General features: G+C 39.9%; 3 protein-coding genes across 3 annotated transcripts; 1 reads left to right on the plus strand and 2 right to left on the minus strand.

Moving 5' to 3' along the window:
- Positions 1–13,764: 13,764 nt before the first annotated feature.
- On the plus strand, positions 13,765–44,261 carry slc1a7b (solute carrier family 1 member 7b). Its single transcript, XM_071538172.1, has 11 exons — positions 13,765–13,905; positions 31,561–31,640; positions 34,804–35,019; positions 38,531–38,573; positions 38,691–38,922; positions 39,065–39,164; positions 39,325–39,558; positions 40,547–40,741; positions 42,871–43,005; positions 43,246–43,345; positions 43,995–44,261. Exons 1-11 carry the CDS (start codon positions 13,765–13,767, stop codon positions 44,259–44,261), a joined length of 1,743 nt encoding a protein of 580 aa, XP_071394273.1.
- A 2,084-nt stretch (positions 44,262–46,345) lies between these two features.
- On the minus strand, positions 46,346–55,776 carry podn (podocan). Its single transcript, XM_071538173.1, has 12 exons — positions 55,755–55,776; positions 54,625–54,707; positions 53,430–53,726; positions 52,919–53,012; positions 52,511–52,575; positions 51,390–51,499; positions 51,107–51,263; positions 50,568–50,683; positions 50,078–50,291; positions 49,360–49,803; positions 49,101–49,249; positions 46,346–47,499 (listed from the first exon to the last, which is right to left on the minus strand). The coding sequence occupies exons 3-12, from the start codon at positions 53,706–53,708 to the stop codon at positions 47,367–47,369; spliced, it is 1,761 nt and encodes a 586-aa protein (XP_071394274.1). The 5' UTR covers positions 53,709–53,726; positions 54,625–54,707; positions 55,755–55,776; the 3' UTR covers positions 46,346–47,366.
- Positions 55,777–60,477: 4,701 nt separating this feature from the next.
- scp2b (sterol carrier protein 2b) lies at positions 60,478–69,491 on the minus strand. The gene is made up of 5 exons (XM_071538174.1): positions 69,359–69,491; positions 68,047–68,143; positions 66,614–66,743; positions 66,115–66,194; positions 60,478–61,268 (listed from the first exon to the last, which is right to left on the minus strand). The coding sequence occupies exons 1-5, from the start codon at positions 69,379–69,381 to the stop codon at positions 61,173–61,175; spliced, it is 426 nt and encodes a 141-aa protein (XP_071394275.1). The 5' UTR covers positions 69,382–69,491; the 3' UTR covers positions 60,478–61,172.
- Between the last annotated feature and the right edge of the window lie 2,598 nt (positions 69,492–72,089).

The raw sequence follows: 72,089 nt of genomic DNA on the forward strand, positions 1-72,089 counted from the left end.
CTAGCAGTATATATATAAGTTTACTTGCAGTATACTTTAAAGTATACTTTCATAAACTAGAAAGTGGGCTAGAAGTATATAACTAGTACATATAAGTTCACTTATAGTATAGTTCACAGTATAGTTGCAGTACAAAATAAAACTTAGATGTAAACTAGTTGTATACTCAAAGTTTACTACTCTTACACTTAAAGTGTACTTAAAAGTATACTTTTATAAACTAAAAAGTGGGCCAATTTAGTCCCAAGGAGTATAGAAGTAGTACACTTACAAGTATACTACTAGTACATTGATATTAGTATACTTACTACATAAAGTATACTTGGGAAATATACTTGAACTTATACTTAAGTTTACTTAATAAAATGAACTTGAAGTATACTTCTTTTTTGTAAGGGCATCCAGGCAACTCTTCTTTAACAGAGGCTTAATAACAGCAGTTTTCAAAGCATTTGGGAGAAAACGAGACAAAAGAGCGCAGTTAACAAATTTGCAATAGCTTGTTCGCCAAACAGCTAAAAACATTTTTTAAAAGTTTGTGGGCAGAAGGTCAAGGCAGCAGGTGGATGACTTAAGCTTGTTGTATAGTGTCCTCAAGTGTTGAGTAGTCAATAGCAGTAAAATGTGCCATATTACTTACATTATTTATGCGTGAAGGAAATGGAGGCATAACCTTCCTGTTCGACATGGAAGCACTGATAGTTTGTCTGATACTCACAATCCTATCACTGAAAAAGGCGGCAAATTCATTACATTTAGCAGTAGAAAGAAGCTCCTGGGCAATTGATGCTGGGGGATTTATCAGTCTATCAACAGTAGTAAAAAGTGTACGTGCATTGTTTGTATTTTCACTAATGATCTTGGCAAAAAAGGATTGTCTGGCATTTCTCAATTCTATGTTGTAGTTTTGAAGCTCCTCTTTGTAGATATCATAGTGAACCTGGAGTTTTGTTTTTCGCCATTTACGTTCAGCCATTAGGCATTCAATTTTCTGTTGTTTTACAGACATAGCATTTCTCCAGGGTGCTTTTTGCTTACCAGAGATTTTCACCTTAACTAGTGCAATGTCATCAGTGGCATTCCTGATTTGACCATTAACATTTTCAACAAGGTCATTAATACAATGTGCAGTGGGCATTTGTGACATAGATATATATTATATAGATATAGATATTATAAAATCTGCAGCAGTATTATCATTGATGTAGTGGGTATTTTTTAAAATAATTTTTGGTCTAGCTTGTAGTTCCAAATTTATAGACACATCAAAGAAAACACAGAAAAACACAGAAATTATCAGATATGGCAACATCAATAGCAGCAGTTTTAGTGATATTGAGACCCCTAGTGATAATCAAGTCCAAGGTATGCCCCCGATTGTGGGTGGGCCCCGACACATGCTGAGACAGACCAAAAGCCTCTAGCATGCTAGTCAGCTCTCTAGCAGGGTTATCATTTGGATTATCAATATGAATAGTGAAGTCACCCAATATAGCCAGACAATCAAAATCTGTGGAGATTTTGGACAGTAGTTCACCAAATTCGTCAAAGAAATTGTTGGACTGTTTAGGTGGTCTATATAAAATCAGAAATAAAACTTGAATAGTACATTTCAAAGTAACAGCAAGGTATTCAAAAGATGTAAAATCCCCAAATGACACCTGTTTGCACTGAAACACATCAGAGAAATTAACTGGGGGGAATTGGAGGGTACAGATTCAAGAACAGCCATTCTGCCATTTTTGTCTAACCAGGTTTCAGTTAAAAACATCAAATCAACTTTATAAGTATTAATTAGGTCATTGATCAAAAGAGACTTGTTTGGCGCGTACATGCGCCGCTAGATGAGATCAATGAGAACTCGCGATCTCTCCATACCTCCGTGTTTACACTGCTACCCAGAAGCTAGCCACACACAACAGAGAGAGCTCTGCTGAAGTTGTAGCAACAAGTTAACCTGACTTACCAGATGGTTTGTTACACAGAACCATCTGGGAAGTCGCCCTTGGAAACTGTTTGGAAAAGGGCAGGCTCTTTCAAAAAATACTTGGCAGGTGATTGGATGAACCATCTGTCTATCACCGTCTATCACGGGCTAACTTCAACCGATCAGATCAACGAACCATATAAACAAACTCTTGCCAAAGCCAGTCGGGAGAAGAGCGAAAACATCTTTTCCATCCAGAAAAGCCTTCAGTGCCGTTCTTTGCTCTTCTTTCAATGAAGAAATACTCTCCAGTTCAGAAATAACTGATGTTATAGCAGCATCTACGCTAGCCTCTTTAGGAGCCGCCATTGTTGTGAACGAACAGTCGCTTCTCACTGTCGCCACACCTAAACCATACCCGTAGCTGCCCTCACAGAACGCTGATTGGTCCGCACCACTGTGGTTCGGCCACAAACGCATAACTTGAAGCCTGGCAAGATGGATTCTCGCGTGATCGTGATCTCGTGAATCCAGCTGCCTCGCAAGGTAAGCAACAAGTGCCTCTGTCGGATCTAACATTACATTTTCGTTCTTTGATCTGTTACCTAACCGTTGTATCTTCTTTGAATAGCAGCAATATGTAAAACAACATATCTTTCTGTTTCTGTTGTCAGACGACTGGGCAACTGTGATCAAGGGTCACAAAATGCTAACTGGCTAACCAAGGCTAATGCTAATTTCTGTACTGTTACCAGTTTAGACCAAAGATTTGCGACTAGACGAGTTGAAACTTTCAACTACTTGCAATGCACCGAGTCTGCAACGTTCTGAAACCTGCCAGTTTACACCAATGCATCGCATGTACGCGCCTTTGAGCTCGTGCACCCACTTCAGACGAGGTGCGCGCTAACGTGAACGCGGCTTTGAGCTCAGCGGCTACAGTGAAGATTTCGGCTATGATGTCTTTTCAAGTCAACTCGGGATCTTGGGGCTTCCGGAGACTTGGATTACGCCGGACGAGCTGTATGGAGCCATTTTATGTTTTTTTTTCTGTTGAGTTTAAGACAAGTCCCCAGCAATTTCGGTTGTTTATGTTGCAGCACTGTTTTGCTGTGAAGCTCCAGGACTGTTTTGTGGACTAAGAAACTTCACCCGACTTTCTATCGACATGGGGGTGAGTAGATAATTACTGAATTTTCATTTTTGGGTGAACTATTCCTTTAATGTTGGGTGTATTGGCAATAAATGCCTGTCTGTCATGATTATCTCATGTTCATTCTTATGCATGCATGTAGCACCTTTAGCCTCCACTCATCCCCCCACGGAACAACATGGAGAGTCTAAGGTGCTGTTTTGTGTTGACAGCCATCAGACTGTACAATGCTTCCTGCAGTGATAGTCAGCTCAAGGCTGTCCCAAAATGTCAACCAAATAAACAATTCAGGAAGTTCTGAAGAAGACAGGAAATTTTCTCTCCTTTGATACGAGTAAACGAGGCCCTCCGAGAGTTTATAGATAATCTCTAGAATGGTAGAAAAACACAAGATATTGTTGATCAATGGTATGAGACACTATAAAGTATAAAGAAATGGACAAGTATGGAACAGTGAAAAGTTACACAGAGGGTTATGCTCCAAAGAAGCCTTACAGACAAAATAAGTCATATTTAAATTCAGAGTAAACTAAGCAAACTCTGATCTCACATGCATTTGGCTGAGAAAAGATTCCTAAGGTGTAAGAACCCAAAGGAGAAAGTGGATCTTAGAAATGAATTTAAACAGTGGCAGCTTAATTTTGCAAAAGGGCAACAATTTTTTAAAAGAAATTTCAGTAGAGGACAGGCACTCCATATTACAGTTTTTCTTGATTGCTAAGACACATTTCTTGAAATTATGCTCCATTTCCCAAAACTCTAAACACAAATGCATAACTGCACACTCATCTTCACAAACTTCAAACTTCCATGTCAAAACCATGTAATCTTACATCTAAACCAAACTTTGCCTTCAGACATCACACAAAAGCCATCAAATACACATACACTACAAAGTAGCCATAACACACTGGTGAGATCAATTCAAAACACTACTGTAAAAACCTGTTACTGCAATGAATACTGGCACTTATGGTTTTCCCCCAGAACAACCTCTTTACATGATGAACACAATATAAAGACACAACACATGTATACATTTTCAACATTCTTAATTCCTCAATGTACTGTAGTAAAATAAACTGAAATTGAGTGAAAAAGTAAATGTACTGTAAAAATATGCAACTGATAAAGAACGTAGAATACAGTAAAATAATTTCCATGTATTTACCAATATAAACCAATTTTTAAAAAAAACAGTTTGTAGATAAAGAAAGAAATCACATTTATTCTGCCTCAGCATCCCCATTTGAGAATCTCATCAGAAACTATTTGTCTCCTTGCCCTTGCCCTTCCTCTTCCACCTCCTCTCCTGTGTCCTCTTCCTCTACCTTCAGGTCTTTGTGGATCCATTGTTCCAAAACAAGTGAACTGACCCATGGCCCTTTTATCTATCTATCTATCTATCTAACTATCTATGTATTTATCCTGAGGTTCTGATTGGTGTGTGAACAATTTTGACTCTTAGTGTTTGCACCTGGGGAATTGTGTGTTAATTGGGTTTGAGCTGTGATGACTTGAGTTAATGATATTGAATGCCAGTGCTTTCTAAATGAGCACATGGTGCAGCCAGTGATATATGAAGGGATTTGTGTGTAGAGTTTTTCACAAAAAGTTCAACAAATGTGAATCATGTGTGAAAACAGGGGAATAGTGTTTATAGTTTTGGGAAATGGGTCTGTCTTTTGGTAGATGGCGTCATGGTTTGGGATGTTTAGTTAGTAGGCCCAGTTATAGTGTGTAAGCGATCGAGAAAAACTGTAAGCAATTGCAAACTAATAATCCACAGCAATTATGGAAAGGCCCTAAGAGAAGTAAGAGCATTCCTAGGGAAATTATTATGGAGAATGGTAAACCTACATTAAAGAAGTGGGAGGTAGATTTTAGTAATCTGTATACATGCAATAACTCTGAATAATACAACCTACCTCACAAACCATGTTCTGAATGCTCAAAATAGAAGAACTGCAGCTGGTCACTAAAAGAGCTAAATTAAATAAGGCAATGGTATGTGTATATATGGTATTCCAAATGAAGTTAAACTCCCTGAACTGTTAAATATCCTGTTGTGCGTCTTTCAACAATGTTTCTAGAATGGCATTATTCCTTCTATATAAATGTATTGTTAAACCCATCCCAAAATCTGTGAAGGCTGATCCAAAGGTACCAATAAATTACAGACATATTAGCCTTTTCAGTGTGGTCTATAAATTATATTCAGGAATTCTTAATAATAGACTTAGCTGCTATCTGGAAACATTTGGTATACTGGTTGATGAGTGGTTTTTAGGAGAAAACAACTGACGTTGAGAATGAATTTCATTTTGTTTTTCATTGTACCAGGTACACTGACCTGAGAAAATGTTTCTTTGATAGAGTGCAAGCAAAAAAAATCCTGATTTATTTTGGACCAGTGATGAAGCACTGTTGAAATGGCTCTTCAGTGAAGAAGTTTTGGTTTTGGACAAATTTATATCTTAGGCCTGCAAGACAAAATGCATTGTAAGCATAATATGCCAATTTAGTTCTGTGTATTCTTTGCATGACAGTGAGCACATTTTTTGTATGTTACCTCCTTCCATAGAAATGTTCTGATGACAGTGATGTTGAAAACAGATGCTTTGCACATGGTTTTCTGTAGCTATGGTACCTCTATCTGGAGTCTTCATCTGTAAAGTGTTGCAATGAACGTAAACTATGACTCAGGCTGTGTCCATCCATGTGTCCTTCAGTCCATCAAACCTGATCTCTCAGGTGATAACTCAAATACACTGGTCCGATTTTGACTGAACCTTTGTTGTGTTCACATCTTTCTCTGTTGTTTTAGCATAGCATCATCCTCAACTCTATCTCTGCCCCCAGAACAATTTACCAGCAGGCTTGCTCTGACAGAAGTCACAGAACTCAAACAAACACGGAGAGAAGCTTGGTAATCACCGTGTTGATTTTACAAAGTTTGGCTTACATGTAACATGTTGAATGCATGAACTGACGCTTCTCAGTCCTGGGAAGTTATGTCAGATTTAGTGGGAAAACACTGAAAGAGCTCAAAATTGTTGAGCTCAAATCAGGGTTGCAGTTGGGCGCTTCTCAGAGATGTTGCATTGTAGCACTGTCTGCACTGTTTACTGGCATTTGAAAAATTACACTAATTGGCCTGATGGGGGCACTATAATTATCTCAGACACCACTGGTCTGAGATAATTGGAAACTTGGAAGGATGATGCTTCTCGTTACAGATGCCCTGAGTGCTGAGTCCCTCCATCATTCATGGGAGAAGACATATTCCATTTGTTTATATTTTTCTTGCAGTATCTTATTATTATTTGCTACAGCAATGACCCACTTTCCCCACAGGGATCGTTTAAGTAAAGCTTATCTTAAAGACATTCTATACATTATCCAAGGTTATGCTATTGCAAAAAATATGTAGCAATAGGGGTCAACAGAGCACACTGTACATGTATTGGTGTGATTGTTCTTTGGAAAAAAAATACCTGTGAACAGCTTGGCCTGCAACAAAGGAGAAAGGATGGAATTTAATTTCCACTGTGAATACAAAGACCAGGCAACTAGGCTACATTACAATCTTCTAAGTTTCAAATGAGTCAAGTTTCTGACGTTATTTTAACCTATTTTATGCTGAATTTTTTTTTTTTTAAAAGTCTCATACTCAAAATTTGAGTGGGTGAGCATGGTAACTGCCCGGAAAGGCTGAAATCATCACACACTGAATTGTGTCAGAACCTCACTGCACCATTCCAGTCATTTACACTGAACAGAGCCTTATCACACCATTATAGTTATTTCTGAATCTTTTGTGTAGTTACAGTGTGTGTGTGTGTGTGTGTGTGTGTGTGTGTGTGTGTGTGTGTGTGTGTGTGTGTGTGTGCGCCTTGTGAGTTTTACAAAGCATACCATGGATCACCCTTTAAAGTTTGGGCTCCATATGATGCAGTTGAGTATATTTACAGAAGGTGCCATACTGTAATTAACCATTAGTATTTGAAAACAAATCATTTTTATCTGCTGTACACATTCATGTGAAGCCCTTCTACCTGTTTGCTATTTCTGTAAATATAACTTGGCATGGATTTTTGGTCATTCGTCTAACATTAACTTCACAATATCAGAGGAATTGGGCCTCTGAATGAATACTCACCTTGGAATATGGCACAAGTTATTGCAACATTAAGTCCTGTGTTATTGATAAATGGCCATCTTCACAGTAATAATATGTCAGTGGGAAAAGTTCTATAGTTTATTCCTATTCCTATTCCTGTTTATTAAGATTTAATTGAATATAACTGTATATCACATATATAACAAGTGAACAGTATACAATATAACAACATCAATTCTCTTCATGACCATATATCATCCAAGAGTCCATTATTGTATCATGTTGTAACAGTTATCCTGATATCGTTCTACACACTTTTTGTGATCACTTTATTCCTTCATGAGCAGTTGAATAGCATTAAAATGTTGACGTCTAGTTGTTTAGCCTAATCCAATGGTTCTCAAAGTCCAATGGTTCTCAAACCACTGTATCAGTGCAGATATGAAGATGGCAGAATATCTACAATTGTTAACCTGTATTTCCTTTTCCCCTCCCTTTCCTGTTCAACTGGAACACAATGGGATTGAGTCATGTTTTTCACTTATACAGTTCAGTGCATGAGGTAAATTACACAGCAGTAATGCTGACAAGGACAATCTCAACTACCACTACTAGATGAAAAAGTAATTTTAAATTATACTTGATCTCAACCTTGAGTTGTGTATGTGAGGTATTCCAAACACTGATTATGCAGATTTTTTTTTTTTTTTGTTATCTGGTATCCTCTTTCAAACGACAATGACTGCAAAAAGTTTAAATTAATTGTTTTAATTCATGTACATTCATTCCAAATATTTTAAACATAACTTTATAAGACTGTAGTTTCTGTTGTTAAAGTGAAATCAAATGCTTTGCTGCTGTAATCTTTCTGACAATACTTGCATGATAGACTCAACACCTTTCAATTGCACAAAGATGTAGACAGCCGAGGGATCACGCACTATAGACTGATTGCCTGCTGCTCAAAGGTAAAGGGCAGGGTAAGGTCGCTAAACTACAACCACCAAACCATTCCCATCCTGATGACATCAGGGCTCCATTCTGTCACCGCACCATATTACATAATCACACCACACACAAGACAACAGTCTTGGCAACCAGCCTTCATTAAAATGAATTTAAGAGGAAGCTTACAAAGCTATTGTAACATAAGATGGTGTATATTCTTGGTTTAGGCCTAATTGATACGTTTTGAGTGGCTGAATGGGAGGTGTGTGTGCCACTGAATTTAGATTTTTAATGAATGAATGCATGTCAGCTTCTGGAAGGTTGTCTAATCCAGTGTAATCCCTGCCTGATGAAACCAGATAGAGTGGAAATATTGGCAAAAGAGAGGGATTAGCGACCATGGAGTCTGGCGAAACATGTGATCTCAGCACGAGCACATACACACTTACTCACACATATGCAGCTCTCCCCCAGCACACGAGAACACGCCAGAGCACTTGAGTTCATTCATGATTTTTCCATTTGGAATACAAAAGATCAGAAGGGGATGTATTTGTTGTCGAGGGTTGTGAGTGGTCGGACATTAGATCGGTGCAGTAAAGCCACTTTCTATATTATAGTTGCATGCTAGGATTATTCTCCCTACACTGTGGTACATGCGTCATGAGGTATATAAAATATTGCTTTTTTTTACCTCAGGTGAATAAGAATAATATATATATATACAGATAGACAGACAGACAGACAGACAGACAGACAGATAGACACTCAAAACACATCTGAGGCTACATCAGTCATTGGTTCTGTCATGCTGCTCTTCATCTTTCAGTTACTGGATGACATTTCATCATTTATTCAATAACTGTCACATCTTTTCCCTCAGAATCTTTTCTATCCAAGTCCACCCCGAGCTCAAAGGGAGAAATGTGCTGTGAAAGACAGGAATGAAACTGTATACAATGGGAATCTGTGCGACCTGAATGTCACACACACATAGTCTCATCATGAGGACAGACTGAAGGACAAAGCGACCTGAATCACTCAAGCTTTGGGTAAATGAAAGATTAAAACTCCTCTCCGGGTAGAAAAAAAAAAATCTGTGCAGCAGACACAACAGTTCAGAGCTTGACTTGTCCAAATACACAGCGTGTTGTGTATCTTTGAACTATTTGCACTGGCAGACAGCAACGTAGACGGCTAGCTGATAGACTTAGCTGTAAGCTCTCTGTCAGACAGTCAGGCACATGTATCAACCCAGAAACTAGGCTGTATATAGAGTCCAGCCTGAAGTGTTTCTTTAGCTCTTATTCCATAAGGAAATCATCCTGTCCATAAATATTACATGATTATGTAAAACCAAGGACACTGTATCCTGCCGCAGACCAACACCCAAAAGCAGAAGACAGCTACATCGATGTGTGAGAGAAATTTTGCAAATCTCATGTGTCAACCTATGACTCCAGTATACTGACAACTATCTCTGAGTCCATTCAAATGCATTTCTGCTAATCCTTGGCCTATTGTCATAGGTTTTCAAAGGCATTTAAGCATACATTACCGAATGGAATGGTTATGAACTGTAAAGCCCTGATGCACGCCACTTCCCTGTCATCAAAGCAGGGGAACGTGACCTTTTAAATGTGGATTTTCAATGGACGCAATCAGTCATTCTCATGTTTTCTGGATATTTCGCTGTATGCTATACAGATTCACCATCTGGTAAAATTGCTATACACAGGGCATCAGAATTCAAGGAACATACTGTACAGATTGTATTTTCACATAAATTGATTTTTACTCCCACTTGGACTGTGCGATGCTCATCACAGGACTCCTGCAGACGTTCTAGAGCTCAGTTTAGTTTGATTCAATTCAACTCAATTCAGTGGGTCCTGTATTGGCATGATGCAAGGATTCAATTCTTTGCCAAAGCAAAAAATTAACTACATTCACTATTCACAATAACAAAAACAGAACAGATATACAGTGTTATTCTTCATGCAGGACTGTTGCCCATTTCCCGTTGTGAGTCAACAATAATAAATTTGCAGCTAAAATTGTACACTTCTCCTCACATAAACAGACTTTAGGAACTTTTTGAAGACTGGAGAGATTGTTAAATGTGGTAATTTTCCTTAGTTTTAGAGTAAGTCTCTGTTATTCTTTCATATCTCTCAAAATGTATGTAGTGAGAAGTGAGATTCCGTCTCAAAACGAACACAACTTACGTTGCCAGGTCTGCCCGTGACGGCCTGTTTCTATGGCCAGGTTGTGTGAGTCTATACATTGTCAATGATTTGATTGTCTGATTGTTTCTTTCTTTCGCTCAGTTTTTTTTTTGGTTTTGATTGAATTTGTTTAGGACCGATGGATTGAAGGTTTGAAGCTTTCATATTTGTGGCCGGAGCTTCAGACCCAGCTGGAATACGATGTTTGTAGCGGCAGAAGTGGAGGTCAGTGGATTAGAAGTGTTTATTAAATCTGATGGCTGGCTTTTGAAATTGAAATAAGTGGGTATTGGCCTGCTCTGCATGCATGGCTTGCAGTGGATGTCTATTTCCAAATTTGAAAAGTTGGATGTCTCATTACATTTTCTTGGTAAGGCAGTAAAACCCCTTGCCTTTTCACAGTCTTGCGAAATGTCCAATGGAATTGATAATCAATCCTAAATATGTATACTTTTATACTATATGTTGCTGAGAACTGGATCACTTTTGAAAGGTCAAGATTTCTGTGTTTTTCACCATCAGTGTCCATGTATTGCTTGAAACTGAAACTTGAAACTTGAAATGCTTGAAAATGAATGTGCCAGTTGTAAAGTGGAGTGAGAAAGAAGAACTAGTTCATCAGCAAAGGTCAGACATTTGGCCTCTGTGTCCTGGGGCTCTGGATTTTTGCAGTTGTTCTGCAAATTAATTTAGATATAATTAATATTAATTCATATACTCCTCATCTTGCCTATAATCATTTTATAAACATTTATAGATTAAAGCGAGAGTTGGGCTCATGTTGCAGCCCTGCTTCACTCCACCACACTGTGTGAATTGTCAGTTCTTTGTCAGATTGAATATAGGTGTTATCAGTCCATATTATTCCAACTCTCTGGAAAATATCCAGTGCTCGGGATTACATTGAATAATTTGACAATAGCCAATGGGAATTTGTACCTGCTGTATTTAAAATTTCTTTCAGGATGCATTCAGGAGGGGTACATGTATTACATGCCTTTTTGGTTTGGAAGGACAGCATTTTTGTCTTTAATTCAAGCATAGCCATCTGGAGATCTAGAGGGTTTTGGTTGTGTTTGTTCAATTTGTTTGTATTTGCTAGATGTCAGTATCTAGTGTTGTTCTTGATAGGGTCTGAAAATGTTTGCTCCATGTTTTGCAATCCCAGACTATCACGCTCTTCACCCTCTGACTCACAGAGATCCCACAATTAATTAGCTCTCATACTCTTTTCAATGTATTTTTGTTGATCCACTTGTCCTTTTCTATTGTTTTTCTATTGTGGCATAATTTCATCTTTGCTTTTGCGACTGTTCTTTTGAAAATGTTTTGAAAATGTGACATCATATACTGTGGAGAGCCTGATGTACTGTGCACCCCCCTCTCTCTGTGGCTCTCCAGGAGGGCTGTTGATCTTGGCTTTAGTGAGCCGACAGTGCTATTATTCTACAGATTATATATGCATAAGCTGTTTTCAAACAGTGGGGTGGAGACGTCCAAGAACAGAAAGGGAAAGAGCAGCTTCATCTTTAAGAGGCACAGATGTTGGGAGGACATCAATAACGCTGAGAAAGATGTAAAGGTGCATTACACCCTGGCTAGGCCTCCCTGACAGATATCCTCACTAGTTTCATATCCATTGTCTTCGTTGGCTTTGACAATGTGTTTTACTGTGGAATTTAAATCATGAGGAATACAGCGCAGCGGGAGAGCCAAGGACAAACACATGGCTGTTTGGGTTTCCATCCACTCTGAACTTGTTTTCAGGGAAAGCAAAAAAGGCTAATGTCAGTGCAGATACTGTACTGTCATAGCTAGAATAAAAGTGATCATCATCACTTTCGTACCATTTGCTTTTTATATTTTTAATATTTTATTCTCTTTATCCCTTTGCTGTAAAATGTCTTTGAGTACCATGTAAAGCGCTCTAGAAATAAAATGTATTATTATATTATTATCATTATTATTATTTAGAATCTGACTAACTCAAAATGGTCTTCATGGGTCTCACTGCTATTCCAGTATTTGCTTACGGAGTTAAGAGAAATGAAGTGATTCGGTGATGAGCAGTGTTGGGGAAGTTATTCCAAAAAGCAAATTAAATAATAAATATTACATATAACATATTACCTTTCAAATAATGGAAAATATTACATTACGCAATAGATAGAGTAATACATTGTTAGTAGTTAGTCTTTCACTCTTGAGTTTGAACTATGTCCACAAAGCACTCAAAAGTGGTACAAACAACATATTGCAAATCAATTTAGCAACTTAGGGGACACATTTTAGTTAAATGTTTTTCTCATTGCCAATCAACTCAAAGTAATTTTCATTAGGAAAAGATTAACCAGAGTGAAATCACAGCTGCCATCTTTCTGCAGCCATGTGGCATGGAGGGCCAAGGGTCTGCAGGCTTTCATTTCAGCCAGAGGCTACATCAGGTTTCACTGATTAGTACAACTTCAGCCAGAGGGGAGGAACTAATCAGTGAAATCACCTGCTGTAGTCTTTGGTTGGAATGAAAACAACAAACAATCCAGATATCTGACAAAGATGTTAAAAAAACATGATATGGAATGCACACATTGCAGAGGAAGAGAAAAACCAACACAGTATGGGAACTGGGAAATAATTAAACCATATTTAATTAGACAAAACAAACAACCAAATAAAATTACAAGTCATGGAAGCATCAGTCATATTTGATTGGGCAGTTAAAGTGCTGGAATACAGTTGCAGGTATGTGTGAAAATCTCTGCGATAGAGTCCTTAAAAGCAGTGAGGGAGATGAAATTGTTGAGGTTCAAAGTCATCAGCTTTCAAAAAAGTGTATAGGCCACTCCAACAACACAGGTGCTTCTGTTTTCTATCAGTTTGCCAGGGTCAGAGGAGGCCCGCAAGGTTACTCCCCTCTCTTCTGAATTAGTGGCTAACCTTTGTCGAATTGTTCATGGATCTTTAATCCAGCCTCAGACCTCTTTAATACAGTAGCACTCTAACAGGATTGGTGATGTTAACCCCCGGGACGTAGCTGCCAGCTGTTATATCCCCCTGGCGGCGGGTCAGCGAACGCAGGGCCGCTTTGGCCCTGATGGGCGGAGCAGGGTGGGAGGGGATGCCTGGAAAGTATGACGATCTTCTTAGATCAGTGCAGATTGCCGCGGTGAGAGGACAAGAGGGATGCTCGGTCCAAAAGTGCTTTAAACGTGGAGGACAAAGGGATATTTCACATAGTCCCATCCATTCCTGGTGTTTTTTTTCATTTACCGTTTTGCTTTCTTCTTGCCTCTCTTCTCATCCTCACACCTGGATTTTCGATTTTTTTTGGATTGTGTATATACTGTATATGGGTTGCTGGTAGGGCGCAGACAGGTGACTCACAATGGCCGTGGCTTTGGATGCGGTGTGGCTGAGGGTGAAGAATGTGTGTAAACAGAATGGACTCCTCATCTTGTCGGTGCTGGCTGTGGTCATAGGGTGTCTTTTGGGATTCTTCCTAAGGACACGGCGCCTCACGGAGCAGGTGAGTCTCTCTCCTCCCCTTAGCCGCTCTGAAGCACAGTGACGTCGTCCATGCAGGAGATGCTGTTTGGGAGAGGTTGAAGTTAGGATAGGGGAGCTTATCCCAGTGATAGAGGGCAACTTCGCTCGAGAATCATTTCCCCATCCCTAACAGCTGTGGAGCGCAGGACCTGGCAGCAGCTGTTGCAGTCCCTCCCCACACTCCTCCTCATCCCATCCCCTGCTTTCACTCTGACCCACTGAGGTCACAAGGGCGATCTAGGACTGCTGTTGAGCAGTAAGCTGTTACTGTAACTACTAAATATACTATTATTAGTCACATTGATTTTATGTTGTGGAAATCGCCATATATAGATATCACAATTTTGAAAGCAGAACAATGGAAGGCCTTTTCTACTTGTATATTATCAGGATTTAACATCGAGAGTAGGCCTCATATCACCGATGAGTTATGTGCAAGAGACAGTTTTTGCTGGTCGCTTATATCAACCAAGTGTATCAAGTGGAAAAAACATTGCCAAACAGAAATTTCAAACAGTATAGATAGATTTTATTCAATAGGCAACCAGGAATAATCTGAAAGGTAATCAGTAAATGTTCAGACTATAATCAACAATGCCTTTGATCTAAATAAACGCTACACACTGCATTTCTCACTTCCATTGAGTAGCTAGTGCTGGCTCCCACTGCCAATAGGACTTCAGCTTTAATTGGTGCGCGGTCATTTCTTATCAACCAATCCCACACTTGAATGTCATGACATGTTTTCAAGGCGCCTTGTCATCCTAAGAAGTGACTCATTCACTAAGACAATCTACCCATTCTTTGTTAACGTGGTCTGACCTTTCAAACTGATTCCTTTTAGCTGCATTCATGAAAATGCTTTGTTATTTTCTTCATGCAGCTGAAGGTTTATGGATATAGGTCCTGATTACGGTAACAACATATTGTACATATGAACAGCCAGGCTTGATAATGCATGTATTTCTAGAAGAAGAATTTAACCTTTTGGCCATGTTCAGAAGTTATTTCCTTTTTCCATTTTCCATTTTCAAGTCAAGGTTTCATAAATTTTGCAATTTAGAGATTTGATTTGTAGAGGTCAGAGATGTGCTTTCCTGCAAACACTGAAACATAAAACTGATTGGATCTCTCAAAGTGTCCATTCCTCCACTTAAGATCGTAAAAATGTGCCCTGCAGCTGGTTTGTTATTTGCTTTGGCGTTTTTGGGAGGTTCACCAGTTTCAAATGAAAAAGATTCAAAAGTCAGAGAATGCTTTCAGTTGTTCACTTAGTGGCTACATAGGCACAGCAGTGCTGGCAGAGTGTTGAAGTGGATCGAGCAAGACTTCTCAAGTTGCTGCATTTGGCTAGCATTGTCACCAATTAAATATGCCCTCCTACCTTTCAACTCCCTTAACTGTTTCTGTTTTATTAGAGCTACACATAACAAACTTGGCTCTGATTTCTGTTTTATGGGGCGAGGATTCTGATTTTTGTGTCATGGCTGGCTTTATGTTTGGTAAGATATGTTGGTGGATGCATGAAAAAACATAAATGCACAAATACACACTAAAACGCTGACACAAAACATGTAATACACTGAAGTCAATGCAGATCGCAGCTTTGGCACAATGCTCCAAATACAGTACTGAGCAGCTTTATGGAGGGGCACAATAAACAAAATGCAGCCTTTTCTTTCACATCACTCCTCTTTGACTAAAGCTCTGTCATATTCTCAAATAGGCCTAAAAATAGCCAGTGGGCCCTTTACTCTCACAATAGAGGATTACAATCCAATCAAACAAATGCTTTCTCTAATTGTACGTCAAACAAGAGTGCCTCTCAGTGTGACACATTAAAAACACACTGGAGGTAGAGACCCATGTGTTTTCAGAAAATGATAGAGGGCTGAAGAGCCCTCTGTACAGTTGATGGCCAACAGGGGAAGTACAAGCAGTCTGTTCTGCCTGTACTGTCTCAGTAATTCTACTGCTGTAGCAGTAGAAAAAATGTGAAATATGTGCAGTATGAAATAAGTGAAAAATTACAAAAATGTCAATATAGATGCAATATTTAACAAATGAGAGGAGTATAATAATATGAAGAAAAACAATGTATGAAAATGACAGCACGTATACCTAATGTACAAAAATGAGCTGATATTCACATTAATGTGTCTACAGAGCACCATACATATAGGGAAAGTGTCTAGGCATGTAGACATACATTGCTAATATAATAATAAATTGCTGTGCACCTTCCAACAATATTTACTTTACAGATGTAGATAACATGTACTGAACATGCAGATTTGGATATGTGCATTACTAGCTGTCCACCTTCTCACAAAAACTCCAGATGCAGGTGTCATAAAAGAGACAATGTGTGCATCGATGTCATTGATTGATGTCAGTAATGTTTTCATTATCAGTCTCCTAATCAGAGCATATTTGTGGCTGGAGGTATCTTACATACATTTTGTACAGTGTAGCACATATTCGGTTAATAATAATATCTACTTTCCTTTTTCCCCTAGTTCCATTTTTGGCTTGAATATACTGTAATCCAGTGTGTTTCTCTATTAGATGATGCTGAACATGCGTGTTGATTGATGATCCAGCCATTCAGTCCACCTCACAGAGAAATTACAGCAAACTCACTATCCTATCAGAGTGGAGAGAACCTTGATATTGAGACTGAATTGCATGGGACTGCTGCATGTCTAGTGTTGGGGAAGCTCCTCTGAAGCCGTAAATGACCAAACTACTGACTACTACTTGATGAAAGAAGTTAAATTACATTTTAAAACCCCTAAAAAATAATGTCAACTTAACACTAGTTAAACCAGAATACCTTGTGAAAAAACTGAGTGTGGAATTTGATATACAAAGATTGTATACAAGGAATTGTGACTCTAAGCACAGTACACTGTCAAATATCAATGTACACTGTGGATGGGTTGACCAAAGATTTCAGCACACACATATGGTCACATGCATAATATCTAAATCACCACCTTTATAACATAAACATAGTTATTTGTATGTAGTTGTTTCTGTAACAAATGCAAGTGTGTCTGTACTTCGCTTCATTGTGTCTGTGTTGTACGAGTGATGTCCAGTGAGCTTGTTGTACAGCTCAATTGCAATAAGCCTACACCCACAGCAAACCTCTTACCCTGGGCTATTAAGCACTCAGGAGGCCCCGACTTCATTTGAGAGTGATTCATACTGGCTGAAAACAAACAGCTCAAATTAATTGTCTCTGTTTAAAAAGTGTTGCCTCCATAAAAGAAAGAATGACTTAGAAATAAGACCTTAAAGCTGTGGAATATCAATGAATCGATGTATAGATTTAATGCCAGTTATGTGATATAGCTACACGTAAATAAACATGTTACAACTTCAATTAGTAATGTTCACCATTCACTAACACTGTGCATGACATACAGGAAAGGGAGCGTAGAACAGAAAAGTAGAGGTAAAACTTGTGGAAGGTCATGCAGACCTTGCATGATGTTGCCTGTTCATAGCAACAACATCATTTTGTTGATGATTATGTCCTTGAGCAACCAGGATAGATCTATATTTGGGCTGTTTGTGTTTTTTGTCTCCAGAGTGGATGTGAATTCCCCCAGAAACCAGTGGCTTGAACACACATGAGAGAGGCAGGCATTAGCAAACCCATACTAATATCCACTAGGCTGTAAGCATTTTACCTTGCGAGACAGCTGGATTCGCGAGATCACAATCACGCGAGAATCCATCTTGCCAGGCTTCAAGTTCTGCGTTTGTGGCCAAACCACAGTGGTGTGGACCAATCAGTGTCCTATGAGGGCAGGTAGGGGCGTGGTTTAGGTGTGACGACAGCGAGAAGCAACTGTTCGTTCACAACAATGGCGGCTCCTAAAGAGGCTAGCGTAGATGCTGCTATAACATCAGTTATTTCTGAACTGGAGAGTATTTCTTCATTGAAAGAAGAGCAAAGAATGGCACTGAAGGCTTTTCTGGATGGAAAAGATGTTTTCGCTCTTCTCCCGACTGGCTTCGGCAAGAGTTTGTTTATATGGTTCGTTGATCTGATTGGTTGAAGTTAGCCCGTGATAGACGGTGATAGACAGATGGTTCATCCAATCACCTGCCAAGTATTTTTTGAAAGTGCCCGCCCTTTTCCAAACAGTTTCCAAGGATGACTTCCCAAATGGTTCTGTGTAACAAACCATCTGGCGCATCAGGTTAGTAAGCGCTGATGGGTTTGGAGATTCTACTCAACAGAGTAGTAAATAAAATAACAAGAATATTTTTTGAAGATTACAATATGCATCCGTTTTTTTATGAAATTCCAGCAAGATATTCATTGATATTTTTTTTTTGCTTTGCTCATGCTTTTGAACTAGCTCCAACCCCAGGAAGTTGAAGAAGTTGCTTAACCCCTTGAACTCTGATTTTGCCTTGCTTAAATTTCCCCTTAAGTAGCTTCAAAGGTAGAATTTTTGTTATGTTTTTCAATGTCACATACATATTCTGTACCTGTTCCTTCCAATGCTTCACTGAAACTATAGCACACTTATATTGAGTGAAATATTCAAACCCAAGATGTCATTTTTTATGGTTGCTCCATTACATCAAATGGAAGAACTCTAGGTGCACCATTGCACATTTCCATGTGATTCAGCATGTAGGAAGATCACCGCACACTTGACTAGTATCTATTTTTAAGGTGCTAGAGGTCAAAAAACTTTTCTTCAGGTATGCCCTGAAGAAGGTCTACTTGACCGAAAGCTTGGTTTAATAAAGAAACTCGCATGGACCTAAGTGTGCAGAAGTTTTGCTCTTCCACTTTCATGTAATTCAGCATGACATATTTGGTATTTTTGAAAAACTTGCTATCTTGACTAAAATCTTAAAGAAATTTCTGTGGGTTTGAACAAAGCTTGGCCGTGCAACATGTGCTTTTAATGAAGGACTCACCGGTGGTTGAAGAGGTTAAACCTTGTTTTCTTCTAAAATACCACTTTTTGTCCGGTTCAAGGCTATTTTTTTTTAATTAGCTAAATCTGTCCTTCTGCCCTTCTGCGGGCAGGGTACGCATGGGTTTTAAACATACTCACCATGATCGAAAGCAATAGTCCTTGCTAGCATGAATCACACCTGTAGCAATTGTACCTGATGACCTGAAATACAAATTTACTGAAACCCTGAAGGAGAAATTCTATTATGCTTGCTTCCCCTCCACAGGGAGGTCAGAGCACAGGCTCAGCTGTAGAACAGCGCCTGTGCTGCTGCAGGGACTCAGTATCTTGCTCAAGGACACCAGCCAGAGAGAACCTTGATACTGAGACTGAATTGCATGGGACTGCTGCATGTCTAGTGTTGGGGAAGCTCCTCTGAAGCCGTAAATGACCAAACTACTGACTACTAATTGATGAAAGAAGTTAAATTACATTTTAAAACCCCTAAAAAATAATGTAGTCTGTCAACTTAACACTAAACCAGAATACCTTGTGGAAAAACTGAGTGTGGAATTTCATATACAAAGATTGTATACAAGGAATTGTGACTAAGCACAGTACAATATCAAATTTCAATGTACACTGTGGATGGGTTGACCAAAGATTTCAGCACACACATATGGCCATATGCATAATATTTAAACCACCACCTTCTAAACATAAACATAGTTATTTGTATGTAGTTGTTTCTGTAACAAATGCAAGTGTGTCTGTACTTCGCTTCATTGTGTCTGTGTTGTACGAGTGATGTCCAGTGAGCTTGTTGTACAGCTCAGTTGCAATAAGCCTACACCCACAGCAAACCTCTTACCCTGGGCTATTAAGCACTCAGGAGGCCCCGACTTCATTTGAGAGTGATTCATACTGGCTGAAAACAAACAGCTCAAATTAATTGTCTCTGTTTAAAAAGTGTTGCCGCCATAAAAGAAAGAATGACTTAGAAATAAGACCTTAAAGCTGTGGAATATCAATGAATCAATGCATAGATTTAATGCCAGTTATGTGATATAGCTACACGTAAATAAACATGTTACAACTTCAATTAGTAGTGTGTTTTTTTGCACGAGCTTAAGTGGAAATGTACTTTTTAATTTAAAGTACCACCTAACTACTGCAAAATGTATTTGCAGCTGCTAGTAGCTGAAAACTAAATGTACATAGTAAACCATTCCCTAACACTGTGCATGACATACAGGAAAGGGAGTGTAGAACAGAAAAGTAGAGGTAAAACTTGTGGAAGGTCATGCAGACCTTGCATGATGTTGCCTGTTCATAGCAACAACATTTGATGTTTATGTCCTTGAGCAAACGAAAGAACTAGCGTGCACAACTCAAGTCTTAGAGTGTAATGGGTACCAACCCTAAAATCAGAAAAATAACAAATGAAGTTGTCAGCACTCACACATAAGTGTATATTACGTACCCAGTAACGCTAAGGAAAGCCTGGAGCTGAAACGCGTCAGTTTTTTTGCTGCGGTGCATCATTAAATACACTTATCTGTGAGTGCTGACGACTTCATTTGTTATTTTGTGATTTTTGGGTATATTTCGGCTGTTTGTGTTTTTTGTCTCCAGAGTGGATGTGAATTCCCCCAGAAACCAGTGGCTTGAACACACATGAGAGAGGCAGGCATTAGCAAACCCATACTAATATCCACTAGGCTGTAAGCACTGATGGGTTTGGAGATTCTACTCAACAGAGTAGTAAATAAAATACCAAGAATTGTCAGGATTGTAGTTAGGACCCAAAAGCGGAAACACACCAGACTGAGGCAGGGGTAAAAGTTCAAGGGTCTTTACTGAGCGGAAAACCAAAGTCCAAGTCCAAACAATCCAGGCAACAGTACAAAACAGTGAGCTGAGAGAGAATCCAGTAGGCAGGCAAAAGGTCATAACAAGTCATGGGCTACAAAAAAAACAGGAAACAGGCTGAAATGACACACAGGAAAAAATCACTGGGACCAACTGGCAAAGACTAACTAATACCACAGGGTATATATACATCATCTAGCTAATGATAAGTGAGACAGGTGTGCATTAATGGGCTGGCAGAAGATTGGCCGGTAGATGATGCAGAGGAGGTGGAGACAAGGTGGAACAGGTAAGAGCAGGAAACAGGTAAACCAATCATTGGAGCTGAAGCAGGAGGGGCTGGATGTATGGGAACTGGACAGACACACAGAGCAGAAAACAAGACAGGCAAAAGGCAACAAAAAATAAACTAAATATGCATAATGAGAAAAATCAATGGACCTCGGCTGGATTCCTGACAAAGAATATTATTTGGAGTTTACAATATGCATTTGTTTTTTTTTTATGAAACTCCAGACAGATATTCACTGATATTTTTTTTTTTGTGTCAAAGGTAGAAACATTTTTTTGTTTTTCAATGTCACATACATATTCTGTATCTGTTCCTTCCAATGCTTCATTGAAGCTATAGCACACTTATATTGAGTGGAATATTCAAACCCAAGATGTCATTTTTTATGGTTGCACCATTACATCAAATGGAAAAACTCTAGGTGCACCACTGCACATTTCCATGTGATACAGCATGTAGGAAGATCACTGCACACTTGACTAGTATCTATTTTTAAGGTGCTAGAGGTCAAAAAACTTGGAAGGTCTACTTGACCGAAAGCTTGGTTTAATAAAGAAACTCGCATGGACCTAAGTGTGCAGAAGTTTTGCTCTTCCACTTTCATGTAATTCAGCATGACATATTTGGTATTTTTGAAAAACTTGCTATCTTGACTAAAATCTTAAAGAAATTTCTGTGGGTTTGTATATTGATATTTCAATATTTGCAGCCAGGATTATACTAAGGAACTGGAAAAATACAAACATACCTTGTTATAAGGACTGGATCGAACTCATGAGCCTCATACGAGTTAATGCTAGCCAAGCTGAAAGATAATGTGTCTAAATTCACTGAAATGTGGGGTAGCTTCCTCAGTTTTATTAAGGGTGGGGATCACTAGACAGCAATATGTAATAGAAAGCCTTAATATATGTCATGTAGAGTGTTGTGTGTTGTGGTGGGGGGGAGATGCTGTGACCTATCATGCTGTGCTGTTGTGTTTGCTTTTGTTTTTTTGTTTTTGTTTTCTATCTGCGTTTGTGTACTTTGTTACCTGTAGACTACCACGTGAAAAGTATGTTTTGTATTGTAATGTTGCAGGTTGTTTGAAAAATAAAAAATTGAAATGAAAAACGTGCTATGTTGACTAGAATTTTAAAGAAATTTCTGTGGGTTTGAACAAAGCTTGGCCATGCAACATGTGCTTTTAATGAAGGACTCACCGGTGGTTGAAGAGGTTAAACCTTGTTTTCTTCTAAAATACCACTTTTTGTCCGGTTCAAGGCTATTTTTTTTAATTAGCTAAATCTGTCCTTCTGCCCTTCTGCGGGCAGGGTACGCATGGGTTTTAAACATACTCACCATGATCGAAAGCAATAGTCCTTGCTAGCATGAATCACACCTGTAGCAATTGTACCTGATGACCTGAAATACAAATTTACTGAAACCCTGAAGGAGAAATTCTATTATGCTTACTTCCCGTCCACAGGGAGGTCAGAGCACAGGCTCAGCTGCAGGGACTCAGTATCTTGCTCAAGGACACCAGCCAGGCATGTGCTTTGCTGTCATGGAGGCTTGAACCCTCACCTGGTCTTTCGGGTGAAGTCCAATTCTTCAGTGAGGGGCCCTGCTGTGCCCAATAGAGTATGTTTAAGGGGTGAGTGTAGGGACTTGAAGATGTCAATTACTGTAAACTCTGATGCTGAAGTCGTAGGTTTGAGACTGGGGAGAGACTCAGTCAGAGAGGGAGCTGTAGAGACCTGCTACACTAACAGAGATTAGGTCAGTGATCAATCTATTCCATATCAAGTAATTCACCGCTTGCAAACATGGGTGTTTGGCTGGTACTTTACAAATGAATGTGGATAAAGATGGCCACCAGCTACCACCTGCAAGCCGCCTATATGCTTGCACTGGAACTTTGCTGTTTAAGCCATCTTCCACTTGCTCATAAAGTTGGCACTGGGGCTTTATTTCACTGTGTCAACAGCGATCAACCTTCCTTCCACTACTTTGTCAAATGTATTTTTTCTAGTTAAATATGCCTAAATTATCATGTTGTCAATAACACTGTAAGTTATTGGCAACATGATAACATAAGGTTGATAGAATTATATTAGAAAAGTATCATATTTTAGTAAAATTGTAAGGTGCAGGATCACAACATCATTGTTCAAAGGTTTAGCTGCTACAAATGTTTCCTTGCTGACAAATGAGGAAGTCATTGAGGCTAAACATTCTTTGTTCATTGTCAGGCTTCCAGCCTGACAATGAACTGAGAGTTGCTTGTGGTGTGGATAGAGCATAACCTCCATACAATGGTAACACAAAGGTAATCGTCATTGAAAGTTGTTTTGAAGAACACCTCAAAAGAAAGACTACCGACACAGTTACTGACTGTGGGCTGCTTCATAAGTGTCAAGGAGCTGGTTAGAGATTTATAGTGCAGATTACATAACCTGCAGCATCCCAAAGGTTTGACTTAAGCCAACTTGCCATTGTCTTGCCAACGAAAACAACAAAACAGGGGTTTTGTCTGCAGGTGTCAGGTTTAGTTAATATGATAAAATAAAAAAATAAAAAGATTGTTTTTCTTTCTTAAAGGCAAATCTGAGAGCATACATGCAGATAATCAAAATAAACAGAATATTGTACCTTCAACAATAATGTCAATATCACTAACATGTTTCAGTGAAAATCTGAAAATCTGTTTACCTCTTTCAGATTTAATTGTAGGGGCAATTTTCAGTTTGGTGTAAAATAGTAGAGTGCAGGGACCAGAGCCGGTCCTGACCTCCATGGGGCCCTAAGCAAAATTCTGCTAAGGGGCTACCTGACCCGTGAGCCATGTGAACCATTTGCCATTGCCACACAGTCACACCTGACACCCCAGTGCTCCCACTACAATCCTCCCTCCTTTAAAACAGTTTGCTCCATCTGTCGGTCTAAGAATAAGTAGACCTATACAGAACAGGATGAGGTATAAACAATTTATTGAATAGAATATTTTCTATAGAATCTTAAGATAAGTGAATATTAACATTAACATAAATAAGAAATTGTAGAGCATCCATATTGCCCAGTATGCCCAGCTAATTAACATTTTAAATTCAATATTTAATCAATAGTCAATGTCAATCCATTGCTTTCCATCTTGCATTAGTCCAGAGTTGTAACTAAACCTTGACTGAGAGACTAGATAATCATTGTCTTGTTTTAAAATTATGTGCGCCTATGAGGAGTGCCATCACGCCCATATATTGTCTGGACTGGTCCCCACAGAGGTTGCTGCTGGAAAGCGCGAGTTTCATTTTGTGCACGCGCATATGAACGCATGTTCATGTGCGATGCGGTTATCTTTTCCGAGCTGCAGTCTATAAACACTGTTGCCCGTTGGCGTTTATCAAATGTAACAAGTAGTTGACACAGACAGACCAAGAGATGCACTGCCCAGCTGGGTTAACAAGACAGACAGACTAGAGAGAGATGCACTGCAAGCTAGCACATCAACTTAACGTTACTGTTATTTGCCGACATCAAACTTGGAGAGGAGAGAACACAAGTTTACGTGATTGCTGTTCCCGCAATTCACTCTCCTGGTGTTTTTTTTTTTCTCTTTTCGTGACCAGAAGGATAGTTCTGCTTCATCCTCTCATCGAAGTTGTAAACATTGACACACGCTTTGACACGAGGGGGGGGGGGGCCCTACGCAACTTGCGTAGTGAGCGTATAGGGCCGCCCGGCTCTGGCAGGGACGCCATGCTTGGTGTAACATCCTGGTGTTTGCTGAGGACTTCATGATGTTGTTTTGTCAGGTTCTGGCGCTCCGTGTCGTGTCACACTTGGCTGGTAAAAACTATCAAACTCTGCCTGCCCTGCTGACTGGTTCTTTGGAAACAGCTGCACTTGCCCCTCGTACCACAAAATCACACACATACTCATGCACACACACACACACACACACACACACATCAGTGCAAGATGAGCACACCACGCACAAACATTCTCTGCTGGCCGTATGCAAGTGCTGATCCTGCTCTTATACAGCAAACTAAGCTCTCTCTGCTTAATGCCGTACAGAAAAGCTCTTTAGCTGTCATTATGCACCAGCCTCGCTCTGTCCCTCAATCCACCGCTCTCTTCCATCTCCCCTGATATTCCTAACCTTACATTCACTTCCATCATCAATATGCACCTTTTACACTTTTATTAATCTTCATTTCTTTGCTCTTCTCTGTCTCTTATATACATAGAGGGAGATATATACAGATAGCTAGATAGATAGATAGATAGATAGATAGATAGATAGATAGATAGATAGATATTAATCATTTTAAGTGCTGCTTTTGATCCTCAATCATCTACTTGACTTTAAATTTTGTAATCTTTCTCTGTCACGGTTCAGTCGCGCTTATCAACAAAGAAATTTGACACCAACTGCAACTGACTTTCTTATGCTTTATGCATATAAAACAGTAATGTTTGTTCAAGGTTCAAAAGCAATTTTTTTCAAAAGCGGTTTTAGTCTGACCCTGAAAATTGATGAATGATGAGTTCAGTAAAAAACACGGGAGTAACTGTTAACTCAGATCTCTCCCTGGACACACACACACACACACACACAGGGCCGATTCAGACCTTGACTTAAGCTCTGGCCCTGAAGTTCAGTCAAGGGCTATGGGACCTCCTGCAAGATGCACAGATGAAGTGATGAATATGTAAAGGCCTGTCAATCACTTTATGATACACATATTCGGACTCTAACTTCAGTCCATTTGTATGCTCCTTTCTTTACACACCTGACACCATCCAATATTTCTAGCACTCCCATCAGGTTCATGATGTAAAACTAAATTCAGACTAGTAATGAATGCCAAAGACATCAAATAGGATATGTATTGCTAAGTCACAATAACTGTTATTAATCACTAATAACAATAACGTCCTGCCATTTATGTGCTTCAGCTTTTAGGGGATCATCAAAGGAGATGGCACTTCCGGGACACACAGAGAATGCCAAGACATCATTTAAATGCTGAAGTGCTGAGTAACTGCTGAGTTTAACGAACCCAATGTTTCCACATGGATAGGGCCTAGATTATTCATCTTATTCACACACTGGCCATATTTGATTTACATCATACTCAGGGTGGGAAACCCTACCAGGAAGACTGTAAAGCAGCGGCAGACTCAACTGGTCTTTGGGGGAAAGTAATCACTGAAATTATCCTTCAAAATCATTGAGAGATGAGCAGAGCTGGAAGCAAAAGCCCAGATGAAAGGCTACAGCAACTGGGTTGAAGTGAACATGATACTGAAGCTAAGACCTCCTCACATCATTTAATGATGATAATGTTAGCTAATGTTAGCAATCAGCTACTTCATGTTGTTAATGTTATATTTATCTCCAAACTAACTAGGTCTAATTGTGTAAGTTGTAGCCTAACCCTATCTGTTTTAACCAGCTAAAGCATATGAAGCATAATGCTGGGATATTACTGATACTAAAGATTAAGACTGCAAATGCTGCCAGTTAATAAGAGTTACAGCTGGTTGTGGACTGAAAATAATGTCAATACATGAAGTAGCTGACTGCTAACAGTAGCTAATGCTATGGGTAGGTCAAGCACTGATCTGCTGCAGGTCTGCAACATCATGAATGCACACTTCAATCCAGTTTCTGTAGCCTTTGATTTGGACGTTTTTGAGTAATTTGGCTTCCAGCTCTGCTCATCAGCCTTCAGAAACTGTTCAACCCTCTCATCTGGGGTGTTGCAGGCTGAATTGCAAACGGATTAAACTGAGATTGTTTTTGTCAACAATCTACACAAAATAACCCACAATGACAAAGTGAAAACATATTTTAAGAAATGTTTGCAATATTGAAAATTAAAAATAATTTAAATATAAGTATTCAACCGCAAGTCAATACTTTGTAGATGCACATTTGCCATTCTTTTTTTGCAGATTTGCTTACGATTGCTCAAGTTGCATGGGGAGCATCCGTGAACTGCTTTGCTCACATCATTCCACAGATTTTCAATGGGACTCAAGTGTGGGCTTTGTCTGGGCCACTCGGGCTTTCACATTGTTGAAGCCATTCCAGTATTGATTTAGCTAGGTCATTGTCCTGTTGGAACATAAATGCCCCATAATTACCCCAATCTAAGTTCTGTTGGCCAGGTTTGATTCCCAACGCATACAAAAAAAATTCTACTGTGAGTGAAGTTTTGAGTTTTAGCTTAAGTTTGCCTTATTTAACCATGACCAAAGCCTATAGCCTTGTCCAAAGTTGTTTACTTGCCTAACCTTAATTTAGGTAACTTTTCATGTGGGGAACAGATTAAAATGACGTGCTATTATCACATAATCCAATTCATGGTATTGTCACATAATCCAGGTTGTGATGAAGGAATGTAATTTCCACACACAATTCATGTCCACAACACGCTATCTCTCAGAGTTTGTGCTCATTTGATGAGATTTTATGAGACTGTGCTGTGAAGTATCCTTTTTCTCAGGAGTAGCTTCCTACGTTGTCCTTCCAGCCAAGGAGCTGTAGTTCTGTGGTCCATGGGTCCTTGGGTTCTTGGTCACAGCCATGATCGACGTCCTTCTTGCTCCGTTGCTCTGTTTGGTCCATTGACCAGCTCTAGAAAGAGTCTGGCTAGTTACATATTTTGGATAGTTTTTTTTTTTCCATTTGTTAATGATGAAGCCTACTGTGCTTTTGTGAAATCCCGGGAAACTGTTTTATATCCTTCCCCAGATCTATGCCCCCTCACAATTCTGTGAGTGTTTTGTTCTGAATCATGTAGTCGATTGAAATAGCAACAGGTGGACTCAGTCATAGAGAGAAAAAGTCATAGAGATACTATCTCAAGGACATTCAAAAAAAAGGATATAACTAGTGTCACCGCAAAGGGGTTGAACACTTATTGACTCCAAATATTTCAGCTTTTGATTTTTAATGAATTTGTACAAAATTACTAATAAAAAATACACTTAAACATTATGGGTTAGCGTGTGTTAATCAATGACAAAAAAAGGCTGTAACAGTCAAAAAAAAACTGAATTGAATAAGTCAAGGGGGTTGAATATTTTCTGAAGGAACTTGTTAATATAAATTGGTCAATGTATTTGTCACAAGAACAAATTTATAGGTTTAGAAAAAGACAGCATGACATGAATATGCAATTTGCATGTCATGCATGGCCATAACAAGTGTTTGTGCAAAGTGCAATGCAATGCAAAAATGCAATGAGCAATGCAGTTGTGGCTTGTCGGTGAGTTGAGTAAAAAGCAGTCATTAAGAAACTCATCTTTTGATAGAAAGAATTTCTTGAAGCAAATAAAAAAACAAAACAACATTTCCCAGAAACATTGCATGGGAACAACATTACACAATATTACAATGGGCTAGGCTGTCTAATGTTCAATCATATGGGTCCATCCACTGCACAGAAAATAGGCTATAAAAGCTTTGACTCAAGTCAAGCTAATATAAGTCCAAGTAATTTTCCTTTAGTTATTAAGTCATTAAATAGGATATGTCTCTTGAGTCGGTTTCTAGCACACAGCATTCACTAGTTAATGGGAGTAGTTAATGGAAATAACAGGTCACAACCCATAAGTGGATAGGTTGGAGTTATTAAAGTCATTACAGATGATTAAACGGAAAGCCCTCCTGTTTTCAAGTTCAAGTTCATTTATTTATACAGCCCTTCATCACAAGCATGTCTCAAACATGTCCACCTGGCCTGGTCACATGTGTCTTGAACCAGGACGGTACACTGAAAAGCTTGGCTTTTTGGAATGAATTATACTTTCAAGATAAATGGAGATTTAAACCTTTTATAACTTAATTGCATATTCTCTACTCTTAATGTTGATTAAAAATACCATGTTGGGGATAACAAAAAAACACCCACATCCCAATCATCAGCAACAGGTGCCACACAGAGGACAATAGCCCACACACTGCGTTATACTCCCAAGGTGTATAAATCTGTTCACACTTTGGGAATACAATACAGTGTGTACAAACTATTACGTGCCACCTTCAGTAGCCCTTCCCTGCCCCCTCATACTCAGGACAGGTACAGTTCTGATCTCTGCGATGGATTATCAAACATCGACTCCTGTAGCACATTCCCTCAACCGCACCACCACCAAAGTGACGACTTAGGAGGAAAGGAGCTTTTTCAGACTGTTGATACACTGCCAAGTTCACTTTGACTGGGTGGGGATATGACGTGTGGTTGGAAGGGATGGGACAGCACAGTTGATAGAAAACAGCTGTCCATTGGTGCTCTGGATAGAGGCCAGTGTTAAGCCCAGTGGACACAGAGATGAATGCAAAAAAAACCTTCTGACTCATGCCAAACTGTCACCCAAAACTCTTTGCCTTGGAAACAGATCATTGTTGGTTTTTTTTATCTGCAACATTTTGTGACTGCTCTCCCACTGAGTTCTGTCCAATTTGATTTACTCCTCTGTATTTTCGCATTGACTATGATGCTTGATATATTCATTTGTTACATTAGAAACAGCAAAGGAATATTTCACTATCAAAACTGTCTTGGAGAGGATAAACAGAGACAATCCTCACGTTTGCAACAACTGCATGCATGCATGCACGCACACACACACACACAGTCTATATCCAAATAGTTCTTTAATGTAGGTGAAAATGAGATGCATGGTGTGGGTTTCAAGTGATCACCATACAATTGCCTTGTTTTGGTTGATTATTGCCCTAAATATTTGTGTGTACAATTTCATAATTTGTGTGGACAAATTAACTAACACAGCCTCAGTTTAATAAAATGTGTGTATGTTGTTTAAATGGACATTAAGTAATCTATGTTTTCTATCTACCTCTATTGGTGACCCATATGGATTGCAACAATATCACTAGAACTTGTCTCACTCCTGTGCCCTCTGGCACAGCTGCAACCCCTTGAGTAATGGTGGCCCGTATTTGAAACAAACACTTTTAATCATGTTTTCACAATAGAGATCAGTAAGGTCTCAGTAATCAGACAGGTCTACTGAAGAGAACACATCACAATCGAAGATACTGTAATAATACTGACTGCTTTGTCATTTACGTTTTGAGAATGAGACTGTTGAGCACTCGCAGTCCCGTTGCCCATCGTTGAGCAGTCACAAATGCATGGGGGGAGGCTGGGGTGGGGGGGGGCTTCTCGAAATTGGGTGGAGTGTTTTTGTTCTAAAACAGAGTATGGGCTGGAAAGTGAGTTTTGAAACCCAGAAATCTCAGCACTTTTAGTGAGTCATTAGTATTGATCCACCTACCTATCAACCCCCCCACAGATATATTATGGTCATTTTCTGAAATGTATTGCCCCTTTAAAATGTGCTCAATGTCGCTTATTCAGCAGATTTCAATGTTTTCACCCACTTTGCATGATTTTTTTAATTCACTTGATTGCTTTGATTTATGTAGTTTAGTTAGCCTGATATTTTGTTGAATAGTTGAATTTTGGTACAATGGATTTGTCAATCAAGTTTTACTGTAATGCCATTTGTGCCAAATGTGACTCTATAGTGGCAACGCTTGCAATGCAAGGTGTTATTGTTTGGGATAATGAGAGTAAATGGGTCATACTTCCATTAATATGCTGACTTGAGGGAAATTATAGGCATGATAGTTGATCAGTTGCAAGGATTTATATTGGGCAAAACAGAGAAGAGCTTGGTGCAGCTGCACTGGAGCAGAATATTAACTTATCACATTTTATATCTATTTGGAAACTTTTTATGCAACTTGACCACACATTTTCTATATATTGTGAGCACAGAGTTAATATAATGCGTTCCAGTTTCAACATAAACATCTCTCAGCCCACCCTCACATGAAAAACAAGTCCAGTGGCACATTTGTGGAATGAGGTTTTCACCTAATTAATTAGCAGTTTAATTGAATGTGATCTCAGTTTTCTGGCTCCCTAGTTGATGTTTCCTGTAGAGAATACAGTAATGTTAACTATTTGGCCTGCTAGTTAATAGCTAGCAACTGAACTGTTAGCAAACAGATTATAGCATATTATAGTACATACATAGAAGCACTGCTCATACAGCAATGTGTTCTTTATAATACAATGCCAGAGTATGTTATCTTATGATCATAAAAAGACGTAGCTATATACTACATACCTCTATACATCACTGTAACACAACAATCCATGCAAACTAAATGGATGAAGAAAGTATGTTCTCCTGTCTTGATGTGATGTGAATTTGTGAAAAATTGCAGCTATAGTTAGATACTGCTAGATAATGATACAAACCTAATTTGTAAAAAAAAAAAAAAGTGCTGTGCACCATGGTGAACTTTAATAGCACACTGAATTTGTCTTTTGATGCCCACAATGTAATATCATGATAAGAATAATAGAATTACTCTCTGAGCAGCTAAAGTAACATCCTTTTCATGTATTTTTTGGGAATATGTGGAGTTGATGATAGCTCATTACAACTTCCTCTCCTCCAACTCTCCCCTTCATTTTACCTCTTTTCCTCCCTATTACAGGAAGTGAAGTATTTCCAGTTCCCCGGAGAGCTGCTGATGAGGATGTTGAAGATGCTGATTCTGCCCCTCGTTGTGTCCAGGTACTGTCACCGGTCTCCTCCACTATGAACATCTTGTGCCCCTTCACCTGTTGGCTAACCAAAATAGTGTTTCTTATATCTTAAGTTTTTTTTTCTTATCATCCACTTTCATATCATTTGCAGCAGCTTGAATGCAAAATTCTCCCATGGTTATGGCTTTTGTAATGTAATATACTATGGTAAATGAACAAGCCTTGTCTAGTATGTGTAGGGATATTGAGAACTCAGGTCATTTCAGCACAACAAGCAACAAGATGTGAAGTGCATTGAAAGAGCCCCATTGAAGCCTTGATGTGTTCTGTGTTATAAATAAGGTCAGCCAACAGTTTAAAGGAAACACTAGATGTGGAATAAAAGGTTGTGTTGACACACTTACTGCTATTTTCGTGGTTGACTATGAAAGAACACTGTGCAGTACAAGGCCTAGAGAGTTTCTTTTCATTCCGTTTATTTCAATACACAATGATCTCTCAGTCTCAAGCTAGAATGCTGCAGGTCAAGTAAACCTCAGGCTAACAGCCTTCAGAGTTGGACAAATTATTTAATGTCCACATTTCTATCCACTAAGTCCTGAAATCTTTAGAGAGTACCCCAGCTTGGCTTAAGGAGAATAATTTATTGTATCCGAAAGTGTGTACATTATGGATTTGTGCTGTTTGGCGGGTGTCTCAGGGCTTTTGTTTAGTGTTGTCTCTTTCATCGTGAGGTCAGTCCTGCAATTAGTGATGGGGATTTTGAAGATAACGTGCAACGACTTACAAGATGTCATTTTATTGACACAGCTAAGCCTGCATCAGAAAGTTATTGGTTATTTAGAGATACTACTTTTATTTCTTTTTTAAGTTTCAGTGAAATGAAGTGAAGTGAATGAGTGTAGGTTAAATAGATGTGATGCATTATTGATGAGGGCCAAATCTAATAAAAAAGAGCAAAAGCTTTTGCCTCAGAAACATGACCTTCCTCACAATAAGAGCAGAAATAGGATAAAACTATGAAGCTGGTCTTACTGATCCCTGTCACACTGGGATATTATGAGCCTATGAAAGCATCGCCACTGAGAAGATTCCCTGTATGAATTTCAAAGAAAGTGTGTGTGTGTGTGCGTGTGTGTGTGTGTGTGTGTGCGTGCATTGAACAGTGAAACTGATTTACATGAGAGTATAATTGGTGTGGTGTGCTGGCGAAATGTCTCACATAATACAGGTCTAAAAGAGGTAAAGAAAGAGCAGCAAGCCCACTTACCAAAGTGAATAGCAGTGAATAAAAAAAACTAAGAAATGCAAACAAAAACACAGAGTTATAAAAGGCAGTAGTTTGAGATAGTTGCTCATATGCCGAATGCAATACATTGGCATGCCTCTATATCCATATTTGTGACTGATACTCCATGTAACCACAAGTATGTGAATAGCAATTATTAAATAGGTTTAGGCTAGAGCCCAGCAACCTACAGTATAAGTGCTTTCAATACAGCAATTTCAAACTTGTCTCACATGGATGATAAATTTGTCTCATTCGGCCATTCATTCATAGCGTATCTTTGTCTCCATTCTGAAGTAAGCATTTTCTCTCAGAATGGTATTGACTGCACACACACAAGATCATTCATACAAGCCAGTCAGGCCCATCGGACTACAGTAAGCTTTTGAATTAAGAGAGCATCTGCTCTCAGTATCTGATCTCTCTCTCTCTCTCTCTCTCTCTCTCTCTCTCTCTCTCTCGCGCTCTCTCTCAACCCCACCTATTCTGTTCCTGTTTCATTTGTGCATATATGCATGCATGCATGCATGTTTGTTTGTTTGTTCGTTTGTTTGTATGTGTGTGTGTGTGTGCTGCCATTCTGTCCCTGAATGAGAGCAGTGGGGGATTAAAGAGTGGCCGTTAACATTCACAATAGGAAACACAAAAACATAACTAGAATATAAAACAAATACAGATCCTGTACAGACCCACGGCATGTGTTCAATTCTATGCACTGAAGCACTGGGACACGGTCAATTACCTAATTCCACTAACGTTACTTATCTCAAGGTTACGTTAAAGGCACCTACTGTAGGCAGTGAAGACGAGTTACTGTCTGCAAATCCCGTTACTAACTTCGGAATGTTAAGTTTCACTTTTGTTTTCACACCGGGAGACTCTATGGATTGAGTTCAATGCTGCGGTCTGCTGTCTGTACATCTCCAAATTATAACCAACCAATTCTAACCCAATTATAGACATGAGGTGATGCGCACATCAGGCGCATTAGAGATCGATTTAGATCCATTTCTATACACTAACCAACTTTTTATTTTGTGCCTCTGCATGGGAAACACTGCATCTCACAGTTAAAAAGGCCCTCTAGAGGCCATCTGATGAAGTGCATCATCTCACTAAGCGTTACCTGACTGACTGACCTGAATTTGCCTCGTGATGCCCTTGGCTGCGCCGTGGGAATAAGCAACTTGCTGTAATAGATAAATAAATAAATGAAACAAAATTGTAACCTAATACAGCAGCATATAAACAATTATGGTATGGTGAACATATGCTACCAAAATTTTCAAGTAGACTGTAAAAGTGGGAAACACAGGAAAGGAAAGGGTTACTACGGGGATTTGCAGACAGTAAATCGTTTATGAATTTACTTAAGATTGTTTACTTATGGATTGATAAATATGAAACATTTGTTGTACATGTAAGTATATACTGCATATATATATATATATATATATATATATATATATATATATGCACTTATTATGCTTTATTATTTATATATGTGCATATATATACAGTATATATATTTTTTTAAAAAGTATATAAGTATGCGTTAACACAAATGGAAATAACACAAATGGAATTATGCACTGACCAAAAAAGTGTTAAACAAATCAAAACTATCTTATATTTTAGATTCTTTAAAGTAGCCACCCTTTGCCTTGATGGAAAGGCAAAGGCTTTGGAAAGAAATTCATACATAGGCATCAACTTCACTATTTATATTTGTCTAAGAAACTAATTTCAAGCATTTAAGCATAAGCCTTTAGATCAAAATGGTGTGTCCACACTTTTGACTGGTAGTGTATAAAAATACCAACATACACGGTATAAAATAATGGAACCGTCCTTAAATTGTCAAAGCACCTTTTTATCAGTCTAACATCGTTCCCTCCTCCAGTTTGATGTCAGGACTGGCTGCCCTAGACGCCAAGTGCTCCAGCCGGCTGGGTCTGATCACAGTGTCGTATTACCTCTGGACCACCTTTGTGGCTGTGGTAGTGGGTATCATCATGGTCTCCATCATCCACCCGGGCGGAGCAGCCCAGAAGGAAGACTCTGAGGACAGCGGCAAGCCCATCATGAGCTCTGCTGATGCTTTGCTAGACCTCATCCGGTAAGACCATCTATCTATCTATCTATCTATCTATCTATCTATCTATCTATCTAATAATTCTAATATTTGTGAGCATTCCTCCTTTAGCAATTGTTATGCCAGCCTGTTATGTCAGCCAGTGTTTCTGGGCAGTATGTCGTCCAAAGTCATCTCTTGAACAGCCACGTACAGTATCAGAAGATGCTGTGTCAAGTGTTTTTATTATATCAGTCAATGACTTCAAGAGAAGTGTTGTTATCCTTTCTCACATCAGGGAGTAGATAATTAGCCTTAATTAACAAATTAGACTTGAGAGGGCGTCCTTAGAAAAACTGCACCCTTCAAGCTTCACATATCTGGAGCAGGTTGTGCTTGTAGAGGAATCGTAGTTTCAGGGTTTAAAGGTTTAAAGGTGAAGTATGGGAACTGAATACTGAAGAGAATGATGGACAGGGGGAGATGGAGAGAGGATGAGCTGTGAGGAGAGGGATTCTCCAGAGTCCATCGGTAGATCCTGCCACATGCGTATCCAACATGTTAAGGCTTGTTAGAAGATATACATACATACTGTATAGACATATAGTCATACATACAGTATACTATATGTTCATGCACAGAAACCATGAAAACTTGTAAGACGTTAGCCACAGAGAGACCGCTGGAGAGCGCAGAATATTCCTGCGGCAAACTGCTGCCTTCGCTCTCACAGTTTTTGAACACTACCAATGGAAGGACAGACATGAAAACACAACAGCTCTTCCTGCTTGTGAATGAAGACAAACCTAACATGCTCAGGTTGCTGCTTCTCCAATTGTTTTATTTTATTTTTTTCTATGAAATAAAGACAATAGGCGTGTTCGAATCAAAAGTTAAACTTTATCGGGTGCCGACTCAAAAACATAAACTATGGAAAAGTATTCAGCCTTGGCCTTTCTTAGCGCTGAGGAAGGCCAAGGGCTGAATATACACCTTTTTTTTTTATCTTTAAGACTAAGGTAAAGGTAGAAAATAATAATAATACAATTCCATGGCCCTCAAATGTAAAGCTGCAGTGATCATTCAATGTCTGCCTTCTGTGCTCATCACAACATGCCGTCCTGTCTGCCTTATAAGACTTAAAGAGGAACACAAGCTTTGAAACAATTCCCCTCCTATGACCCAGGACAGTTAAATAAAGTTTTATTGGTCTGTTTCTATGAGAGGGAGGAATCTAATCTGTACCTCAGTAAATAAATAGTTGGAAAAGATGGAAAATAACTTTCTGGGTATACAGATTAATTTTCTGGTTTGTATGTGATGGCACAAGCATAATTTCACGCATATTTGGATGTAAAAGTTAGAAGAAACATTGGATGAGGCGAAGTTAACGTCTAATTCATTGTCAGTGGAGTAGCTCCAGGCTTTACATTGGCAAGACATCACAGCTTAGTCTCGGTTGTCTGGTTTCTAGGTTTATAGGAGAACAATTTGAGACCACAAATATACATATTGAACTGTCCTAGGACACAAATACTTATTGGACTGCCCTAGGATAGACCCCGTTTCTGTAATAACTATATGGTATGAGGAAAATCCCCTTTGGTTGATTGGACTGGGGTTTTAGAAATATGGAAAACTTATAAAGAAAAACAAAAACAAAAATGAACCATTTAGGGCAAATTAAGAGGTGTGCAGCAGATTAGCCTGTATAAAACCATATCTAGGCTAATATCTTCTTTGGCCGGGTAGCATGTGAACTAGGACATCCCGCCAAACGTGGTCAGTCAGTAGTGTTATATTAAGCACCTCACACCCCATTCCCACACTTCATCACATCAGTTCCTAGCATCTTCATAGCACTAGTTTTTCAGACTCTTTAGATTTAAGGCAGCACTGCCAGAGCTGATAAAACAGGAAGGACGTTGCTTGTTTTGAAGCTATTAAACATTGAATTCTAGTATTCTGCAAAGACGCTTGCTCTTTGTTAATAAGGGAAATTACTTGATTTTGCATAACTAGTAGCACAAAGTAGACTTGAGGGTCATGCTCATAGTCAATAACACATTGTAGTGTCACCTGGTATACTTTGTGACGACATTTAAATTTGACTGTATTCATAATATATTGGTACTGCTTTGAGGCTCACAGGTTTAGTGTTATTGGAGTACTGTGCACTTCCATCTAAGCCCAAGAAGATAATTTATTTCACGTTATAGGAGAAACAGCAGGGAGTGTGGTCAACCCCATGCCAATTATCACATGGCATAAAGGTGTTAAGGTATCTAGAGGGGAATAACAGGTGACCATGAGAAGGCAGTCGGTTTTAAGTCAGTGGGACGTGATCACAAGTTTCTAATAATTGCCTGTAATTAGGCAACTAAAAGGATCTGGTTAAGGTTAAAGTAAGATTTTGGTCATGGTTAAATAAAAATAACTTTTGCTGAAAATGAAAATGTCACTCACAGCAGAAAACTTCGCGTGAGCCCCAACTCCTGTTTTACTCGATTTGTACAATATCATACAAAATTAGGGTGCATTGTTTTTTAGTAACCATAACTATGAATTTCATATGAGATCAGGCTGCCTGACCTGGTGCTTTCTGTTGACATTGCACAACTCCAGCAACTGCAGTTAACCAGGCCAAGCAAGCTTATGGTTTATTTCAGCATGATTTGGTTTGTGTAGACAGTGGGAAAATGTCACTGGATCATATCAAATCATAGAAGAGAGTTTTAACCCTGGACCCACCATTAAACCTCTGTTGTTATTGCCATTGTTTTCTCATTATGTTTTCTATATAAATATGAATTAGCATGTCTACCACAAGTACTGCTGAAAAGAGGTTACAGAGTTAAAAACCACCCAGTCTGACTGGGTGGTTTTTGGTCTTGGGAAGAGCTCCAGGACCGCGGTCTGTGTTCGCCCGTCCAAAGCAACTTGGATGTTATCCTTGGAGCCTGCTGACTATGACTCACAGCCATTTCATTTACAAGCAAGCAGGGCCTCGACCACTTCTGAGTTCCAGGATCTTAGGAGAAGTAGGATCTTATCATACTGAATGCAAAATCATATTGATTGAATATGTATGGCAGTATTTATGGAAGACAACAAACCTTCTTACAAGCCAGTATCCCAGTGGATGGGAAAGGTTTTGCAAAATGTTTGCCAATTCGACATAAAAGTAAAATGTTATTATAGTCATCGTTACATCTACCGACAAAATGAAAATATTTTTCTGAATGGCATTATCATCTGATTTTTTTTTTTACATTGATAGGTGAATTGCTGTACAGCATTTTGGGATTAAACCTAAATCCTATTTTTTCCGATATAGATCTCATGTAAAATGCTTTATATGGGATTACAATGATGTTGTTCTATGAAACCTTCATCTTTAAAGTGGTAATCCTCAAGATCCTTGTTTTATGATTTTGGCGACATCTTTGGTGATAAACGGTCATTGCTTTGGTGTTTTTGCACTGCACTTTCTAGAGATCACTTTGAAATGAAAGTCATAAGTATATATTTATGAGTATTTTCCTCTTCCTTACAGCAACATGTTTCCATCTAATCTGGTTCAGGCCACATTTCAACAGGTGAGGCCTTTCACATTACATCCCAGTGCTTTTATTATTTATCTGGCATAACACTTATGATGTATGATAATTTTAAAACTCAGTGCAAGTGTTCGCTGTTCTATTCCCGGGCAACAGTATCGAACAAGTAGTGACAGTATTGTGAAGCCCAAGCCTACTGTGGGTCAGAGCCAATCAGAGTCCACCACGCGGCGAGCGCTCATCTACGGTATCCAGGACGATAACGGAACAGACATCCAGAACTTTGCCCTTGACCTGACGCCGCCCCCAGATATGCTCATAAGCACGCGGCCAGGAACAAGCGATGGGATGAACGTCCTTGGAATTGTCATCTTTTCAGCCACCATGGGTAAAAACCCCTCCCACTCTCTGTTCTTCTTCTCTTGTTCGTCACCAGATCATCTGTCTGACTTCTGTTGTTAGTTTTAGAACGTGGCATGGCAAATTAAACCTCTGTCATTCATTACAGACACTTCTTTGTATTTTCGCAGGCATTATGCTGGGAAGGATGGGGCCGAATGGCAGCGCCTTGGTGAATTTCTGCCAGAGCTTGAATGAGGCTGTCCTTAAAATTGTTGCCATTGTTATCTGGTAAAGATTTATTTTACACATCCTATACTGCTTTAATTTGGATGATTGCATTTGTTGACCTATAGCTGAGACCTAATATACTTGAAGAACAGAAAACTTTCATAAAACTTCACACCCACCTTTGCTAACGTTGTCCTTTGACCTGTGCTTGTCCTGCTAGGTACTTCCCGTTTGGCATTGTGTTCCTGGTGGCTGGTAAGATCCTGGAGATGAGCGATCCGTCAGCCATGGGGAAGAAGCTAGGTTTCTATGCTGTCACTGTGGTGTTTGGTCTGGTGTTGCATGGCCTCTTCATCCTCCCAGCCATGTACTTCTTCATTACAAAGAAGAGCCCCATCGTTTACATACGGGGAATCCTGCAAGCCCTGCTCATCGCCCTGGCAACCTCCTCCAGGTAAATGAAAATGACAAACAAACCCATTTAATTGATACACTCGATTAGCTTTCATTTACATTTACATATTTCCCTAAAGCAAATGGCAGTAACAAAATCAGCATGAGACAAGAGGAGAAAGAGGAAAATATTCTTTGAGTTTATGAAAATGGGCAGCATCCTTTATTGGATTATGTAATGACAAGTGCTCCTTTTAATCTAAAACATGGATTTTTATTTCTTTATATATAACAATTTGAGATTATTCTGGTTTGAAAATAATACATGCCACACACCACCTTCCCCTTTCACTGGGACATTGCTGTAGTAAGGCTCAAAGGGAGGTGAGGAGATCAGAAAACATCTGGTGTGTGTGGGAAGAGATGGGAACATAGCGGAAAATACCACGCATTTGAGCTGGCCCCTATCCATGTGTATGTATGTGTGTGTGTGTGTGTGTGTGTGTTCGCATGATCATGCATGTGTGGATTGGTTGATTCTGTGTGATATGGCCCCTTAATGTAAACTGACTCATGAGTTTAAATACCCTATTTTTTCCATTTGTATTGGATCATTTGTCATGTGGCAGACTGAATAAGCGCTGCCTTATTCAGCTTGCAGTAACATGGTGTTGGTGAGTGGAGAGTTTGCAGTTTGAGCCAAGGCCAGACTCTGAATGCCTGCCAGTGACCATGTGATCATCATACATGTATGTGTGTATGAGTGTGTATGTTGGCATTCAATCCCGCTTTCACAGTGAGAATGCCTACATTCTCTCTTTGTCCCTCCGTACAATGAAAGGTCCATTTAGATGGCAGCTACTGTATACTGAATATGAGGCATTACTGCATAATTGCCCTCGCGCATAACTCTACCGCTGCTGTGAATTTTTCAGTAGTTTTTTCACACAGTGGATTTCTCACATGCCCAGTGAAAAATTAAGAGTTGTTTCTTTGTCTGACCTTTGAATGTTTGAAGGTCTTTGTGTTGTTCTCTGTGTCTTCCCCAGCTCTGCCACACTGCCTATCACCTTCAAGTGCCTTCTAGAGAACAACCACATTGACCGCCGCATCATCCGTTTCGTACTCCCGGTGGGCGCCACCATCAATATGGACGGCACCGCTCTCTATGAGGCTGTGGCAGCCATATTCATCGCCCAGGTTAATAATTATGAACTGGACTTTGGCCAGATCATCACCATCAGGTTAGTAGTAAGCAGATAACTGGGCAGTGCAACTGCATCACGCCATCTGTGCTTCTAAGCTTATTAACATGGCAAAGATATGATGAAGCTTTATGATTTTCACTTCCAAATGATGCAGTCAAACCTCACTACATACTGATGTGTTGACCAGTGTTTTAAATGCTTGGATGAACAAAATACCTTGGCATTCTGGCTTTTTTGTGTGTTCTCCACTGAAAGTATTTTATTTTATTTTTTTTTAATGTTGATTGTTTTTTCATTGGGATATTATGGCAGTGAGGTCAACTACAATAAATCCTTTACATTGAATAGAAAGACAGAGCTATAATTTTGATATATGTATCTCACTAGGTTCTGTGCTCTGATGTGGGGATAGTTGTCACATATCTGGTGTCTCAAAATGCTACAGACAGTTCAGGTGTTTGAAGTATTACTCAGTGATTGAGTGATGTTTTGAGTGTTAAAACTTCTTCTTCTTCTGATTGCTTCATTCATAATCAGAGTGAGGAAGTAGGAACTGTTTCGCTCTAAAGTCACTGCTCAAATGACAGAACTGCACAATGTTTTGTGTTTTTGAAGAGTGGACGGAGGATCTGAGGTTCTTTCATGTTAAAGTTGTGTAATCTAGAAAATGGTCAAAGACATAATTTCTCTTGATGGGATGGTCCATGGTTATCATCATCTCCACTGAAGGTTATCATCGACACCAACATTTTGCCCAAAAATAAAGGAAAAGATTATGTGTTTCATCCAACGGTTGTCAAGCTCCCCTATACTTGCTGCTGTATGTTTTCTATATAATTCCATAATAAAGCAACTGTAGATTGAAACTGCCCGCTAATCTCTCTCTTAAAAGAGCCATGTGACCTCGATAAACCACCATCTCCCAGTCACGCCACTGCTGGGCTTGAGTGTGGGGGGTTGGGCTCTAACCCCAACCCCCCACACTCTCTCACCATCATGATGTGGTGAGTCGCATGATCCAGCTGTGTGGTTTCACCCCCCTTTCAGCCTCTGGATCTCCATCTCCACCAGATACACACCGCATGGCGCACAAGTTCACTCTCTGCACAATCCTAATGGCTATGCCCTCAGGCCAGATGGATTTAACATGAGAAAAGATACTATTGATTTGTCAGTTGATATGGAGAGATATATAAAGAGTTTCATTTCAAAATTATACTGAACATACAACATACTGAAAATATAAACGCAACACTTTTGTTTTTACTCCCATTTTTCATGAGTTGAAATAAAAGATCTAAGACTTTTTCTATGCACACAAAAGGCTTATTTCTCTCAAATTTTGTTCACAAATTTGTTTAAATCCGTGTTAGTGAGCACTTCTCCTTTGCCAAGATAATCCATCCACCTGACAGGTGTGGCATATCAAGATGCTGATTAAACAGCATGATTATTGCACAGGTGTGCCTTGGGCTAGTCACAATAAAAGGCCAAAAGCATGTGACAGCACCAAAGGCATGTGACAGACACATGCCTTTGGTGGTTGTAGATTTTCATTTTTGTACATTGCAAAAATGATTCTGCTCAGAATGATTGGTCATTTATTTATTATCATGACTTTGACCATTTGCTTTATATATTTTAATATTTTATTCTCTTTATCCCTTTGCTGTAACGTGTCTTTGTGTACCATGTAAAGCACTTATTATTATCATTATTTGTATCAGACAAATTTATGGTTAAAACACAAATATATCTGCATCTTTGGACAAATAAGGGAGCAGTAAATCTCTGGCAGAGAGAGAGAGAGAGAGAGAGAGAAGAGAGAGGGGCATGTTTTCCAAATAATATGGGCTAAAAATAGCATGTCCTTGTCTCTTTTAAGTTCTGCATTGGCCTCTGATGCCAATGTGATGTCACAGGACCACTGCCTAATGGAGTTAAAATAAGAAAGTCTCTCTGTTCAAGGTGTATGTTTTTGACAGAGCTACAAGATGAGCAACACAGATTTTATTATGAAGATATCCTTTTATGGTCATTATGTCACAGGTTTTGTTGTTGTCATTGTTGTTTCCTTTTCATGTCACTGAGGCAAGTCTTTACATTTATTAAATGACAACAAAATTCCCCTTGGTAATAATGCTGACCTCCCAAATCTCCTCCAGCATCACAGCCACTGCAGCCAGTATTGGTGCAGCAGGGATTCCACAAGCCGGACTGGTCACCATGGTGATAGTGCTAACATCAGTTGGGTTGCCAACTGATGACATCACGCTCATCATTGCAGTCGATTGGGCATTGTAAGTACTGTGTGGGTTCACTTCCATCAATTTTGTGTAACAGTTGGACTTCCATGACATATTTCTCTGAACAAATCTAATCAACCCAGAGCAAAAACATCTGAGGCTGTGGTCTCATTGGTCCCGGCCAGAAGGTCCACAATGTTCTAAAGATTTTCTTTTCAGGAAATCCTTCAGATTTAAATTCGGCTCATACGAATTCCCCTTTACAGCCATCTCAAATGTGTTCTTCCTCCGCAGAGACAGATTCCGTACCATGGTGAATGTAATGGGGGACGCCTTGGCCACGGGCATCATGGCGCACATCTGCAGGAAAGACTTCATGAAAGAGGGAGATGGGGTGAGCTTTCTCACTGTGGCATAAGCAGTTCAAGTCTGTTCAAACTATTAATATCCACCTTTTCTGTGATATAACAGCATCGGCAACGTAGCAAATCTAACTTTGAGACTCGCAACTTATGACAGAATTACACACAAATCATTTTTCATCGTAGTTTTATTACTTCAAGGGTTTTTAAAACTTAGCAAGGACTGGTTCTATACGACTGAACTGGTATAATCAAGGTTGGTCCCCCGGTGTGCTAAATTGCTGTCCATCCTGCTTCCTTTTAGAAAGAGTCAAGAGAAAACCACATGGCTTCATGTCACTTCCCCCATTTCTTCAAATGTCAAAGCTATTGCTCAGCACTTAGAAATGGCAGCCTGTCACGGAGGAAGTGTTTGTCTTTTTATTTAGTTACAATTATATAAAATCGATGCAACTGTACATAAACACTCACCCTTAATTGTGGGAGAGGGGATAGTGATATCAACTTCTGGGTGTTGGTAATTTCTCAAAATCTCTGTCCATCTCTCTTCAACCTTTATTGCATCCCTTTAAATTTCATGTTATGCCTCTCTGTGTTTTCCTTTTCTTCCTCTCCATTTTAACTCTCATCGTCCCATTACACCTGCCTGTTTCCCCTTCCGGTGACCCTGCTGGTCCCCAGGTGCCTTTGATCTGCGAGACCAAACCCATAATGAACACCCCGCCGCTGATGAACTGTCGGAACAACAACGGCAACTACCAGCCCCCTTCCTTGGGAGTCAAACCTGAGCTCATCCCTCCTGATGTGGCTCGGCTCATGCAGCTGGAGGAGGGCGTCCGGCCGCCACCACCGCCCGAGAGAAAAAAGCCTCCGATCCCCCCGAGGCACCTGAAGAAGGACAAAGAACACTTTACCATTGACATGAATGGCCTTGAGACCAATGTGTAGCCTCCTCCTCAATTCTAACATCAGGGTCGTCTGCATTGTCGCATTGATGAGAACCTCAGAGCAAAGGACACCATTAGAGACAAAAGGACAATGTACCAAGCTCACCTGTATCTGTCAGCTTATTTGGGGGAAAAATATGAAGTCAGTGACAAGATTTCCTCCTATGTGAGCGTAAATAATGAACTAAGAAGAAAGCATTTCAGTGGGAAGCTCTAGGTTTATCTTCATCGTAGCAGTGATTTGGTCAGTGATAGGATTCTTGATGGCAACACGTTGTGAGACGGGACAAAAAATGCAATGGCAATGGATTTTCTGAGACGAAAAAGGATTTATATCAGTGTGTTTCCTCTGCAAAAACACACTGGGTCTGGACCTACAGGGTGAGCTTGCACTGAGAGGTGGCCATCCTTCTGTTATGGGTGTGAGGGAAAGTACATATTCAGTTCTCAAATTATGTACATAGGTGTGAATATTTGCATTGCATTTGATTTCTATTTGATACCTACCTTTTATATGATTTCTTAATTGCATCTTTTATTTGTCTCAGCGTGCAACATATACTTGTTAATAAGGCAAGTGTTTATTTTTTTTACTATACTGCAAGCAGCCACTTGTCTGTGTCATGAAATAGAGAAGATAGAATAGCAAATGTCTGATTTGAACCTAATCTCAAGTGATCTGGAGGCAAAGTGACATGCCCTAATTGTTTAATTTTGCCTTAAAAATGCTGGTGGTGCTAGGCAGATGACAATGACAGGGAGGGGGCGACTGAAAAAGATTGGTCAGAAACATCACCTTCCCTCATGGCCATTTTACACCATTCATAACCGGGCAAAAATATATTTAAATGGCTTCAAATATTTGAACAACCTCAGGAGCACTTGATTTAATTAAACTTTCCTGGCACTTGAACAGCCTGAACAGTTCAAACACCACTTGTAATTTCACATGAACCAAGTGGTCCTTGTTTTATGATTGTTTGTTTGGTGGGTGTGTTTGTTTTCTCAACTATTTGGAAGATATTCAGCAACTATTTTTCCAGATCTGACAATGTCTATATCTACATAAACTTATTTTGGAGCTTGTGAATTGCTATCAGTTGATATGCATATATAATATTCATGCAAGGTTTGCATCGAGAACATTCTGTTAAAGTGGAATGTTCAAAGATGTGCAGATAATGTCTGTCAGTACAATATGTCACATTTTACATTTCAATGTGAGTCCAATTTGCTCTGTCAAATACTATACTTTTCATCGCCCATTTTTGACAGCTGTGTGCACATCTACTGCCAGAGATTCCTGAGTGCTTTGACTTGAGCAGCAGTTTGTATTCTAATGTGCATCAGGCTGCCAACATCTCTCTCGTGTCAAGACAATAGCAGGTCGTATGAGTTGTGCTGGTCTTTCTGAGACAACTCATCCTTGTTTTTGACAAGACAGAATATCTGCACAAACTGCATATACTGTATCTTTATATGGGAGATACATAACCTCTCTTGAGCAATGGCGTTGTTCCATGTGAAGGAACCTACTGACATATTGAGGTATGAAACATCTATCAAGTACCGAATGAAGTGCAGCACATTTAAATATCTCTGTCATGCCTATTTACTTTGGACTTAATGTTAATATATATTCAGGGAAAAACATAATGGAACTATATTGCCCATAGATTTCCCTGTGAGGCTTAAAAAAAAAAAAAAAAATCGAGAGTTCTGTCCACAACAGTTTTCATGTAAAATATGAAGGAAATAGAAGGAGAATAGCAGTATATGTATGGCATAGATGTGACACTTTTAAACCAATAGCTGGATTCAGTGAAAAAAAAATTACATATCCGGTGAAAGCTGTTGTGAATTGATTGTTCATGGCCTGACAGATTTTCATTGATTTTCCTCAGCATGCTCAAAACTGAAGTGTTCCACGAGTAAAAAGATTTCAAAGGAGTTTTCTGGTGAATGTTGTGGTTACTCAGTGAGACTTGCTTCCATTTTCTGCGGTGTAAAACATTGGATGTTCCAGTGAATGTTAGGAAACACACAATCTTCTTTAATCTTTTCAAATAATTTATTGCTGTGCTTGATGACTGTAAAGGTGACAGTACAATAATGCTGTATGTGAAAGTAACACTGCATTCATAGTGACTGCATATAGTGAGTGTAATAGCATGAGTATTTTAGATGTCATACAAAAATAGTTGATATCTTTATTTTATAAAGGGAGGCAGTAGCAGCATGGATCAGAGCTCCAGATAGGTTGAAATTGCTTTGATGCTTGGAATATTTCATTCACAAGCACATGATATAGGATTAGTATAACAACAATGATATCCACAATCCTCCACATTGTAGACAAATCATTGCTATTCCAAAATTAATGCCATCCATCGGGACACCTCATTCATATTCACTGTCACATTTGCAACTTTTTGTAAATGACTTTAGATTTAGGATAGTATTTCTTACACTGAAGTTACATTCAACACGTTGAGAGTACTGTGCCTTTGTTGATGAGAGTCTGGTAGTTCACTTTGCTACCTCAGGTGTTAAAATAGGTTAAAAACAAATTGTTTCACAGTATTTCCCGTTAAAATCTATTTTTAAGCTGGGGTGACAAGGCATTAACAAGGTGACACAGAGCAAAGCACAGAAAGACACACACACAGTGTGATCAACATAAGTCTTTCCTGTTTTCACTCTGTTCAAATGTTTGAATTTTGGGTCTTGATTCTGAAACATTTAGACATTTCACATTGATTTTGTTAACGTATTTTATAGAGAAAAGCACAAAAATACTTCTTAGATGATGAGATGTTACATAACAACTGTCAAGAACAAAAGCTCAGATATAAAGATGCAGAGGCAATTCTAACCAGCCCAAAAAAAACATAAAAGATGGAAACAAAAGAAACTTCATCCGGTATCCTGCACCAGAAATACGTGAATCTGCCATTCAATACAATAATGCACCTGGGAAATGTCTGCCACAGCCATTCACAGGTTCATTTCCATTTAAAAGCCCTTTCTGTCCTTGCAACAATGCAGTCCCATGACAATTACGATGAGCATATTCTATTTATGTCTCCTGCTCCTCCTGCTTCATCTAGTCATCTTCCACCATCTCCTCTCTTTTAAAGGAGAGGTCGGCACTGCCTGAGCCGATATCCAGAACTTGCAAGTTGGTCAGATGGGCGAACGAACTCTCGTCCACCGAGTCCACAGACAGGCGGTTAGACCTGGAGGGGAAAACAGAGACATTCATCAAAATAGTATGTGTTTTGATGCCTGAGGTCTCACAGGCTGAATCCAAAAATCCTAACTTGCAGAGAAGAGGATCAGGTGGCATTTACAAATCACATCCGTCAGTGGGAGCATTTGATAGCCAGGGATCAGTACAGTAGGACCCATCTGTTGAGCATCACTTCTGTGTCGCGCTGAGCTGCACCCACTCCAGTGTTATTATTAGAGAGACATAGTCATTCACTTAACATCAAAGCCCTTCTTCATTTTTTCCAAAATGCCTGGCAAACTGCATCTACTCCATTTTTCATTAATCAGTGAAAATGCTTGCATATGCTGCCCATGAACTTGAACAACTAACCGACATATAATACACATGAACACTAACACAATTAGCAACAAACACACACGCGCGCACACACACACACAGACACACACAAATCCCCCTTCCCCTACCCCCACTGATGCAAGCATTCCAGAAGCTCTAAATTGGCTCAGGCCAAAGGCTCCCAGCTGTGGGGGGATTTGGTGGAAAAACATTTTCAAACTCATGTGGCAGCAGCTGCTATGAGCAGCATGAAGAGCACAACAGCCTGGATGGGGTCAGAGCCCATAAACACAACCCATAAAGCAGCTAAGTTGGGGTTAGACTGAAAACCAAACAGACACAACCCTGAAAGCACTTGTCCGAAAATGCTCTGCTGTCCGCCCACTGAGTAAAACTGCAATATTTGCGGGTTAGAGCACTATGCAGAAAAGACCGATGTGGAATATTTGCTGCGAGCACATGGGATACTCTGTAAAATAAAGCTACACGGCAATGCTCAATAAAATTTGGATGGATTCATAACAGACCAGGACACCATAGGAAGTATTTGTAAAACTTTACCACAAGAGCTGCTACTCCAGGTAGACTTTCACAAGAAGAAAATAAATCTGTTTCACTAAACTCACTCTGAGACGATTATAAAATCTAATATGTTTTGAAAAGGGAGAGAACGCTGGTGTACGACGACCCGACTGCAGCTGTCTCTTGCAGATTTGCAGAGCAGTCTAAAAAAAAACACCAATTTCCTCACAGTCATTTCTCTGTGGCACTTGTATAATCATCTCCTCGGTCGAGATCAATCCAAATGGAAAGGAAATTTATGTAAGGAACTACCCATCAAATTTCCATGAAAGCCCCGAGGATGGGCAACACTCACTGTCAGGCGAAGACATATCCCCTATTGTGCGTGTCATGCGGCTACCGTGAAATAGAACGGCTTACGCAAACATTCATGGAGGAAGAATGGAGTGTTGATGGGAGTTAAAAACCCATTAACTTCTCATTCGGAATCAATGTTACAGAGCCAACAATAATTACCAGTAGTGTGTGTGTGTAGTATGAAAGTGCGGCAGAATTGCTCTTGAGCTGAAATTGCTGCTAATTCAAGCGGGCTTTTGTGCTGGTTGTGAAAATGATCTTTGGCTTAAGAACTGGTGTGTGTGTGTGTGTGTGTGTGTGTGTGTGTGTGTGTGTGTGTGTGTGTGTGTGCCTGTGTAACTGTGTTTGTATTGCAAACACATACAGCTTAAGAGTGTTCGCGGCTCTTACCGGAGGAAGATGCCTTTGATGTTTGGTGTGCCTTCAAATGCTGAAGCGGGGACACTGGTGATGCGGTTACTTTGCAGGTAAAGGTACTCCAGAGACTCAGGCAGGTCAGACGGTATGTGTGACAGCTGGTTGCCAGACAGGTCTAGTGTCTAAAAGAAACAAGATACTTACTGAAACAGGCATCTCTTTCCTGCTGTTTTACCTGGTTATGATCATGTGATATCTGGCAGAAAAGTGGGAATCTATTTCAGCCACTCACTGTTAGCGCACTGAGCTCCAGCCAGGCTCCCTGGTAGATGGAGTTCAGCTTCAGCTGGTTGTTGCTCAGGTAGATCTCTCGCAGCTTCAGCATGCCCGTCAGTGAGCCGTCCGGTATGGAGCTCAGCTGGTTGTCCTTGATTTTGAGCACCTGCAGGCTGCGGGGAAGGCCCAGGGGCAGCGAATGAAGAGCGTTCCCCGACAGGTCCAGGGTTTCCAGCAGGCGCAGCTTCCTGAAGGCCTCGCGGTGCAGCTTCGGGCTGGTCAGGCGGTTGTAGCTGAGGTTGAGCTCCGTCAGGGTGTACAGCATGACCAGGTCGTTGCGGCCAATTTCGGAGATGGTGTTGTGGAGCAGCATGAGGGTCTTGGCGCGGCGAGGCAGGCCCCTGGGAACACGCTCCAGCAGGTTGTTGTACATGTGGAGCGTGTGCAGCTTCTTCAAGCCCTAGTGAAATTGGAAATACCGATTTATGAGTGCCAAAGACTGTTTTTACTGTGCACAATAGATCTCAAAAACTTCAAAATGCATCAGATGCAGGCAAAGAAGTACTTGAATACATGCCCTCTCTTACAATCAGTGCTTTCAATTTGAATGCAATGCTGTAGTGCTGCAAAACAACCTAAAGACCATTTGTTTTGCCTTTTTTAGTCCCATTCAAATTCAAAATCTCTTTTCCAAGGGAGACCTGGGATGATGTGAAACAGCTGAAGGTGCGTACCTGGAAGGCGGTGGGGTGGATGGAACGTGAACGGAGCTTGTTGTTGTGGAGGAGCAGGTACTCAAGGTTTCGGACGGAAATAAGAGCGTCTCCGGGGATGCTGCGGATGGAATTCTTCTCCAGGTGCAGTAGCACTAGACTGCGAGGCAGACCCGTGGGGACGACGCTCAGGTTGTTGTTTGACAAGTCCAGACACTCCAGACTGCTCAGTTGGCTGCCAGGAGAAAGCGGAAGTCATTAAATCAGCTATCTGTCCTTTTACTGCGTGTGCACTGAGTGCTCTCTCTACTGCCTCAAAATGAATCGTCTAGCCTTGTCAAACAGCCTTTGATGAGTGGATGTTCTTGTCTGGTGTGCACTTAAAAACACATAAACACATCCTTAAGTAATGATAAGCGTTTCTTGTTTTACATCCCGCATTGCCATAGAGATACAGTGACAATATGTGTCCCTCAGCTGAGTGTTTTTGTGCGTGAAGGTTTCTGTCCACCTGAAGGTCTCGTTGTCCATGCCCTCGTTGCTGAGAAGGTTGTTCTGTAGGTACAGCTCTCTGAGGTTTGACAAGTTGTCAAAGGCCCCTGCTGGGATTTTCTCCAGTTTGTTACTCTGTCAACCAACAACAAGAACTATTATAGGGGTTTCATTCCAAAATTATATACAGCATATCCATTTTGGAAAAATGTTGCTATCTGAAATTCAGGCAATATTTGAAAAACCTAAATGATTCTGTCCTCAAAAAATGAATTATTTTATAGGAAAATGTCTTAAAATTACTTATAATTTGAAAGCTAACCCATAATGTAGTTTTCATGCCAGCAGTCAATATGGGACACTCTCCAATATTGGTTTCATTTTTGTGGAGGATATCTCATTTTGGAACGAAACTCTTTATCATTACATGATATAATCATCATCACCATATTCCAAGTAGGAACTGTGCTCATTATCACTGATAATTTGTTTTGATCTGCATGGTTGAAGAAAAGAAAAGAAAGAAAAGAAAAGACGCTTGTTGATGTAGTGTTGGACCTTCAGATGGAGCCGGTGAAGGGTGGAGGGCAGGTTCTTGGGCACGAGGCGCAGGAAGTTGCTTGACATGATGAGGATCTCCAAGCGGTCAGAACCGTTGAACATCTGGTCTGGAAGCCCCGCATCGGTCAGCTTGTTGTTATGGAGGTACACAGACCTGGGAGAAGGAGGGATCGGAAGCCATGAGCAAGGGGAAACAGCAGTGTGTAAATGGATGTGCTTCCAGGAACAGGAGGTAAATTCACACACACACACACACACACACACACACACACATTCTTACTTCAGTTGTGGTTTCTGGCCAAATGTATACGGATAGATCCTTGTAAGCTGATTAGCAGCAAAATCAGCGCTGACCAAAGAGGGTGGTAAGTGCTTGGGTGCTGAAGTGAGCTGCAAGGACAAGGAAAGTTGGCATAAATCACAAATTATCACAACGTTTTCATTCTTCGACGATGTCGTGAGGATGTGATTTTTCTTGTATTTCACTGGCTGTAATGGACAATTTTACTCTGACACAGCCAGCCATTCTTCTCCATGGAAGTGGAATAATTGAAACGGCACATACAAATGAACACTTTCACTACTTTTTGCCAAATGGGTGTTACACAGCAGACATACTGTATGGCAGGCTGTGTTCACCCCTTCATCTAAAGGCATGGTTTTCCTCATTTTAGTCACTCTTCCCAGAATGAACCGTATATTGTACAAAATGGCAGAGAATATAGAAATCCGAGAAGCGCTAGTGAGATTAGATTTTAGTGTTCATATGGGTTTAGAGCGAGCTCTCTCCTTTATAACATGGTTTATGGATTAAACCAACATGGGTGTCTTTGAGGCTTAGCGAGCACTTAAAAATCCCCTATTCTTCCTGCATCGCCTTTGCCTATTCATCCCTTTTAAGTCACAAACAAATCTGTCCATCATTTTTCTTCTCTCTCTCTCTCTGTCTCTATCTGTCTCTCTCTCTCTATCGCTCTCTCTCTCTCTCTCTTTCTCTCTCTGTCTCTATCTGTCTCTCTCTCTATCGCTCTCTCTCTCTTCTCTCTCTCTGTGTCTCTCTGTGTCTCTCTGTCCAAAAAGGTCTGGATGCCAGTAACATTTCAGCTCTGACCAGCTGGCACAAACACACTGTAAGTGATTACAAGCATAAGCTCGCACAAAGTGTGTGAGAGGAGAGTGAATATCAGGGCGTTCACTGCCACCTCTCTCCCTGGCAACAAACAGGCAGCTGGCACAATGTCACTGGCACAACAGAATAGAATAGAATAGAATAGAATATGCATGTCTTGAGAGATGCAGCTGTACCAGATAGACCTGCAGTTCCTCACATCATGTTAGCAGAGTTGAAGTGAGCAGTGAAAAGAAACATTTTGATACATGGAAGTTTTGTGTATGACTCACCTTATTATTTGCCAAGTATAAATAAGCCAGCTGTTCCAGCACTTCAAACCCTTCATCTTCCAGGCCTGTAAAGAGGCAAACACACCTCAAAAAGTATTCAATTAAACAAAATAAATAAACTTATAATCACAAGCCAAAAACAGGACTATTTAGTTGGAAACAAGCAAGCAGCACACATGAAAGGAATCTTTAAATCATAAGTGGGTGGTTAAAAAACAGTCCAGCTGCAGAATTATTTAACTGTTTGACAGAACAAAATTGTTGCAAATTGACTGGACATTCAGAGGCTCTGAGACAAACAGGAATTCAACAGCAGGAACAAGCTTGCAGACGGCGTGTCCGCAATTCAAGAACCTGGCGTACGGCACGGGTTCTCGCTAGGTGTTTATATTGTGTTTGTGGCTTTACCGTGTGTGGTGAGCCAGTTGTTCTGAAGGTTGAGAGTCTCAAGCTGATACAGACGAGAAAGTTGCTCCACTGTTATCTCTTCAATTTGGTTGTTCTGGCATCAGGAGACAAAAAACACACATGGACAGATAGAAAAAGGTCTTTTAAGCTTGAATATTTGTCGCTATTTCAATGACTTTTGATACTGCTGAGGGACTTAATTCACCTCAATATAATATAATTATAATTTCTTCTCCATTGCTAATTATCTATGCAAAATTATAACATGGCTGTGTATTCAGTTGTGCATGTGCAATCATGCAAGAGTGTGAGAGAGAGAGAGAGAGACTTTGACTTTCGATGTTCTTTAATGAAACATCTTGCCTAAGAAATTCCAGGAAGGAGCCACAGTGTGCTCAATATAAAAAAAATACTACCCATAAACACTCACTCACACACACACACACCCACACACACATGCTTCCTCACAACACAAGAAACAGAGGGGAGAGAGAGAGAGAGAGAGAGAGACCTGCAGAGAGAGCTGGCGGGTGTTCTCAGAAAGTTTGTTGGGGAACTCGGTGAGGTCGACCCCGGCGCAGTCCACTGCCCCCTCTGTCGTACAGCTGCACTGTGACGGACAAACAGTCCGTTTGGCTTTGGTCACCACCGTTGAGATGTCTGTCTCCTCTATCGGCTCTTCCTCCTCCTCCTCTTCCTCTGGTTCTAGAGGGGCCTGGCAACGGACCAACGCCCAGGCCAAGAGCAGCACGCTCAGGGCCTGCAACATGGAATGCTTGGGAAAGGTCATGTCCACTATTCAGCTCTCCTGTTGCACAAGCACAGAGACAGGAAAGTGCAGTTGAAAATATCAGTTCATGGAGGATTTTGTTATTGGCAACAAAATCTTGTTAAAGCTACAATATGCAACTTTTCGACATTAACATTAACATAATAATAAATAAATAAATTATCAGTCTGTGTCTGTGACCTTGTATATGCATGTCTAAATCCCCCCCTTTGCCTGGTAATTAGCTTTTCATTGATGTTTTGGATGTATGTATGTAACATTTGTTGTGGGCGTGGCCAGCAGTGGGCTGGATTGTGGCTATTAATCGCAGAGACGTCATAGCAACAACAACAATGCCGGAAAACAGAAATGAAAGAAAGGCAAATCTAAACATGCGGCAGACACAGCCTGTTCAAAAACACAGGAGAACATCTGCATCGCTTTTTCTTTTTTGCAGATTGGCTGCTTCTGCGACGCCTGTGGCAGCCTTACGGACGCTGACTACCTCAGCCTCAGGCTAGATGGTCTCAAGGTGGGCAGTTTATCAAGATGAGTGACAAGTGTTGAGGCAGGAACTTGACCCACTGAGGGGGAGCAGAGTGGGATGAACAATACAATCCCTGCCTCAAGGCGAAAAGTTGCATATGGTAGCTTTAAACTAAATAAAACGGAGTTACAATGTGTATTTGCTTACCGCAATCTCATGCTGCAGAATAATACAACTACTACTATATATATATATACTATATATATACTATACTATTTTCTGCTCTGCTTTATAATTCATTCAGTTTATTTCAATTCCCTTCAGTTCAGTAAACTTGATCTCTCCCTGTGAGGCAATTTCTAAACACTCTAGAAAACAACTGGTGAGTTTTGAACATGATTGGCCCTATGAAGGTATCGTATTGATGGAGATTTGCCATTGTTTACACACCAGGCCAAGAAAGAAGACAGCCGGCTTTCTGCCTCCTCTCTCTCTGCTGCGTCTGAAGCTTCAGTCCTCACCAACTGCAAGGGCTGATTTGGAGAAAGAAGATAGGCATCATGACAGCTGACTCACTTACTGCTTTCCAATCACCTCATAAGCATTACACACACACACACGCACACACACATGCACATGCACACCCATACACACACACACTAAAATCCCTTTATGTAATATTTCCAAAACATTCCAAACCTGTTTATACAAGTGAATACAAATCTAATTAAAAAAATATAGAGAAATGAAATGAAATTGCCTTTTACAACTGGCTGACTGGGTCAGGGACAACAGTGTTTTGGTAGAGCCAGGAAAAAGCTCTCTAATCATCTCCGCCAGTGTTGATGGAAGTATTCCAGACAGGCACTCAGCTCTCAAGGCAAACCTCTAAAAGCCATCCATCTATCAGAACTACCGTCCCTGCCTCTCTCACCACAACAACTATACCAGAGGTCTGTGGTGAACCTACGAGAAAAACCCACATGCGAGTACGCACACACGCACTCACACACACACACACACACACACACACACACACACACACACAAACACACACACACACAGCCACACAGAATCCATACACAAGCATGCACGCACCCACAGCAAATGAAAAACAAATAAGAGCCTGTGCACTTGCCCATAAACACTGTGCGATGTCACCCCAGCCTACAATAAATACATCACACCATGGAGAGTCAGGGAATAGCTCCAAAAGCCTTTCACTAAGTCAACAACACTCTCAAGTTAATTTAGTAAGAATACTGTTCATTTCCAGAGGTGCTGGCAAGAGTATTTTTAAAAAAAGTCATCATCTTCTTTTCATGGTGTTCAGCTCGTCCCGAGTAGAGCAGACGTCTGCTTGCCCAGTTTACAGCTATACAATAAGTGGCTTTACTGTATCCTACAAACGTTTGGAGCATTTGAAATACTGTCCACATGCCAAAAATGTCACGCAAGGGTGAATGCAATTGACACTGATATTGAAAGCTCATTCCAGCTCAATCTAACGTCATGCACCATCCATAAAACATGCACACTGTCAGTAACCCCTGTATTAATGCTGTGCTGGGCTACTTTACCCCTTCCAAGCAACGTTTGCTGAAATCCAGTGAAGTCTGACGTCCAGTCCAAACACAGACTGTCCCATAGCAAGCGAGGAGTCACAGCCACACCAGATACCCTCCAGATGTGAGAGAGAGTGGGAGTGGGAGAGGGAAAGTGAGGAAAAAGAAAGGAAGGGGGATAGGGGGAGAGGGAAGGAAGGGAGTGAGTAAGAGAGACAGCTCTGACCTGAATGGGAGCCAAAAGCACAAATTCTTTGCTTTTTCCTCATATTTTTTTCCTAGTATTGCCTTCTTTTCCACAATGTGGCAGGTCTTTCCAGTTTCAGTGTAGAGATGCAATCATTTCGTGTTGTGATTACTTTGTTTGGTAGATTTTGTGGTAAATTTTCCTTTCAACAAAACCTTTCCAATCCCACATGATTCAATTGAGATTATATTCATTTAGATGGGATGAGAAATACTTGGATGCAGTCAAAAGCCAGATCACTTCAAACAGATATGCTGGATCATGCATCTCGGATTTTCTTTGAACGCTGTGTGAAGAAAAAGTCATGATTAAGCAAGAGGTAGAGATGAAATTCCTAAGCAGCAAAAGATCAAAACATAGTCTTGTTCTCCAAACTGAATTTTAGACCATTGCAGCAGAGGAGATTAACGATTGATAAAAGATGTTATTAAAAAAAAAAAAAAAAAAGGCCCCTTGCTTTCTACCTAAAAAAAAAAAAAAAATATGGCTGTTATATAATCTGAGATAACTTTCATTTGGTGAAAAGACCAGATGAGTTTTCATAAATATTTCAACAATAAAGGAAGATGTGGAAGTGGATTAAGTGTCTGCCAAAAAGGGGCGACAGGATGTGATCTAATTTCCCACGTGTTTCTGGATTAGGTCTCTTTTTCAACTGGCCTACCTCCCATAAGGCTCAATGTCTGAACATCTGCTATCATTAAAATGTGTTGCACTGAAAGTACAATTCACTGTTACATTTGCAGGAGTTTGTGGTTATTTAATTGTCAACAAAAACATTCAATTATATTCTTGTTTTCATGACCTCATTCTCACCCGCTGCTTCTGGATAATAATAATTTCAACAATCTGTGTCTGAGTATGTAGGCTTGGGTTTCTCATTTGCACTACCACCGTTAATTGTTTCTGGATGGAAGGCATATGAATAAAACAGCTGAAAAATAGAGGACATGCACAGGTCTCAGCTGTCAAATAGGTATCAGTATGTGAAAATGGTAGTAACACTTTCTCTTACCAGTCTACTATTGTTTAGAACAATCTTGATTTACACCCATGAAATTACTATTTTCCATCACATTTACCAGACATTTTTTGAATGTCAAAACTATCAAACTAATACACTCACAAGTTATATTATTGGAAATCTCTGAATGTCCTCCACTAGACACAATAGGAAGTGATGCACACAGCAGGATGTATAGCATCAGGGAGAGAAATCAGAATTGAACGTCTTGAGGAGAGAATAAAAATGCATTGCTGCTTGCACTCAGGGATATATTACACTGCCAACAGTAGCAGCAGTAGTTACTTTAATAAGCTTTTGAAACTGAAGAGTGGCAGCAATCACCTCTTTCAAGGTGCCATCAGCATGGAGAGATTTCCTTTCATCTCACACAGTTTAAGCAGTCCAAAGTGCGAGATTAACTTCAACCACTTCAATGGTCTCTATACAATATACTCTGTCAATAGCTCTGTCAATAGCTCTGTCAATAGCTCTGTCAATAGCTCTGTCAATAGCGCTCCATATATGCATTCAAGCAGTTGTAGTGACTTTTTCTATAGTATAGTATATTTTTCTATGGAGTTGAAAGTGAAAAAAACCAAAACGGTTTGAAAGTGGAAAAAAAAAGTGATGTTTCTAGAAGTATATTTTCCTAGAATCTCTCTCTCTCTCTCAAAAGGATCTTCAGCCACTGAGCGTAGGGAAGAATGAAGACAGCGATGAATGCTTGAACAGGGGGAAGATACTGAGTCCCTTGTGGCTCGTGAGTCTGAAGGTGTTCTGGGAATCTCACTTACAGATCACATGCTGCAGACCTCAGTTTGTAGCCTCTAATACCTTCCCAAATGTGGACAGGAGGGACAGGAGAAAACATGTTCCGCTCCATACTCTCTCTTCATTACTCATCACGTTGTGCCAGGCCAGCTCTCCTTTCTTCCCTGGTTCTGGTCACCGATGAGTGTTTCTAATAATCGTTTCTGCCGTTTCAGTGGAACGTATTCCAACAACTTATTCAAAGCATCATCCTTTCCAACAGATTTATTTTACATAGCTTCTTGCACTGTTTTGAACTCAGTGACAGGTTGCAGTTGCTTAAGTTTCAAGTCGATCTGCAGCACTGGAACAGAGGGGGCAGCGATCATAATCACTTTCTTGACCAGTAGGGAATCTTGGGACCATAGACTACACTGATCTCTACATTTTTGTATGATAAAATACATACTCTCCAAAAATTTTTATGAATGAAATTATACTAGTGACTGTGTTGAAACATGGACAGAGGTGGTCAAGTAGCCCTAGAGAACGAGGTACCATGATAATATATCTTTAATAGAGAACATAATTCTACTTAGTATATAGTTTTTATAAGTTAAAGCTGTGATTCTGCCTATTGTTTGCTCACAGCAGAAGCCTGGTCAGCATTTTATAATCGATTCATGTTTTTAATCCTTTATTTGAACACCACAGCCTCCAGTGAGCACCACTCTTTGATGGGCAGCTCTCGTCTCATTTACAACCACACAAGAGCTGACCAAGAGAAAGGCTTCAAATCCCACCCCAGTGTGTGTGTGTGGGTGTGTGTATGAACAGTGCCCAAAGAAGCTTCTCAGCTGTTACTCTCCAATCTTAGTCATCACTGTTTATCCAACCAGCTCTGCTAATTCACTAATCGAATAAACCCTTAAAGTGGTAATCCGCAAGATCCTTGTTTTTGTTTTTTTGTTTTTTAATTTTGGCGACATCATTGCAGGGTCGCAGTGGCAACAAGGCAAGCTGAGGAGCCCAGATGTCCCACAAGACAATTTAAGGGTGAACAAGAAACAGTAAACATGTTGTCCCCAACGAATGATGCACAGTTGTAGTGGGGCAACAAGTAGAAAATATGTTACTTCATGTTTCTTGATAGTATGTTGCAGGGAGAGGGGAAGAGGAGATGCCATTCATTGGAATCCAACATATCGTGCATGACATACAATTAACCTCTGTGGCGCCCCCCTTAGACCAATCAGTGCAATTTTGAAAATGACAGAACACAGCAATGAAATGAATCATTCCACTCTGTCGTCAAAATACTATCAGTGGCCTCCAAGATATTGTGCATGATGTAGACAATTAAATGTGGCGCCCCCCTTACAGCAATCAGTGCAATTTTAAAAATGACAAAATGGAGCAATGAGACACATCATTCCCCTATGTTTTTTGAAAATCCAATCAGCAGCGGCCGAGATATTGTGCGTGACCTACAGACAAGTAAACAAACGTAGCTGATCCATAGTCCCGCCCCCCGTTTTCATTGTGGTGAACGATGAAGATTGATTTAATTACTGTGATTTCATTATTTCTTTCAATAATTGAGATAATTGGTAATTGAGATAACAAAATTTTTGCTGAAATTATTTTTAACATTTGCAAATAAATTCAGTTTGTATGTGATAAGTCACACAGATTATTCTAGTTGTAATCAATATTTTGAATAAAAGAACAACATATACAAATACCCTATATGGATGTTGATGATAGCTAAAAAATTGATGAAAAAAAATGTTTCAAGTACAGTAAAGAACTTTCAACTTTGAATGTTCCATTACAGAATACAAATGGAGAAAAAAAATATTAAACTAATGAAATCTCATGTCCTAAAAGTAGTCACAAGTGACCAATGAAAAAACTCCATTCTGACTGCAGAGTAGGATCCAGAGGAGAACTGAAAGAGCCAAGCCAGTACTGCAATGGAATTTGGGTCAGAGCTAGTTAACAGATTTGTGTTTTAGCCACACTCTTCCATTTACAAAGGAAAAACTACAGCGTGGCAGTCTGGAACCAGGTCACTGCAGTGTTGGAAAGTGGAAGGTCCTCCAAACCGGGAACATACACACAGGCTCAGCCAATTTGACAGTGACATCAAAGCACTATTAAGTCTGAACAGTGGGACATTATTATGGAAGGTCAAAGTTACAAAACTGACACAATCCTAAAGCCCTCTAGCCCTTAATGTTGGAGGAGGAGAAACTCTTGTAGACAACAAAGTTCACTTCTTGTGGAGTTTCAAACCAGGGCCAAAGATTTGTCAGGAAGCGCTTACATACCCTGAATTTAACTTCTATTCCCTGAACATGGCACCATTTGCACTGAAAAAACACTGAAGGTCATGTTAGGACATCTGGCCAATATTTCCATTTCCTCAACATCATTCATAAATTCACCATAAACATTTCATCATAAGAGTCAAGCCTTTTCCATCAAGAATAGGGCCGGCAAGTTGTAGGTAGTTTTATGTGCCGTTTAATAGAAAACCTGTGCTCAAGCATGAATGAGGCCACTTTTGGGAGTCTGTGGCAACTTACTGTATGTTGAACTGAGCTTTTTATTTATGTCTGGAAAAATATTAGAAATACAGTCCTACAAAGTTCCTAAGGGATCAAGGGTGTGTGCTAAATACAATTACTGCTGCAGAAAAACAGATCCAAATCAATTCCACCAAAAGTATGTTACAGCAAAAACAAATTTATTTAGTAGAAATCTTTTTAGACTCATACAATAATGATAGCACAGAAGAAAATTACGTTGTTCCAAACCCATCCGTTAATAAAGAGCTACAGTGAAAACATATCTGCACTGTTGTGGTACCTTAGAGCCAAAGTGCAAATCTGAGACAAGGCACTTGACTGTTGTGTTTCATTGTCTCCAAGATTACGGAAAATGACTCAGCAAGAATTTGCACTCTCTGCTCCTAAAACATTATGAGGCATGATTCACTTGAAGAAAAATTTCATCAGCAACCAAGGAAAATTATTGAGAGAAGCAAAACAAACCAGTGGACATAATCAATACGGATATTTCAAAGATTTAATTACGGACAAACAGTATCACAAAGTAGGGAGCGCCTCTCTCTACTCTAGTGTTCCTATTATCATGAGAGGGGCTGGGAGACAAGGACTTTAGTAGAGAATTAATTATCTGTCCATCTATCCTCTCCTCCACAGTCATGTTGGCGGGGTTGACTGATCCCCAGGATGGTGAGGCCATCTTTCACTCTACTGGAAGGAGAGTGATTCAGTCCAGTGATGAGAGAGGTTGTTGTGGAGCAGACCCTAAATGCTTAGCTGAAACCAGTCTCATAGTTAAATTCTTAGTGGTTAAGTCTGCGGTATAGAAACATTACCCCTATTCAGTGCACTGAGGTCTACAGCTTGGCTTTGCCCGGCTGCAGCTGCAGGTTCTGCAGCTTCATGGCCAGTCCCATGTTCCCTGTGATCTTCAGCTTGCCCTGGAAAAATGCCTGGGAATCAGAATGAGAGAGAATGTCACACCGACAATCTTGAATAGATATAATATTTTTGTTGTAGTTGGGCTCCTCTACATTCTGGGGTAAAAACAAATACCCATTGTATGCTAGAATATTAAGAGGAATATGTATGTAAGTCTGTGCTGGAGGGAACTACATGAGGCTCGTTTAAAGGGTTAAAGTGAGAGATTAACTCAACCCAGGGAAAGTGGGGCAACAGCAACAACGGCTTATGAAAGGGTAGGAAACTGTGCATGGCACACAGGCACAGCGAGGGTAGTGTTAGAGCGATGAATGTGTGTGGAAAAAAAAAAAAAACAGCTTAAGAAATCAGATCAGCAGGTAATAATTTGACCAATTTGAGTGAGCAAAAATTCTCAGAATAAGAAATATAAACACCGTCCTCAGAAGAAAATGGAAGGCCTTCTCTCCCCTTGACATGTGACTAATAACAATAAATAACACTGAGATGGAAGAATTGAAAACATAAATCTTGCCTTTGTATCAAAAGCATCACGCAAAGAGAAACAACCTTTCCAAATTTCTAAATAATGATGGCTAAAGCATTGGAAAAACTCTTGACTGTGTTACTGGAGAGCTCCTACGGCTATCCTTTATAACAAAAAACAGTGCAGTGACTAGTTTTCTGGGCAGTGCATGTAAAAGGAGCTTTCTCAAAGAGTTTTATATGGTCACAGTAGTGAGGTGTGCCACAGCATCATTCATCCAATACAACTAACCTGGGGCTCATTTCTTATTGCTTTACTGCTATAGTGTTACAAAGAGTTCCCACACACACAGCATAAAAAAAAAGAGAGGGGAGCTGAGATTTAAAGCTGCATCCACTAAGATTGGAATGCGGACCATGTAGAATCAACCACAATAGATATTACGGCGATTATGGTCGGAATTTGCCGGTCCGGCAGACCCGTGAAATGAGAACCATGCAGACTCGCCACTAAATTACGTCCATATTTGACGTAATTGTGTGGTTGATTCTACATGGTCCGCATTCCACTCTTAGCGAATGTAGCTTTAAATGATGATGATGATTTATTTCATGCCTGACTGAGAGATACAAAAAAAGTGAGCTGTGTGCAAAAAGTGCTCAAAAAACAAATAAAGACAGACATTTCAGTTTATGCCATCATCAGTGTCAAAACGAAATATAAGCCAGAAAACGGAGAGTATACTGAGGGTTGGACATGCACAGCTGTGATAATTGACATAGAAATACAATGGCCAGAATGAACAAGTGTATATTAACACATAGATGTATAATAGCGCTGAGAATGTTCTTGAATATGTCAATAGAAACAGCAGTGCTTATGGCATTCAAAATTCCCAAATTTACATGCCGAGGGTCAAAATATTGATTCTGATAGAGAGGATACAGACTGCAGATGATAGGTTTATGATAAAATTTTCTAGCAGCAGCCAATTTGAAATTCCTGGATGTCAGACCTTCCCACCAGCACATAAACGCAGTGTAATAGTTGTAGCTAACTGGGGAGAACTATTCCTTTAAAGTGACTTGCTACAGGACTTTTTATATCCTCCCTCTTAAAGGTCCCATATTCTATACTTTCCAGTGTTTTATTTTATGTCTTGAGGTCCATTAAAAGCTGTGCGTGTGGTGTCATGTACCAAAAACACTCAATCCATTTTTCCATGTTCATTTTCCAGCATCTCTCTGAGCCTTGCCAAGAACAGGCTGTTTCTGTTGCTGTGTCTTTAAGGCTCATTAATATTAACAACCCCTCTGTTCTGATTGGCTAACCGTTTTAAGAGTGAAACGTGAGACACCACAGACCGTCGGAGCAGGCAGCGACAGGTAGGGAATACTCTCCGGTAATAAACAATGACAACCACTCAACCGATTTGAAAAAAACACTTTGTTAGCCTATTATTTCTTACAAAAATGATAATGAGTGAACCTTTGTGACGCCACAAAGTTACGGAAGTCCAAACGGCTCGTTTAGAGGCTCGGCTTTCTAATATGGATTGTGTGGATTTAGTTGGCTACCGTGCATTTTTTTTTGTTTTTTAGGCATTTTTATGCTGTCTTTGACAGAGAGTTAGTGAGAGAGAGACAGGAAGGTATGAGGTAGAGAGAGAGGGGAGGACCCGGGTCGCTGCAGGAAAGACTGAGCCTTAAGCCCAATGTCCACCAGATGCGGCACGGAAGCAGAACGGCCAGGGCACGGGATCGGAACGGCTCCGGAACGGAAGGCAATGTACACCGCACGCGTTTGATTGAGTTGCATGCATCACCCGCAAGTCAATAAAGTGCATTTCCACGCTTGTCAGACGCAAGCGGATCTGGCAAAAATAGACCAGAAGCGTAAAAAGAACGGAGCGTCCGAAACTGCCGTCCGGAACCCGCGCGGCTCCGTGCCGCTACCGCAACGCGTCTGCACCCGGTGGACATTGCAGCACTGATTCACATGGGTGCGAGTCTGTTCCTGCACATGCACAGCTTCCGTGCCGGAGCCGTACCGCATCTGGTGGACATTGGGCTTTATGGTACGCGCTCTACTCGGTGAGCCACCGGGGCGCCCCAGCTACCGTGCATTTTGATACTTTCACAACGTTTAGATAGCACATCCAACTCCTTTATAATCACAGAGGCAAGGGAAAATCCTGTTTTACATGATATGGGACCTTTAATAGAACTTCTATGTTCAGTTATTCATTTTTTCACAGAATGGGATCCAAAAGTCCAATATTTACCTCATTATTTCCTAGATTTTCCGCACTGTGCCAACAGTCACAATAGCAGCAAACAGATGGTGCCTTCAAATGCTCTTGGATGAGTAGAGCGTGCTTGAACAACCAAATACAGTGATACAGTGTCAAGTTTTACATGATACCCGAGATGCCAAAATTATATTCTGTTTTTTGTTTCACTTTTTGATATACATGCAGATTTTGCATATACAGCAACTTATTGTATTAACTATTAACAAAAGTGATGCAAATATTCTCTTCATTCTTCTGTTGCAGCACAAAGTAGCTCTGTACCACTTTGTTTCTAAAATAGTCATCATCTACTTTTATTTCAGGGTAAATCCTACTATAAAATGAGGAAAACTGTCCGTCTGTCTGCCTGTATCCATTTTGCTCCTCAGTGGGTTGGCCAATCAATCTGAAACTGCACATGGGCATTGAGCATTGGCATAGGCAGGGACTGACGAAGCTGATTTTTCCAACTATCAACTTTCAAACTACTTGAATATGCAACAAGTTGTGTTTACGACTTTCAAACTCAGAAGTAGGAGCTTATGAGGAGCACTTGAAGGCAGCAAGATTCTTCCACCGGAGTGCTGCAGGGGAGTGGGGAAAATCTAGGAGATAATGAGGTAAATATTGGACTTTTGGACCCAAGTGCAATGGTTTTTACCATTTCATGGTAATTTTTTGCCCTTTTTTGAACACTGAATAATTTCAGTTTCAACAGACAATTTTTTTTCTTTCAGTTTCCACTGACATGCGGGTGAGTAGATAATGACAAAATTTTCACTTTTGGATCAACTATTCCTTTGATATTAGGATTCTTGCATTTCTCAGAAATTACCACAAAGTTGAATCAACACCTCTGTGACACAGCCTCAGAAAGAATGTACATTGCGAGCTTCACAACCCCGGTGTTTATGCTATAGCTGCCATCGGAAACTGCTTGCATCCAAGTCTAATGCACAAAAATGCATAACCTGGTGTAAGGAGCACAAAACCCTCACCCCTGAGCAAAGTAATATGGTCTAATGAGTCATCTTTATCTGTTTTTCCTCCATCCAGATGAAAGCCAAAGGTTGCCTTCAAAGCACAATGTCTGTTGCCACATGGTGGTGGACCTGTGATGGTGTGTGACAGTTCAGGACTTGTATGACAGCATTACAAGGAGGATTGAAGCTTTTCTGAGAGTAAAGGGTGGACTTCCTCCTCATTACGTACTTGATATTCATATATAATATACAGTATGAATATTTCTGTTATTGTGTCTAACCTACATATGCATCAGTCCTAAATAAAAGTATCACTCTGCCCTCCATTTTGTTAAAGGGCCGCTGTATCAAACTGAAGACACTGAATCTTCGATCTCAATATTATTTCACGTGATATTGTATTCAATATAGGCATCCTTGGCAGCCTTAAGCCATTTACAAATTATAGCACTTGCTACTGTAATCAAATTAAATAAAAACACAGATTAGGCTATAATAGGCCTAATGAACAAACAATGTAATGACGCAAGTCCGTATAATATGCTAATTTATGAAATCATATCATATAATTGGAAATATGGCACAACTTTTACGTTGTTTCTTTTTAGGCCGATAGAATTTTAAATTTATCAAAATTACAGGCAAGTGCTTCTCTTACAGAGAATGTGACTGGCCCACTGAAGAGCATCAATCCACTTGCTTATGTCAGAAACCTGGCAGCCCAGTGGGCAGGCGTGAGAGAGGGATAATTTAAATATTCTCTGCTGCACCAAAAGCTACAATCAAAGCTACAATATCTGGTCTCACTTAGTTTTTGCCTTGGCAGGACGTAGGTGCATGACTCGTGTGCGCCAACTCTGACTTAGAGCCTTAGTCTAGAATTATGCGTGCAATGAGGAAATCAATGACTTACTAAAACGTAAACCTGCTAAACATCTCAAATACAGACATGCAATTAAATGTCAGGAAAGTGAGCAAATAGTTGAAGCAGACAGGGTTAATTAGCAAAGAATGGCATTTAATGAAAGCAGTTAATCAACAGAGAAAAACTACCAAAAATGCATGCAAATGAGTCTATTCCAAGAGCTCATGACACACCGAGGCTGAATACTCACAGTCTGTGGGTTCATCTTGCCTGTCATCAAGGCCAACAAATCTGCATCCGACATACAGATGGTGCAATCTGCTTTCTTATCTGAGAGGGAGAGATGGAGGAGAAGCCATAAATGTTATTACCACAATGCTTAATTCAAAAATCTATCTTGGTGGGGCTTTTTTTTTATCTTATAGACCAACACGTCTTTTGTCCCATTCTCATATTGTATAGTGATAATTGTTCAATGGCTTGCAGACATTTGGTGATATTAAGGCAATGTCAAGAGTTAGAAATTAATTTCATAAATATGAAAAATCTAATCAAATCACACTAACAAAGATTAACCTGAGCACCCAAGGCAAACAAAAACAGTTCAGATGGAAAACTGCTCAGAATCTGCAGATAGCCCTTTAACTTGAAATTGCATTTCCACACAGTTGCATATTAAGACATTATAATTTCATCTGGAGATAACAGGAAGGTCTGATATTGTTTTCCAGCCCCATGTGTTTTCTCACCTGAGTCATTGTGAACACAACCCTTGCCGTTCTTCACATCCACAAACCAAGTTCCCTCCTGTCCATTTGGTCCTTCCTTCACTTTAAAGGCGAAAACTCCCCCAATCTTTTTAACAAACTGCTCCCCATCCTGTTCAAAGTACACAAAAATGTTAAATACAGCAAACCCTTGTTTATCCAAACCTATGACTTCTGAACTACCAAATGTAAATAAAGAGCAGAAAATATGAAATGGGACTGTTTCATTCATTTTGTGCACTAACTGGAATTTCGCTACCAATACATGCAATATCAAGCATTTCACTTCAGAGTGTTCTGAAGTGTGTTTCATATACATTTAATGTTTCATTTTATCATTAGAAGCTCTTTCATCTTTCATTTCAGAATTCTTAACATTTCATTTTCACAACCATACCTCTATTCTCACAAGGTTTTACTGTAATGTTTTCTTGGTTGAAGTTGTATGAAAATTGCATACTTTCACTCCTTAACACATTAAGGTTGCAGTCCTTTGAAATATGTATAATAAAGCACTGAAAATCCATTGCAAGAGATAAATGGTCTGTTCAGTGTACGTGAGCATTAATGAAGTTACTCTGTAGAATTAAGAGAATGTTATATGTAGAGCATGGGGAATATTTATATATTATAGAACTACAGGAGACCATGAAGAGGACTCCATAGTCCAAACATATCATAAACTGACAGTCTAAACCTACATAGTGCAGGATAAACAAGGTAAGGAATTCATTGGTTTGGAATAACACACTAAATCTGCCTAAAAATGTTGGGATCCTAATAGGAAACAGACAATCCCACTTCAGTGTCAACTTTTAACAAATATGTAAACTCAAAACTAGGACAAGCTGGATAAGCTTTAAATCTTTGTGTCTGATCATTGGCCTACTTTGACTGAGATCTTCCACTAAACCATCTCTATAAGCATCCAGACTGGTCCACTGTTGCCATTTTCTCATTGATGACAAAGCGGATTCATTCCTCAGACAACACTGTCATCCAGCTTGTGATCTGGTACGATTGAGGTCAGAAAAGGCAACTGCTGATAAACAGAGTTTTTGAGTGAACCATTTGTCTGATTGAATCAAACAAAATAAGATAAACATATTTTGTGATATGAAATAACTCCAGTTTGGGAATTGATCCAAATGTGCCATCACTAAGCTTTAAGCCAATTCTGTAGTATGACATAGTCCTAGGTTTCCTATTTAGAAATATATGACTGGATGTAGAAAACAGTTGCTTAATAATTAAACTTATATCAAGCTGTAGGCCACTTCTGAAATAATTCCAAAATAGTTGGCATGTCAAAGAAAATAAAACTTTACCGGACATTTGTCTGAGAGCAAATAATTACCAAAAACACCAAGGTCTGTGGCTGTAATATTTTATTCTATTGAAAGGCATGCAATCACCTCCTGAAGCTTCTTGTTTATTTCCTGGAACACAGCATGTGCCTTGAACCCCTCCAATCCATCACTAGCACTGGTGTCAATTGCTCGAATCCTCTGCCTGTTGTGGACAAAATCAAAGTGTGAGACAGAGAAATGACTTCCACGCTCCTCATAAAGGGATAGACAGACATACAGAGACAAAAGTGCAAAACAAACAAACTTTCATGCTCATCCAAAAAAAAACAAATCTACTATAATAACCTAGCAAACACTGAAGTTGATTCTTGTTATTATATTGACTTAACGCACTGTGTAACATGGCGTGTGTGCACCCTTTTCAATTTCATAATATACAGCATGTGTACACCTTGTTTTTTTCATGTAGGCCTAAATGCCACACACTTAATCAGTAAGTGCACCCACCAGTCACCTGTCCAATACTGAGGTGACACAGGACACAAAATCCTCTCGATTATCACTCCCACTAATGGATCAGGTGCATCAAGATTGTGGCCTCCAGATCTGACATCACTACCTGGTTTACAGTTGGTGTGTCTAAATGTCAGCCTTGCCTTTTTCCGGCTACACAATGCTGGGTGCACACTGCACAGCGGGATGCGCCTGGAATGGCCTAAATCCAACATGCCACCATCTTTATGCACCTTTTCCAGACAGTTGAGAAGAGGTTGCACTGTACAACAACCACTTTTCCACTAGGGGACTTAGCTAAGCCCCAGGAACCTAGGCCCTAGAATTTAAGCCCTGTGTCTGTTTTATTTCAACTGTACATTTTAGGTTTTCCCTGGTGCTCATTTTAAGACCTCAATTCGTGGGTCTAAGTTCTTAGCCAAGTTTCCTGGTGGAAAAGGGGCTTTAATTGGGACAACAAATGGCACAGCCATCTAGCGTCCCTTTAGGGCTAACAGTGGTGGTTGCAGAATTACCCAGCTTGAATTTAGCAAAGTAGCACCTGTTCAAGACCCTGGTTTGACCTTTCTAAAACGAATAACAAAATAGCATGGCACTAGTTGGTAAATAACTGTTGGTTGTAGATTAATGCACCCATTGATTTTAAGCTTCCAAATAGGCTTAAGCTCTAACCAACGGTCGTTTAAAAAGCTAATGTTAGCCACAGGCTCGAATGAATGTACAAATGAGCGTTACACAAATTAAACTGGTGGTTTATTTGCCTCAGCATAGCTTGGCAGGTTGGGTTAGCCTGCCTTCACCACAGCCAGGACAGAGAGGGTGACCTCGATTAATTATTCAATAACAAGTAACGTTAGCCGTCCAAAATGTCAAAATTAGACTACATAACGTTAAGTAATCTCACCTCGCTGTCTGTAATTCAGGCATTTTGATTGTAACGTTAGGTCAATTGACAAACACTGCCTCAAAAGACGATGCGGCGCGGCTGCTTGCTGTTCGCTAACGACACTTCCTTGTTTCTTTCCTCTCCTCCTGATCCTCAGGCTCGACGTGTCGATGACAGATACATTGATTGTGTTTTCTGCAAACGAGCAGAAAACACCCTGAAATTAACCCAAGTAAATTTAAAAAGGTCCAAATACTTTATTATATGTTCACTACACGGTCTATGTCAATGCTATTTTAATCAGAAAGTAAGCTCCGTACATTTAAAGGGGTAGTTCACAAACATTTTTAAAAGAGAAGAAAGAGGCTTATTCCATAGCCAGGTAGGGTTAAGTAAGGTTAGTGTGAGAGAATTTGAGGTTAAGAACCAATGAAGCACAAAATACTTGCCTATTGTATTTCAGGGTAATTAACTTATAGGCCTATGGTTGAATGTTTGGTTTTGTGAAAGATTTTGTCATATCCCAATGCTAAAAATGTTGGGAGTTTGTTGTTTGTTTGTCTGTTTAAAAATCTTAAACTGCCTTTGAGACGTGATGCAAATACTTCTCACTGAGGTCAGGCTATCCTTGCTTCCTAGGTTTCCATTCTTTTCCCATCACTTGAAAAGTTTGCAAAGACATCCACATCCTGAAAATCCCCATCCAAGATTGCCATGTTCCAAAAACCCTTCCTTGGCCCCAGTTGTGGGCAGAGGGTTGATGGTTGTGCAGCAGGATTTTTTTTATCTGTTTCTCCAAAATCCTCTTCTCAGGAAAAAAAAAAGACACCAATTATTAGCAAAGTTCAAGCTTCTTGCCTCATTCTTGGCTACTAGGTATAACCGATTATCTCATCTGGATTCATGTGATTAGGTATGGAGCAATATGAATATGTAATAGAAACAACAGATACAAAAACACATCATGATTTCATCCATTGACTCAACTGCCGAGCCACACAATTTTCATTACCCACACAACATATTTTATACAAGAGCTGGAGGTAAATAGTTTTTTGATGGGTGCACTGATGGCCAGGTGTTGGGCGTCATATAATCAGACAGCCAGAAAAGAGAGAATAAATGTGTAAAATAGTGTGTTTATATGCAAAGAGGGCAGGTTGACAAATGACACTGCATTTAATGTACACAGCAGTCTTACGAATAGGAGCACGCGTCAGAAAATCTCATCAGTCTAATGGAGGCAGTGAACTGTCACCCTCTTAACTCCCAGCTTGTGTTGCATTTGTAGAGCAGGGAGGCTGGGGGGGGGGCTGCTGTGGCTGGTGGCAGAGGTTAGTGGGTGGGGGAGGGTTTAAGGCCAAGCGTCAAACTCAAGCTGGCTTGATTACTCTCTCACCCAACAGAAATGATAGGCTGAATGTTTGCCAAGCCACAGGAAGCCAGCCAATGTTGTGCTGCTATGAGAGTCTGTCTGTTTTCCTGTAGTAGAGGTGTGGGGTTAGCAGAGACCACACAGCTTGAACAAAGGGCCACAACATCCACCGATCAGGAACATACTGCTCTCTGCTGGCCAGAAGGCCTGCTGTAACAACACATTGGAAATGCAAAGTCTATGCCCAGAACCAGAGGCAAATGGACAGGCAAGGCAGGCTGACTCACTTGAGTTCACAGCAATGTCTCAAAAAATGGGAACCCCCCTAAACTATGACATCAATAGGACACCTATGGAAGCGTAATGCATTCACTTGAGAAAAAAAAATTGCCCTGTTTTTCTGAATTAATGAGATGATTATCTCAGAATTCCCAAAAAAAAATCCCAAGAGAAGCTCTCATTTCTACTTGAGAGCTTGCAGGATTTTGAGGTATCTCGAAAATCCGAGTCGATAGGACCAAACCTAACGAGATGGAGGTCGCACACTGTCATACACACAAACCTTGTGCGGCCACAGTGGCCTCGCGAGGTTTGGTAATATGGAAGTAAATGTACTGCCGATTGACTCAGATTTTCATGAAATAATAGGATACAATTTTGTTTTTTTCGACTCATAGAGCGATCGTCAGGCGTCAGAAGACTTTCATTATACTACACAAGCTTTATGGAGAATTTTATGTACATTTATTGTCTTTTTTGAAGCAGAACGTCCGGCTCCCCATTCATTCCCCATTCACTGGATGAAGCTCCTCCAGCAGCGAGCCTGGAGAACTCCAAGTAAGTTGTATGAATAAAAAACACTCACCCGAGTTTGTACTGGCATGAGAATGAGTAGATAATGACCGAATTTTAATTTTTGGGTGAACTATTCCTTTAAGCCCTTGTTTTTGCCTAAATTCAGACTTTGATGGGGTTCTTTTTATATATTTCCCTATTTTTATAGACATTCTTTTTGGGCTCTAGTCAAGTGGAATGATTTCAGAGTTTTTCATGTCAATATTAGCTCATTAAGGCATGTTAAGCCTTAAGTTTTTGGGGGGCATTTTTTCACCATTTCATTTTTCACAAAAAATTCTAACTTACCCTTCCAAAAACGTAAGATCCTATCTATATTTTTTACACAAAAAGATAGTATATGTTATTATGATAACCCTGACAACAAATCTCTTGAATATATTGTAAACTTCTACATGCAAAATATTTTCTCCACAAACAGAAAGTCTGAAAGTCTAATTTACTTCCCTTCCTAATAGAACTAAGAGTCTCTGAGCTTATTGAAAGATTGGAAGAGCTTGAATTTACTAACTCATTATG

The sequence above is a fragment of the Centroberyx affinis genome, unplaced genomic scaffold, assembly GCF_046629955.1.
Source record: "Centroberyx affinis isolate AG114_WGS23_722 - 3 ecotype Tasmania unplaced genomic scaffold, CSIRO-AGI_Caff_v1 ptg003218l_1, whole genome shotgun sequence".
In the NCBI taxonomy this organism is placed as follows: Eukaryota; Metazoa; Chordata; class Actinopteri; order Beryciformes; family Berycidae; genus Centroberyx; species Centroberyx affinis.

What these genes read in the sequence shown, in the direction of transcription:
- slc1a7b (XM_071538172.1), top strand. Translation starts at nt 13,765, where the DNA reads ATGGCCGTGGCTTTGGATGCGGTGTGGCTGAGGGTGAAGAATGTGTGT. An exon ending in CACGGCGCCTCACGGAGCAG is followed by an intron (nt 13,906 to 31,560) that starts GTGAGTCTCTCT and finishes TCCCTATTACAG; the next exon opens with GAAGTGAAGTATTTCCAGTT. An exon ending in GGCCAGATCATCACCATCAG is followed by an intron (nt 40,742 to 42,870) that starts GTTAGTAGTAAG and finishes AATCTCCTCCAG; the next exon opens with CATCACAGCCACTGCAGCCA.
- podn (XM_071538173.1), bottom strand. Translation starts at nt 53,708, where the DNA reads ATGACCTTTCCCAAGCATTCCATGTTGCAGGCCCTGAGCGTGCTGCTC. An exon ending in GGCCAGAAACCACAACTGAA is followed by an intron (nt 51,264 to 51,389) that starts GTAAGAATGTGT and finishes TCCTTCTCCCAG; the next exon opens with GTCTGTGTACCTCCATAACA. An exon ending in TGGAGCTCAGTGCGCTAACA is followed by an intron (nt 49,250 to 49,359) that starts GTGAGTGGCTGA and finishes TGTTTCTTTTAG; the next exon opens with ACACTAGACCTGTCTGGCAA.
- scp2b (XM_071538174.1), bottom strand. Translation starts at nt 69,381, where the DNA reads ATGCCTGAATTACAGACAGCGAG. An exon ending in TAAACAAGAAGCTTCAGGAG is followed by an intron (nt 66,744 to 68,046) that starts GTGATTGCATGC and finishes TACTTTGAACAG; the next exon opens with GATGGGGAGCAGTTTGTTAA. An exon ending in GCAAGATGAACCCACAGACT is followed by an intron (nt 61,269 to 66,114) that starts GTGAGTATTCAG and finishes TCTGATTCCCAG; the next exon opens with GCATTTTTCCAGGGCAAGCT.